Genomic DNA, 72,089 nt, shown 5'->3' on the forward strand with positions numbered 1-72,089 from the left:
GGTAGTTGTAGCAGGCGTTTTAATATTTAAAGATTTTAAAATACATTAGAGGACCGGTATTCGATTACAGTTACCCTTCACAAAGTCCATTAACAAAAGTAAGGTATAGGTTTCCAAATATCTCGCCGCCCGGAGGCCTTAATAACGTCTGTTGTATTTATGTTATCCACTCTAACGCTAATGTATTTTAGCGTGACGCCAAAGAAAATGCAAATATAATTGCGCAGAAAAGGACAATAACAAGTTGGTAAAACAATCTACCAGGATTATAATTTAAATTTCTTCAAAAACTGACGTAATGTCTTCGCATTTTGGGTTTTGTTGATTTAATGATTAGTCATATACAACATGACCTTGCCTTCCGATCTTTCTCGTGGCAAGTTCACTATAATGCTTATATTTGAATATATTTGTGATTACTACCACGACTTTGTATTAGGAGTATGGAAATAGCATTTTTTGGGAAATAAATGGAATATCAAATATTGGTTTCCGATTCAAAGTTCAATAAATATTTTTTAAGGAAAACCCTGTACCGAATAATAAGTCAAAAATCAATTTGTATTTAGAATTTTAAATAATTTGGTTGGATGGTTGGTTTTTTCCCATTAAGAGCATAGTGTTAAGACAAATTACCTATCTTTTTGCTTTGATGGTTTTCTGTGGGGTTTGATTGAGAAATGTAAATTAGCTATTTAAATTGTAATACTCAAGTATGACGGCAATTTTCTAGATTAATTAAAATCGATTTCTGTAGAAAAATATAAACTATGGTATATCGCAATCACTATAGTGCTCTGCGCTTACACTTGAGCCATGTAGCAGTAGAATGCGCGTAACTACCCACGATTAACTACATTTCCTCTTAAATTCCTCCCCTCTAAGAAAAATTTTCGTATTGAATTTATATTTAAATGTGTGACTGTAGCTCATATCTACCTTTTTCGGCTGTGCCTCCTATCAAATTTGACAAAGCACGAAAATTTAGTTCAGTTACTTTGCGAAGTATTCTGGGAAATTATTCCCCAGTTAAAGTGGCATTTATTTACAGCTACTTAGATAATATATGAAAACTATTGGCCTTTGCTACACCACTACCAACTTTTTACTATCAAGCGCATTAAAAAATTGGTCTATAATTATCCTACAATGGTAAGGCATGGTGGTGTTCGGAAGTAATGGTGCAAAGCAAAACCCGGGTGATCATCGCTAATAACATCCTCTTCAACATTCCCTTCCTTCGTGACTAGACCGTGAACAGATACTACACAATATTCTTAGGAAAAAGGTCCAGAATATTACATTTTTTAGCCCTTGGCTTTTATTTGGGAATTAACTGAGAAGAGAAGGAAAAAAACGCGAGGATGAAAACTGGCATAAGTCACTAATATAAATAAGAGAAGCTGACTCAGTCATTGCGTTTTGCAACCTGTTTTTAGAAAATGTAAGCCGTTAGGCTACCGTCACTGCCAGATTGATAAATATCGGAAGTTCAGCAGTTCAAACGTCATTGAAAAATATCGGGGAACTACAGAAAAAAATCTCCATAAGAGGGTACAGAGTTCGCCGCACACGTCTAAAAATCATACCGTTATTGGCGTTAAAAGAGTGATAGTTCAATGGAAAATGAGCGGAGTTGGTAACTAAGGAAATTTGATGTTTAAAATTATGGTAGTACTGAAATCCTAAAAAATTGGTCGATAGCGGATCCTCGTAAAAATGGTGTGTGGAAGTTTTACGAATTGATCTTGTAAGGAATATTTCCATCCCTTTTCCTAAGCCTTGGCTCATATCTCCATTTTGTACGTTAATATCAGAAATGACTTTAATTATTTTTTAAACTAAAGGATATTTTTATACATACCTACTACAGACCTACTAGTTGAGGTCTCAATTTATTTTAATTATTGGGCCTACTAATAAAACATTTCCTTTGCTTATTTACAAAAGTCGGTTTTTTAATTAGTATTTAAAGGAAAATCTTTCCATTTTAAAACCATTTTCTAATGATTTTGAGTCTAACTATACCACTTAATTCTCGTGAACAGCGCGCTTTTATGATAAAGTTGTATTACGTATCGTAATGCTCAAAGAGTTAGTTATTTGTTTAGTATTCGCTATGCTGACAGGAGACCAAGCCACAACATCGTTCTTGGAGTTGTTCGAGACTTCAAAGATAACGGAGACGTCCATCCCATGTTCTGTGGAACAGATCACCAAATCCTCAACATGGAAGACACCGTTCTAGCTAACTTTACTGCTTTTTCTCAAGCAAGCGTTAGAGGCGCAAGTGACGATCAGGGTTTGTCCAGATACTACGTGTGGAACACTCTTCGCAATCACCACTTCCATCCGTTTCAAGCGACCCTCCACCAGTTCCTCACGAAGGAGATACGGAACGATGATATGATTTCTGTAATTGGCTAGTGATAATGTCTGATGAGAACCAAAATTTGCGCAATCAACTTCTGGTGACCGACGAGTGTTCCTTTCCGAGAGATGGGCCTTTCAAGAGAAAAAATAACATGTGTAGAGTGATGAAAATACTCACTGAGGTTTCCCTCATCATAACCAACAACGATGTAGACTAAATGTATGGGCAGATTTGCTCGGGGATCAAGTTTTCAGCACATTTTTTCTTCCAAATCGTATTAATGGACAAAATTACTTTAAGCCTTTGAAGAACGAAGTAGCAGGCGCGTTAGTCGATGTTCCGCTGGCCACTTACAAGACTGGCTAAGGTACAAGACATGACGGTGCGCCACCCCATCAAATTCGAGGTGTTGTAAAGCATCTGATCAACGAGTTCCCTTAGCGTTCGATTGGTCAAAATGATCCCGTTCAAAGTCTTCCGAGGTCTCCATACCTAACGCTGATGGACTTTTTATTGTGGGATTTCATCAAAGAACGAGTTTACGAAACGCCTGTGGCGAGTATCGAAGATTTACGACACCGAATTATTGCAGCCATCGGACTCCTCACTCCTGATATGATTGAAAGTTCGTTTTGAGTGATGCCATATCGTGCCGAGATTTGTGTCGCGGCTAACGGTGGAATCATAGAACCTCACTAGTAAATTTTGTGCATTTGCATGAATAAAAATATCCTTTTGTTTTAAAAAAATAACCATTTAAGACATTTCTTACATTTATTCAATGAAGCCAACTTTACTGTTCATTTTCAATAATTCTCTACAATCTTTTTCATTGTAGATTTCCTTAACTAGCATTTTCCCGCCAAAAAATGTTTTTTTTTTCAAAACGTGAAATATGTTTCAGATTTTTTCTGTACATTTGAACGTTAATCGTTCCCACATTAAAAATTATACGTAAAAAAATTTCGCAACTCTAACTCTTGCAGTTTTGGAGCCAAATGCCCGGTCAGTAATTCCGGACACCCTGTATAAGAGGAGGATCGTTTGAATTTGGTGCGTGGGACTACATCAGTACGCGTTTTGTCAAGTGGGAAAGTATGAAAGAGTTACATGACTGAAGAGGACGAGTTACGTGAAACGAAGTCACAATTTTCAAACGAGTCTGTGATCCTTAAAGAGAGTCGGGGATGAATTTATTGCAGCTCCGTTTAGGCGTTATTTCGAAGCGTTGGGAGAAACACTTCTTAGTTTTACATTTACTCGTTTAATTTCATTAAATATCAAAAATAATAGAACCCTTATGAATCAAGCGAAGTTACAACAAAACCTTGTCAAGGACTAAATGAAGTTTCAATTTTAATCATTTACCTTTTATTATAAAGCTTCAATTATATAAATTGAACGTTTTGAAACCTTCAAACAATATCAATAATTACCTGTTTAAGGTCACTATAGACTGATCAAAAATTGACGAAACGTTTGGACCTCGAGCTCTTAATATTTTTCATTTTCATTAACGTTATATCAATTAGTGTGGAAGGAAGTCCGTAGGTGAGAAACTTTTGCTTCAGGAAATTTTTAGCATTTAAATGAGAAAAATGTGTCCGTCAACGGCGTTTGGTAGCGCCCCCTCTCGGAATGATGGCCCCGGGAGACATCATTCATTTATTCCTCCGAAAAATGTCGTTGGGCGATAATAGGCAAATCTGTTTTACGCAATGTCTCAAGCAACATTGTTTTCTTGCTTCGTCAGTCGATCGTAATTACAAACGTATGTCTTTCTGTCCTGCAAGCTGTATATGACCTTCAAGCGTAAAATTGGAAATGATACTTTACAAGTCGTAGACTTTTTAGAACACAGACAGTCTACATCTCGCATGGTGGTATTGTAGAATATACTCATGAGGGATATTTTCGGGCGACATATTGGATAACTTTACCTGTAGGACAAAAGGTTTGTTAAGTTTTTCTTCTTTTAAGGGATATGTATAAAGTGAAGATTAACCACGGATTAAATGTTAATAAATCGTAAATAAAACAGCATATTTCGTAGAAATGACACTAGCGGTTAATTGCACTGGCTGGGCCTTTTTCAGAGCTGTTCAATAAGTCACCAAATTGAAAATTAGGCCTTTCATCCAATTTTTTTTAGATATCTTGAAATAGAAAAAACTTAAGTAATAAAGTTTGGATTCTTACAAAAACCAGAAGCTTAAAATATTTTTACAAGACCAAGAAACATGAAAAGTCGCCGTTTTGAGGCATTTTTCGATGCAACTGAAATTCCTGCGAAATCGCGGCTAACATTTACCACGTGTATTTATAGATAAATGTAGAAATTACACTAGATATAATAATTTTTATAAACCGTTACCAGGATGTAATTGTGTTAGAATGTTGGTAGATGAAGTAGTTAAAACAGCACTAGTTTTATTTTGAAATGTATTTTGACAAATCGTGGCTGCGTGCGAGGAGGGTACGGGTTTGAAACCAATAACATTAGCAGGATTGGGTAAAAGATACTTCTCTCGTAAGAGATATATTATACTTCGGATAACACATATCGACCGGGTATTCTGGTTTGAACTTTTATAAATTGTATGATTTCAAAATTCTAAAATAGAAAACCTTCTAGCCTCTTCACCATAAAAGTTTATCTCTCTCTTTAGTTAGTTCTTGAACGTTTTTAAAAAAGTCTTTATAAATAAAATTTAAAATTCGACTTACCGATCAAACTAAAAAGTAAAATATATATTTAATATTTCACACTCCAAATATGGTTTGCCAATAACGCCTAGTGACTTGACTGATAATTTAATTTTGTAGCACCATAAGTGTAATAACGTGTGTACGTTCTAAAGTTGAGTGACGCGCCACTACGCATGGTAGTGGAAACTAAAAAGGTAGTGGAAACTAAACAAGGTAGTGGTTTTTTCTATTTCAAGATATCTAAAAAAAATTGGATGAAGGGCCTAATTTTCAATTTGGTGGAAACTAAGCACAGTAGTGGAAACTAAAAAGGTAGTGGAAACTAAACAAGGTAGTGGAAACTAAACAAGGTAGTGGAAACTAAACCAGGTAGTGGAAACTAAAAACGGTAGTGGAAACTAAACAAGGTAGTGGTAACTAAGCATTATAGTGGAAACTAAGCACAGTAGTGGAAACTAAACAAGGTAGTGGAAACTAAACAAGGTAGTGGAAACTAAACAAGGTAGTGGAAACTAAACAAGGTAGTGGAAACTAAACAAGGTAGTGGAAACTAAACAAGGTAGTGAAAACTAAACAAGGTAGTGGAAACTAAACAAGATAGTGGAAATTAAGCATTTTAATGTTTTCGACGTCACTTGTTGAAATCGCTAGCCACTTCGGAAATTAAAGCGCACGTGTAAACGCGTGTGCCAGGAATGTTAAATTAAACTTGGGACTGAAACTTGCTGGATAACAGTAATAAAGTCAACTATATTTTATTATTTCATTTTATGGAAAACCTTGCTACTTAAATCGATTTAAGCTATTTCAATGTACTGAACAAACATATCAAACTAAAAAGTTGAAAATAAACAACGACGGCGTCCTAACTTATTTGAGAAAGTTTGAATTGTTAATTTTAACTTTTAATTAAAGTTTAAAAATGTGTTCAGATCATCGTTCCATCATTTCTGACTGAGGGTAGCGGTTGGTATATGAACAAATAATTCAACAATACCAGGAGAAGCTTCAAAGTCTTCAATTTGTTTAGATTAAAGTGAAACATTTATTCAATATATGTATCAAAATAAATTTTAACAAATTTATCAAAATGTTTCCTTGAACTGTGTCGAAACAGTAAGCGACGCTCATGGTACAATTGTTGAAACAGAAACGTTTTGTAACCGAATAAAATCTAACTAAAAATAACATAACGGACCAATGAAAGATTTAACTCGTCGTTCAGATTGTGGAAAAAAAAAGCCAGCATAATGAAATATTGAAGGTATATTTATAGTTCAGGGGGAGTTTCTAAAATATACATTTATAGAATATCCATTTCTAAAATAAACAATAATGAAATATGTAATTCTAAAATATACATTTAGGGAATATTTCATTATAAAATATATTTTCTAAAATATACATTTCTAAAACCTACATTTATGAAATTTTTATTTCTAAAACATTTATTTCTATAATATACATTTTTGGAATATTTTTACTAAAATATAAATTTTTTGAATTTTTTTTCTAAAATATACATTTTTGGAATATTTATTTCTAAAATAATCATTTCTTTTATATACATTTATGGAATATTTATTTATAAAATAGTCCTTTATGGAATATTTATTGCTAAAATACACATTTACGGAATATTCATTTATAAAATTCACATTTATGCAATATTTATTTTTAAAATACACATTTATGGAATATTTGTTTCTGAAAAACACATTTATAATATATACATTTCTTATATAAACATTTCTAAATACACATTTCTAAAATATTTATTTATCAAATATACAATTCTGAAGTATACATTTAAGAAGGCTTTATTTTAGAAATATATATTTTAGAAATGTATATTTTAGAAATGTATATTTAAGAAATGCTTATTTTATAAATGTATATTTTAGAAATTTATATTTAAGAAATGCTTATTTTAGAATTGTATATTTTAGAAATGTATATTTTAGACATTTGATATAAGCATTTGAGAAGGCAAAATTTTGTAATATACGTTTAAGCCTTTTTTTAATATACATTTAAGAAGTCTATTTTTTAATATACATTTAAATCTTTTTTTAATATTTAAGAAGTCTATATTTTTTAAATACACATTTCGATAATCTAAGGTATTTTGGAAATAATTGTCAAAATTTGCGGTTTGCGAATGGAAACCAATGGGGCTACAATCTCGGTTATGTAGTTTATATATTACTCACGTTCAGTGTTAGGTTCCCAGAAGATTTAGTTTAAAAAGTTATAGAGCTCAAGAACCTTGTTGGTTGCTTTTAAATTAGTTAACTAAATATTTGGACTTTCATCAGAAACACCGATGGTTAATAATAATTGAACTAAGTCAATGTCTTTGTCGTAAGGATTGCTCTGTCAATGTTTCAGAAGGCGCCAAGTATGTGACTCTAAAATGGTCATATTCTAAATTATGGGGTTGGTTCGTGGCACCCAAATGCGCAATTGGAGGCGCTAAACGCCTGCTCTTAAGATACAAAGACCGGTGCTTATTCATTTTTTACTGTTACAGATTACCCTTTAAACCCTGGACTTCCGTGCTTAAAATTTCGAAGTTTTAACATGAATCAAGTCATTGTAATTGCGGGAATGTGCTTGGTTCTGTTTATACCTCATGTGAAATCGGATGGTTTGAGTGTTTTCCCGGAACCGGTGACGGAGGAAAGTGAAGAAATCGCCTTCGAAAAGCTCCGGTACATGGAATCTAACGCTTCGAGTCTCATAGAAAGCATCGTGAAACGAATACTGCCAGCGCTTCTCCGAGGAAGTGCATCAGCCGAACTAAGTCCGCAATGCATGGGATCTTTGATCAAATTAATTACCGGCCTTAAAGACATGAAATTATGGGCATTTCGAAGTAAGTTATCTATACAACCACGTTTTTCAGAATCACAACGACCAAAATATTCCTTTAAGAATTCAATTCAAATATCGTTTGTCGAACAGATATCAACAGCGGTAACATAAGATTTTGAGCTAAATAATCTGAAATTTGCTGTTATTTCCCTATTCCCACTGTTCATCCGTGCTTTAGAACAAACGCAATGAGTCCCTTTAGATTCTTGGTTCATGCTCAAACACAGTACCGATTGTGTCTTCCAAACTAAAATAATGACTCTAGTACGTATATTCTGGTAGCGTTTTTCTAACAGACATACGAAGAAATCATGGAGTCGAATTCTGGCTTCAGTTCCAAATAGTTTTGAAGCCAGAGGCACGTCTCATGAGGTAATAGAAAAGATTACAAATTTACTCAAATATAAGTGAAGCAAATTGCGGTCATTGAGGAGTAGCCATAACCGTAGTACCAAATCACTCAAAAAGTCCCTAATGAAACCACCCTAAACTTTCCCATTCCTCTTCGCTCTTTACAAAATTTATAAAGAAGAGACACCCATGGTATTTTTTGAGCTTTTGACCCGAAGGCCTTCGTAAGAATAACAAATTGATTGACTATTACGGTACAATATAAATACGAAAACATTAATAAGTTAAAAATAATCCGTAAAAAAATTCATTCGTTAAGACAAATAATCAATAAAAATGTATAAATAAAAATGTTCAGTACTAAAATTACTACGTATTGTCACAAGTTTTTTTTAAATAATTTTTTTATCAAAAACGCCCCAATGTTTGGCCTTCACATAGCCATAATTTAAATTAATTAATTTATTACTATTATTAGACGAATGCTTTTAATAAAAAGAGCTTCATCGAAATCTACGTTTAAACACATTTCTTTCACTGTACAAAATTTCTGGCTTTTCAAAATTAATTACACAATCTCTATTAGATGACAATAGTATATGCGTTTATAATTTTGTAATGAACTCCTTACTATGGATAATTCTTAAAGTTTTAAAATTCTTCAATCTTTTCTATAACGACTGCAAATGTCTTCTTATTTATGTCATCAGTGGTCGATTCAACTGGAATACCGCTGGGAGGAATTATGAGAGGAACGCCGTCAGCCATCGGAAGCTACTCTCAGTGCATTGAAATCGAAATACCCAAAGGACATTCAAAAGTGGCTCATACGGGTCAGTTCTGCGTCATTCGACTCCGTCCACCCCTTCCACCCAGACCAAGGAAAATGCAGATTTATTCTCACGTTTTCAGCCACATCAACGCTACATTAAAAACTGAGGTACAAGGGCATTAGTTTATGAATATCGCTATAAACGAATCCTGTTAAAAATGTCTAAAACTTTAGAACCATTCATCCTTTGTGACGTGGGTGTCGAAGCTTTTTCTTTTATATCTTATAATAAATTTTAGCCACTGCTATTAGAACAAAATCTGTATTGGTATTCTAGAGTACGAATATATGGCCAGAGTTTTAAAAGTAGCTAGTGACATGATGTAATGAAAATTAGATTTTGGAAAGTATACCATTCGGATGACTTTATTCGTATTTTACGCCATTTGTCCTTTATTTTAGTAATCCAATGCTAGAAAACCACAAATGTTCAGTGTTAGTCGTTTTGTGTATTTTTCTTACCTCTGTGGTCTAAGGATAAGTGGATTATTCATTTTAGGGTTTTTCTGTCACCATTGATTTAATCCGTCCCACACTTTTGGTCAGGGATCAATCGTGCATCATCAATAAAACCTATTCAGCTATTTGCTAGGATGTATCTATGCAGAGAGCCTGGACTCTTTTTTTTGTTCTTGGCCGCTTCAGCACAAAGCGATGCCGAAACAAGGCTTGATTTACAAAAAGACAAAACGCGATGGCTAGCGTCGACGCGAAAATATATTTTGGCCCTTTTAAAACTAAAAACCAGTCTTAAAGGGAGTATGGCGGATAAACGAATTTCACGTTTATGACGCTAGAGATGCTTGTGGCTAGTTATGTCAACAAAAAAGACAATTTTTCTATTAAGTATCTATTCCTTTTAAGCAGATATTTGTGCCTATAAATAAAATAACGAACTTAGTTGACTTAGTTCGACTTTTGAATGGATTAAAGGTGACTTTATTGATTAGCCAGAGTAGCGTGTTAACTGATCAAACGGAAATATTTGGTATCGTGATTCCGACTGGCTACAAAGTGTGATTTTTCGAAGCTCCAATTCATTTATTATTGGTATATGGAATTTGTTTGCTAACTCGAAGCAAATTTTGAAATTATTAAAATCAAAATCAATTAACGTTGAAAAGTAAAGAATATCTTAATAAACCAACAATGGAAAACCATTTTGAATCACACAACACCAAAAACCAGTTAAAGTTAAAGACGAAGATATCTCCCAAAAATTAAAAGCAGCAGAGAACCACGCGACCAAAAATTAAAAAAAAACTATAGGAAGCGTATAAAAGGTTTAAATAATAAAATTAGGAAATAACGTAAATGTAAACAAAATAAATTCTATACGAAATTTTAATGTAAAAGAACTGTCTAACCCTGCTCTATAATTACAAGTCACAAGAGGAACAACCTTCTTAGATTCACATTCTCTGTTACTGATGACGTGCTTCTCGAATACCTACATGCCATGGCTCTAAAATATCATTTTACTCTGAGAAATATTGATATATTAAAAATAAATAAATTATGGTTAATTTTTTTAAGGTAATGAACGAATTAGTCAGGTCAATAGCCATTTTATATGACACACCTCTAAAAGTGGGATTGTGCGTACCTTCAGCCTGTTCCAAAGAAGAAGTTTTTCAAATATTGAAACCACGTGAGTTTTAAATTGATTTCTGTCAGCTAGAAATAAAAAAAAAATTATTATATTTTCTAGCCTACATTATTTTAGCGTTAATTTCTAAATTTAAAGTAAAACGGTTAAAATTGAACTTACCAATAAGTTAATAGTTTTTGAGAAATAAAATTATTTATGCAAATACAGTATATGTCACAATATTATCATAAAATTTCAGTTTTATTTCGGTTTGGACAGCAATCGGACATCGAGTTCTGCGTTACAAAGGAACCCTTTTCTCTGGACACTCTGCAAATTTCATTCATGTAAGGACAGAGAGTTTCATTTTTAAACTAATAATGCCGTGAAATATCGAAAAAATTACGTTAGAATTTAAACATTGATTTTCTCCAGAATAAGTTGGTTTCAGCTTACAGATTTGTTAAGTCGAATTTGCTTGACTTAATTAGTTGATCCTTGTGTAAAGTTTAAAAAATTTCTTCTAATGTAATTTCTCGCAACAATTCTTGTTTCCTACATAAATATCTATTTTATTAAAAAAAAGTTGCATTACTTACGAGAGAGGTATTCATCTCGAGAATTATAATTCAACATGTATATTCGCACACTTGACGCGGATTCAAAGCGCAATAGCTTTCAATCAAAACAAAGATATGAACAACGCATCGCGGAACATAAATTGGTGCTTGTACTTTTCATCTTAGCACGTAAAATATTTATAAAACTGGCACTGATTAAGAAAACGTATTTTATCGTGCAATTGTTTAAGGAAATAACTGTCCTTTTATTTGCCACCATTTGTAATGTTATTTTCCAAAACGTCTTTTGACAAATCAAACGAATAACTTGAGCACTACAGGGAGATGAGAACCTCTCTGGCCAGACATTTACTTCTGCTTGGAACCTTTCTTTCTTTCAGTGGCCTTTACTTGGCATTTGTTCTGCTGTGCGTCTTAGCTACGATTTGGGATGAGATTCCCAAAAACGGAGACAAAAACAAGGGATTCGGCACCAAATTAATTCAAGCCTTTTCCATTCGACGGAACATAGCTAGCCTCATTGCCACCAAAACACCAGCGAATAGAAGTTTGGATTGCATGAACGGCATGCGAGTCATCTCCCTGACGTGGGTTGTGTTAGGCCACTCCTACTTCATTTTTGAGCGTAATTTAATAAGTAAGTTTTTCACTTTCAACTTCACCAATTTGCTCCAAAACAAAGTTTATCTATTAGTGTTAGTTGTTTCAATGCTTTGTTCCAATGAAAAAACAATACAAGTCATTAAAGTATTATTCTAGAATACAATATTAATGAGGTTCTTAAAATAAAACAAAAAGGCTGCGATAAAAGAGGGCTCACAACAATAGGGCAAAACGTGTCATTGCCTTGGTAGACGTCACCAGGTGGCGCGCCAGTTTATTTTTATTTATCGCGGTCTCGTGCGCAAAGGTTAGAATGAAAATCGAAGCTTATTTAATTATTTATTGTTGGGTATCTAAAAACCTTCTAAGAACCTCATTAGATCCTTTAAAATAATAAAATGTGTTAAGTACATTACATTTTTCAATGGAAATTACAATTTTACTCTTTAATTTTAAAATGCTTTATAAAAACCGAATTAATGCAATATAACGTGTATCTCTACAAAAATGTGTAGGTCTTTATTTAATGCTAAACCTTAATGGATATTATAGGGGAATTGGTAATACTTTATGAATACGTGGGAGATTTCTCCTTTCAAGCCATTCTCAACGGATTCCATACAGTAGAGACTTTTTTCATTATCACGTATGTAAAATTTTGTTCCTTAATTTAGGGCTGTTTAACAACAATATCACCGGCGTTGACAAAGGAGGATACTGTTAAAAAACCCTGGCCCTCGGGCTTAGTTATTGCTAAGACTGTATTTATCCCCCCCCCCCCCATATACATGTATATCTCCAGCTGTAAATTTAGATATTGTCAGAATGTTTGACAACTGTGTTAACTAATCTTCAGTTTTTTTACCAAAACCGCTAATGTCAGTTTTCTACATGTTAAACAGCCCTGATATAAGCCTTTTACAACACGCTTTAACACCAAAATCTTTATAGATCGGTGCTGGTTGCTTATCATCTTGTGAGACATGTTGACGCTGGAAACAGATTTCCAATATTTGGCACCATCCTTGTTAGGATATTTAGGTACTGGAAGTCCATCTGTATTTTAATTCCTTTCTAGAAAAAAAAATGACATCCTTACCAAAAGTGTGTCAGCCCTAAGCTTTCCAAATCTAAAGATATCCTGAATATCCCCATCCAGTTAATTCACTTTGAAGACTAGTTTAAAGGCTTTTTTTCGATTTGAATAACGAACATAGATGGCGATAGTGTTCCAGTCGAGTGACTAAAAATTTAAAAGTACGCTAACTTTTTCAACAGGCGGCTCTATTTTTTTACAAGAACTACACTCCCTCTCCCAATTTTTACCTCCGGGTGACATTCATTCCAAAAACGGCCAAATTGAGACACTTTTCGTTATTCTGTCACACTTAGTTGAAGCTACATTCTCACACTGGCGAAATCGTCACTTGTTTCATCGTCTAGGCTGCTCCCTTCTTTAATGTTGGTGATATCCATCGTAATTGTACTTCCAGCCTTCGGGTATGGACCATTCTTCAAGGAGCTGATGGGTGATCAAGCAAATATGTGCAGGCAAAAATGGTGGCACAACGCTTTGTTTTTCGCTAACATGGATTACCTTAACAGAATTGTAAGACTTACTCTTTGAAATGGTATGCAAATGACGCCAAACAAAATACTTGAGTTATTTAAAATTATTTTTTAGTACTTTAAATGTTTTCTATTCTAGGAAGTTATTATAAAGCATTTTATCTAACATTATCTTAAGTCTGGGTCATTCCATGTGAACTCACCCAGTGATGTCACCATGGGTACAGCGATTTTATTCAAATTTTATACCCGTTTTATCCAATATTCAAAACTACTATTTATAAATTTTGAGCGCAAAATAGTTAGTAGTTTTAAAAATACGACTATATAACCACTACCCCCAGTTTTTTGGGTTACGCGTTCAACGAAATCGCCCCCCTCGACCAAATGTTGAATAACTTTCTTTTAAATCATTATAATTATATGAAATTTTGGTTTATATGGTATATTTAGGTGCGGAATATCATGGTTATGCTCAAATATTTGTAGACCCTGGGGTTTTTATTTTAATGACCCTGAAATTGAATAAAATGGGTTTTTGGGGGGTAGCGTTCGTTGCGCTATATAGTGACGTCGACAAAAGAAATACACCATTTTTAAAATACAGTTATAAAGTATACCAAGAGGGCTTTCTATTGATATCAAAAAATCTTTGCGTTTTTAATTTTTCTTCATTTTATAGACGAAATACCGATGTTTTAAGATTTTACAAAACTACTACTTTTTCCGAACAAAGAATAAAACTGGGTTTAAAATTTAAAAAATTTTCATTAACTAATTAATTTCAAACACTAAATAATTATAAATTAAAAAAATTTCAATGATTCAAATCAAATTTACTACAATTATTTATGGCAATGGATTCGATAGACTCTATTTTGAGCAAACTCAAGAAAGAACACGTAGTCGAGTGATTTCTTGATTCTTCGGGATCCAGAGTTTGCTATTTTTGCATTAGAATAGATTGTATTTCTGTTTCACGTCTCGCCGGTTCACAATGCAGAGTTGACAGTTTTAAAATAACTGAGAGTAATTTAAAATTTTATTTGCTCAGGTAATTTAACGGTTTAAAAATGAATGAAAGTTTTTCACCGCGATGTTCTATCGGTAAAGTTAATAACGAACCTTGTCACAGAAATGGGCATACTAAGAAGATAGAATAAATAATATAAATAAATTCTTGATGACGAAGACATTTTCCTCATTTCAAAGAGCAGAAGCATCGACAAAAGTTGTATAAAAACGTTATGTTACCATCATTTTGGAGCTCTATTAACAACGTATTCGTCACGACAACTGGAATGTTGCGATCCCTTTGATTTTCACAAAAATACATATCTGGGCCTTCTATCAGACAGGTCATATCTTTGGAAGAGTCAATTATCATCAACCAAATCACGGATAAGGACATAAAACCGAGTCAGAAGCTCTGCTCAAATTGTTGCGCGAAATTTTATACCCTTAAGACATCTCGTGCTACTACAGAATTAAGCTCGTCACAGAGCGAAGTAACCGATAGTTTAGGTCGAGAAAACCAGCCACTTCCAAACACAGAAGAGGATAAAAAATTAGAACTCGATGCCTTGAATGAAACCTAACATGCCTTTGATACATCACCTATAAAGTTGCGTGGTTTATCGTCACATCAGCGAAATCAGTATGGGAAACGAACGGTTATGCAGATTTTGGCGGGGATCAGAAAGAAAGTTTCTGAAGTTCTGAATATTAGAGAAGAGGCTTGCGACCCGTGTTTTTCTAATTCCAGTGATATAAATGCATTTGTTAACGACTCAGGCCCGTAGCCAGGGGGGGGGGGGGGCAGTACGGGCGGCGCCCGTACTGGGATTTCTTTCGCCCGACCTAGCCTTTTCTGCAACTCAACTCCGACGCCCCCTTTTGGGACAATTTGCCCCTCCTAAAATATGGTTCGCCCGTTCTATATCGATGTCTTGGCTACAGCCCTTTAACGACTTGAAGGAAAAGGTTAGATACTCCTCTCTGTTAGACAAGTGCCAAATTGCTGGACGATAGCTAAAGTTTCGGAGGAGTTGGACGTATCCGAACACCTAGTTAAAAAACCGCGTGGACTTAAGAATAAATTAGGAATTTTACCAGGCATAGATCAAAATCGTGGGAATAAATTATCATTGGATGTAGAAGTTACAGCGTCTTCTTTTTACGAAGACGAAGAGGTTTCTAGGATGTGCCCTAGAAGGAAAGAGTTTGCCACGATCCGACAAGGTCATATTAAAATTCAAAAACATAAAAAGCTTTTGCTATCCAACATACGCGAGATCTACAGTTTTGTAGCCTACGACCAAAGTGGTGCGTAACTGCTTCGTCCAATGGAATTCACCAAAACATGAAGTGTATGACACTCGCTCTACCAGTTAAAATTAATAACAAAGCTCAGTGGCGTAACTAGGAAATCCGCCCCCCCCCCCCAAAAAAAACAACTCGGGGCCCTTTTAAATAGCACCGATTTTAATCATAAAGGTTCCCCCATTAAAGGCTGCCATTATCGTACAGACAACCAACAAGCAAGCCCTCTACCGCAGAAATTTTATCACCCTAAAACCGGTGTTTTCATCACCCTCTCCGTAGACTGTAAGGTAATGGCGGTCAATTGGCAAGGCGCGTTTAGGAGTCTATATTGAAACAGGTTTGCACCGCAGACGAACGACAATGCATGCTTCACGGATGTGAAAGGTGTCCTGGAAATAAGTTATTTTCAAAAATACCTAATCGCACTCTTTGAAGACGCGGACGTGGAATTAGATGATGACATTTCACATAAGTTGTGGCTACATGTGGATGGGCGAACAAAATTAATTGATGTTAAAGAAAGTGTGAGTGATTTAATTGCTAATTTTTCAAAATAGAGTCTATCGAATCCAGTTGGGGGAAAAACCAAATTCGTCTGCTAAGGCAACGACTCTAGAGTCACACTGAACGGACAAGGTGTTAAAATATACTGTCCTTGATTTTTTTTTATTAGCCAGTTTCAGCCGCCGCCATCTTGGTCGCGAATCGCGTTCTTCCCAACCAGGTCGGATAAAATTAGTTAAAAATGCCCTTCTTTTTCTGAATATTATGAAGGTTTAGAGTTTAATGTGAAATCAGTTATTTTAAAACTGTCAACTCTGCATTGTGAACCGGCGAGACGTGAAACAGAAATACAATCTATTCTAATGCAAAAATAGCAAACTCTGGATCCCGAAGAATCAAGAAATCACTCGACTACGTGTTCTTTCGTGAGTTTGCTCAAAATAGAGTCTATCGAATCCATTGCCATAAATAATTGTAGTAAATTTGATTTGAATCATTGAAATTTTTTTAATTTATAATTATTTAGTGTTTGAAATTAATTAGTTAATGAAAATTTTTTAAATTTTAAACCCAGTTTTATTCTTTGTTCGGAAAAAGTAGTAGTTTTGTAAAATCTTAAAACATCGGTATTTCGTCTATAAAATGAAGAAAAATTAAAAACGCAAAGATTTTTTGATATCAATAGAAAGCCCTCTTGGTATACTTTATAACTGTATTTTAAAAATGGTGTATTTCTTTTGTCGACGTCACTATATAGCGCAACGAACGCTACCCCCCAAAAACCCATTTTATTCAATTTCAGGGTCATTAAAATAAAAACCCCAGGGTCTACAAATATTTGAGCATAACCATGATATTCCGCACCTAAATATACCATATAAACCAAAATTTCATATAATTATAATGATTTAAAAGAAAGTTATTCAACATTTGGTCGAGGGGGGCGATTTCGTTGAACGCGTAACCCAAAAAACTGGGGGTAGTGGTTATATAGTCGTATTTTTAAAACTACTAACTATTTTGCGCTCAAAATTTATAAATAGTAGTTTTGAATATTGGATAAAACGGGTATAAAATTTGAATAAAATCGCTGTACCCATGGTGACATCACTGGGTGAGTTCACATGGAATGACCCTACTATTTTATTTAACTAAAAAATTAAAATTATACATTTATAATAGCATCTCACGTCAAAAAGTCACAAAATTGAGCACTTTTTACTGAGATAACTAATTCTTTGGTTCTAAGAACTTTACAGTAGAATCGTTTAAGGTATATTCACACGAGCCATCATTTTGGCCGACGTTTGTTGGTTGACACAGTTTTAAACAAGAAGTCGAAAACTTGTTGCATTTTTTTTCACACGAAATATTTCTGAGACTAAAAAAATACTGGTAATTCTTAAAATAAATTTTAAAAATTACTGGTAATTCTTAAAATAAAGTTTATCTCCAAATTATGTTAATTTTCATAATAAAGGTGTGTCAATTTATATTTTTTATTATTTTTTAATGAAAGGGATGTTTATAAATTATGAGATTTTAATATTTTAATAAATTACTCGATAAAAACTGGACGAACAAAAGCGTTTGTGCGTCTAGCAATTTGTGAACACTTTTCTTCATTCCCACGAAACAGTTGGGTTTTCGAATTTTGTTCATCAACAACGTTTTGGCAAAAATATTGACCCGTGTGAATAAGTATTTACTGCTGTAAAAAGTAAAACATCAGTCTGAAAAATTGCATTAACTTGTGGTTTTCTATATTTCTTTAGTGTCTTCCACACACTTGGTACATTTCTTCGGAATTCCAGGGCTTTCTCGTTTCCCTGATCTATTTTCTTCTACTTTTTAAGTAATGATGTATTTAAATGATGAAGATATTTACTTCGCTTTAGTTGGAGCTACATAAAACTAGGGGGCGCTCTCGCTTCTGTTCAATAACGGTATGTGACCCCTGCTCGGAAGTAGCACGTGCCACCGAGCGCATGCGTGACGCGCCGTTATAACACCAACGGGTAAGCCCCATGTAGTGTTGTGTAGCGCCATCTAAAGCATAGTCGGAGTAAAAAATCTTCCTCACTACTTTTCACTATTAATCACTATTATATAATTTCAGAAACAAAAGATTAGGAAACATTTTCCTAATCTTCATGGCAGTAGGATGCATTTTATCAAGCGGTATTGTGACTTATATTTTCGATTTGACACCCACACTTTTAGCCAGGAATATAATTGATATAAGGTGAAATACCCATATTTTATAACAGATGAAATTGAAAAACACCAATTTTAACTCGAAACTTGTGTTTCAGATATACCGCCGCGTATTCCATCTATGTCTATATGATGCCATACGTTCACTTTGGACCTTACGCCATTGGACTTTACCTGGGAACATTTATTGTCCGAAATCAAAAATATAAGCTTTCTACAGTGAGTTTTATAATCACTATTACAATTTTGTAAATACAATTTTTATCTATGCTATAAGATAATTGTCGCCATTACCAACTAAAAAATGGCGCTTTCTTCAGAACGAAATACCAAAATTTTCGTTTTCGACTTTTAAACGGCGCTATTTGAGGTCGAAACGTTACTCAATATATAATTTTCTAATTTTTCATATCTTTCGTAGCGAATAGCAATGATGGGATGGCCTGTTGCATTTGCAACCGCTATGGCTCTTCTTTACGCATCGTATCCTTGGAACAAGGGCGATGGTTATTCGAGGGTTGAAACCGTCTTTTACGCAGCCTTTCAGAGGACAGCCTGGGGACTATGTATGGCCTGGGTGGTCTTCGCCTGCTACTACGGAAAAGGAGGTAACATACACTCCCGTGGCTTCAATTTGCCATTGAGAAAAGTATCGCGCGGATGTCAACCCTTAAATGTCCTCTAAAATATTTCGAATTTCGCTCTGTGTGTAATAGGAGAGAAAAAACTTTGAATCGGTCAAGGTTCCGCTTTTCTCATTGGTGAAATAAGACAGAAATCCTGCAACCTCAATTGGAAGTGGAAACCGATTAAGAATTTATATTTATGAACTGAACATTTTATTTGCAGGTGTTATTAATACATTTCTCTCTTGGTCTGCGTTCCAACCATTCGTCCGACTATCCTACTTAGTCTACTTAGTTCATTTGCCGATTTATTTTTATATAGCTGGCAGTAAACTCGGACCGATTGATCCAACTCATTATACCCATGTAAGTTCATTTGGAAAATCTCGCAGATGTACTTGGCCATTTTGCCATCTAGAAAATGCAGTGCAGTGCAAATGAGGTCTCTAATTATAAAGGATAGATTTTTTATTTGAACGTGATCACATTTAGTCAGCTTAGATCGTTTTCTTGGAAAGTATCTGGTTCAATTCTGAGCATCTTGGAAGTTTGCCAAGGTTTTCTAAAAACTTTTAGCTCCTGATATCTTTTTTAATATCAATTGTCTTTTATAATAAGAAAGGTTTTTGCTTAAAGATTTGCAAATGAACTTTAAATGTTGATTTTCTAACGGTTCTTTCATTAGGGGTTTGCTTTTATTAATTTGTTTAGATGAACCTGAATTAATTTCAAACGTGGCTCCATTGATAAGGTATTTTTTCAATTTGTCAGGCAATGAGAAGGTCGGGTCTTTCAAAATATTAGTCTATTTGTACGTCAGAGAAAGAGTGCTCGAAGAAATGCATTTTTGGCATAGAGTTAAATTTGAACGATCAAGATGATAAATACTGAAATCTTCAAAATACGACAAAGACGATAACAATCTTATAAATTAAACTCTACTTTTGCTTATAAGAATCGTGGCGAACTTTAAATTTTTAAGTAGCAGTGTAACAACATTGTATTAAGAAATATCGATAAAATATTTTCCCATAATTGACTTGTCTTTATCAATAGATAGTAGATTCCACACCCAATTTTTAAATTAGTTTTTAAACAACAGTCACGTATTCTTTAATTGAATCTCCACAGAAATTAAAACGATTGTGGTTTATACACTTACGGAGATCTTATTCGAATAATAATTATTGGTTTTAATTGCTTAAAAACATTTTAATCAATCAGCTATTACGAAAGACCGTTATGAAAGATCAACCAATAATTGTTTATTAGATTTAACTAAACATATCTGAGTATGAGAAATTTCAATTACATTTATCTTTCAGGTTTTCAGTTTCTTTGGAGTTTTATGCAGCAGTCACATAATAGCGTTTTTCATCAAAATTATGTTTGACTCTCCAATTTCAAACGTGATGTTAGTTTTGTTCCAAAGATTTCACAAACGTCCTAAAGAGCTTAATGAGGCCAAAGAAATTACTCTGAGCTAAAGAAACATTATCTTAAATCCAAAACTAAATAAATAATTAAATCATATGTTTTGATAATCTACATTTTAAGAAATAGAAAACGACGTGCCAATTTAAAGTGAGAAGCAAGTCCTATCTCTTTGGTTAGATCTATATAGAAATTATTTTTTTGCCTTTTTGTGAAAATGAACGGAATCCTAGGAGTTAATTGTACTTTGTTTTTTGTTTGTATAAAAGTTAATATCTTGACTTTTGAATTAACCTTAACCGATATTGAAAACATACACATGATACTGAGTACAGCGTTTGATAATGCTAAATCTATAATCAGTTACGTAAACTCTTTTTACGAAAGTGCAAGGTTGTCCACGGATAAAGATTTATCACCGGTGCAAATCTTATTTGAAATTTCTATTGTGCACTTTTCAAATTGTTTTGGGTTTCCGAATTTGAAATCACAATTTTTTTTAACTTAAGAGTGTTCAACAACACAGCCCTTTTAGAGGTATAATGGTTAATAACCATGTGCATGCGGATTATAGACCTACCAAACACATAAAATGTTAAATGATTTTTCGAATTAGAATGGTCCAAAGTAAATGTATTTTCTTTAACACAGATTTCAAACTCTCAAAACGTAGAAACCGTTTACCCAAATTAATACAATTGCCAGTAAATATAAGCCGTTCGTATTTACCCCGACTTTCGGTGGCAAAAAGTGTTTCTAAACGCCTTCACCCTAAATATTCGGTTTCTCCGTTTCATTGGTAAGTAATCAAAGCCACGCAGTAGTTGAACCGAAAATCATCGTCTTCTTACGAGGGATCATCAAATTAGATTAAAATCAAAACATTAAATTAAAAAAAAATAATATTTAATAAATTGAGTTATTCAAAATCAACGATATAGCTTTTTCGCTTATTTTTTATATAAAGAGATGTTCACAATAAAAGAAATAACTCTATTACTAATATTTAACAAAAATACTATCAAAATCAATGTGATATTTCTATCACAAATATTGTATATTTCATGATAATAAAACTGCGTTAAATTTGCATATTTATTTTTAATAAAAGATGGATTATTTACCTGACTGGTTTCAATAGGCTTGGCCTATCATCATCATATTTATAATCTAAGCTTTGATTCTATTGACATATTTATTATCTAAGCTTTGATTCTATTGACATATTTATTATCTAAGCTTTGATTCTATTGACATATTTATTATCTAAGCTTTGATTCTATTGACATATTTATTATCTAAGCTTGGATTCTATTGACATATTTATTATCTAAGCTTTGATTATATTGACATATTTATTATTTAAGCTTTGATTCTATTGACATATTTATTATCTAAGCTTTGATTCTATTGACATATTTATTATCTAAGCTTTGATTCTATTGACATATTTATTATTTAAGCTTTGATTCTATTGACATATTTATTATCTAAGCTTTGATTCTATTGAGATATTTATTATCTAAGCTTTGATTCTATTGACATATTTATTATCTAAGCTTTGATTCTATTGACATATTTATTATCTAAGCTTTGATTCTATTGACATATTTATTATCTAAGCTTTGATTATATTGACATATTTATTATTTAAGCTTTGATTCTATTGACATATTTATTATCTAAGCTTTGATTCTATTGAGATATTTATTATCTAAGCTTTGATTCTATTGACATATTTATTATCTAAGCTTTGATTCTATTGACATATTTATTATCTAAGCTTTGATTCTATTGACATATTTATTATCTAAGCTTTGATTCTATTGACATATTTATTATCTAAGCTTTGATTCTATTGACATATTTATTATCTAAGCTTTGATTCTATTGACATATTTATTATCTAAGCTTTGATTCTATTGACATATTTATTATCTAAGCTTTGATTCTATTGACATATTTATTATCTAAGCTTTGATTCTATTTACATATTTATTATCTAAGCTTTGATTCTATTGACATATTTATTATCTAAGCTTTGATTATATTGACATATTTATTATTTAAGCTTTGATTCTATTGACATATTTATTATCTAAGCTTTGATTCTATTGAGATATTTATTATCTAAGCTTTGATTCTATTGACATATTTATTATCTAAGCTTTGATTCTATTGACATATTTATTATCTAAGCTTTGATTCTATTGACATATTTATTATCTAAGCTTTGATTCTATTGACATATTCAAATCCAATCTATAATTATATCTCTAATATTTTACAAATATTATCACTTCAATTTTAGAAACAGAGCTGTTCAAAATAAAATAAATAACTCAAAGCTACAAATCTATCAGTAATATTTTACGAATTACAGCTATTGACAATGTACCGAAATATTTGCTCCGAATGTTTATTGGGAAGAGTTCCAGATAAATTAAGGTTTTATTCAGGGCTTTACGGATCGATATTTAGGTCATTAATATTAGGGCGTTTTCTTTGGGTTTTAATTTGTCAAAATATCCTATGAACATGAGTACTAAAATGCTTGGTTTCAGAGTTTTAGGCCCACAAAAACTGGGCCATAAAACAAAGACATAGCAAATAAAGTGAATTTCGGTATTCTGTCTTGAGCCCAATTGTTACCTTTGATTACTTACTTGGATTAACACAATAGCAATAGCCAGATATTCATTATTGAACAAGCAGAAGTGGGCTTAATCCTACAATGATTTTATTAATGTCAAGTCCCATTATTTCAAAGAATCGAGTTCAATCGACACCGTTAAACATTGACAGAAATTTTGGAAATAAGCAACTTGCATGAGGTAAATACCAATTCAAAGTATTTTCCTCGATGGATGCTCGGATAGTGCTTGCTATTTTGGAAAGCTTACATGAGCGAAATATGAGTGCTAAGGAAACGGAATGGAGCAACAGGATTTTACCGAACCGAATTAACGTCTTATACAGGGTGTTTCAAAAGGTTATGCAAAAATCTTAAGGAGTTGTAGGGGATGTTTTGAGAAGTATGTCTGTATTTTCCCATTTTCCTACGATGAGTTGAAAGTGTGCAAGAGAGCTTCAAAGTGTGGCCTACTAGCCCCGGGAAGTAGGCTGCATTAAGTCCGCGAGACGGGGATGCGCCGGTTCGGGTACCTTTCCTGGTAGAGGCGTTGAGCAGCCAAAGCATTGCCATCCGATAGTCCATACACGAAATGAATATCCGCCAGTTCTTTCGAAATGAACTCCATTGTTGCAGTTTGAAAGTGATGAGAAATCGCGGTCCATCACTACTTTAAATCTGTTTAAGTTTACTTTTTTACGCTGGTTACCTCGATTTTTTTTACGAAGTCCTATTTTACCTATCACACGAACGAAAACTTTAATATTCACATTACATTGTTGCTTGGTTTTGCGCATGTTGTAGCCTACTTAACTTGGGAGTTTTAAAGTGAAAAGTTCTAAGAACAAGTCCAACGAACATTTATTTTCTTGGCTAGGACACGGCAATGCCCAGAAAATGTTTGTTTCTCGTCGATTTGGAGACCTAGATCACGGACGCATGTGACAGGGGCCATATCTGGACTATTTAGCTGGTAAGTTGTGCGTGGATTTTTCTTTCCAAAGTGAAGGACGTTGGATTTTGAGGTGTTGAAGGATAAACCGGAATTTTTGCACAATATTCAACTTTAGAGAGATGCTGTTGTAACTCGGCGTTAGATGTGTTTGTACTATGAATTTTGACAAGTTTTATGTCATCTGCAAAGAGACTGGGGAAAGAATGGTCGAAAGCTGAAGGTAAACTATTGATGTATATTGCAAATAAGAATTGTGCAAGTACAGATCCTTGTGGGACTCCACTTGTGACGTCGCAAGGGGGGGGGGGGGGATTCCACGTATGACAACCCGCTACATGCGATGTGTCAAGAAGGCCAATTGAATGCGGCACCCTTTATGCCTGTAGAAAGTAGTCTCTAAAAAAGTGTATGGTGAGGAACTTGGTCAAATGCCTTCTTGATGTCTAGGTAAATTACATCAACAGAAAGACCTTCATCTAGTGCTTTGGCCCATATATTCGTAGCTTCAAGTAGGTTTGTTGTGCACGAGCGAGATGGAAGAAAGCCATGCTGGTGGTTTGAGAAATAGGACGAGTTCTGAAGCAATTTTAGAAGCTTGTCTTTGACAAGGGATTCCAGTATCTTTACAACATGGCTGATGAGGCTAATGGGTCTATAATTTTCAGGTAAAGTCGGGTCAGCCTTTTCAGGAATGGGGGTTACATTTACTGTCCTCCAGCATTCTGGAATGTCATCTGTAGCCAAACTCTGATTGAAAATATAAGTGAGAGGCCAGGAAATTTGTTGCGCTGTCTTTTTAAGAAGATTCGGCTGAAGGTTGTCGGGACCTAATGCTTTGGTAGAAGAGAGATGACGAAGCTTCTTACGCACTTCGGTTTCAGAAACCTGGAAATTGGCACCATTTGTTTGTGAGATATCAGTTGCATTTTTAATTAATGATGTAAAAATCGAAGAAAAGTAGTCATTTAGAGAAGAGGCAATTTCAACATCATCAGTGATAGTCGATCCGTTTACCCTCCGATATTGTACACCACTCTTAGATTTGCGTTTATTGTTCAAGAATTTGAAGAATGCCTTTGGATTTGAGTTTTCTCCAATTTATTTAATTTAAATATTTTTGAAGGGAAGTGTTATCAGAAATTCAGAATTGAAATAATCAATTTGGCTAACGGGTGAAATTTGGAGTGGAATTGGTAACCGTAGGTTGAAGGAACCACACAGTGGTCACTCTTTCCAAGAGGTGGCAGACATTTAACTCCAAAAACTAGTAAACGATCAGTTGAAAGAACAAGATCTAAGGTGCTGTCTCTTGAGGAAAGTCGAGTACGATCATAGACAATTTGATATAACCATGAAGTGAGAGATCAGTGAGAAGATCTTCATCCGCGCTTGAAGAGGGTTTGGGGTGAAGACCAATCGATATCAGGATAGTTTAGATCACCAACCATTAGGATGCACTGTCTATTTGCGGCAGCATAGTCGTCAATATGATTTAGAAGGTGGAGTAGATCAGGTTTATTTTTAAAAGAGGGGGGGGGGGGGGCGATAGATACAGGTCACAAAATAGGATGAAGACCCGATACAAAGTTCAATTGCAGAATAATCCAATCCATTGTATGGTTTAGAGAAGCAAATTACACAATTTTGCGTAAGGAGAGTAGTTGAAATATTGGCAGTTGAAACCTAGATAGCAGTGCCCCCTCCCGAAGTGTTACCCTGACGATCTTTACGAGTGAAGGTAAAATTTGGAATGTCCAATTCAGAATCGCCAATCGAGCTATCGCACCGAGTTTCTGTTATGAATAAAAGTATGGATTTTTGGGAGGTAGCTAAAAGTGATAGTTCATCACGTTTTTCTTGAGATCGAAGATTTCTGGCATTTACTTGGTGACAATTTGGAAAATAAGAGTTATCTTGACTTGATGAAGTTGGAGGAAGGTTTGCTTGAATAGTTGAGCGGATAGGAATAGGTATGGTAGAAACGGTGTGACGTCATTAAAAGGAAGAATGTTGACCCAGGGGAATTAAATTTGGAGATGGTTGAGGTAGATAGTTATTATGAGTTGCAGAGATATTCGAGTGAGGTGGTTGGGTAGTAGGGCCATTTTGTAGAACCAATTGAGTGGACCAAGGAGGATTTTATTGCGCACGCAGAAGGGATGAATGAACATGATTTACTGTAGCTAGCTAGCTGTTGTGGGCGGATTTGAATGTTAGCCCTATGTTGCTTAATGTTGTTAATTTTTTTAATTAGTGAACTTTTTTATGTATAATGATTTTACTATAATTAATAAGAGGGCAAACAAGTTGCCAGTTGACTTAGCCCTCTAAATGCCATGTATGTCTTTCTAAAATAAATAAAACCTAAATTGAAATTGAAATTAGGAGCAGTAAAGCTTTGCTTGTGATATGACGGATCAGTTGATCTTGAGATTTGACTTGAGGAATGTGAAGGGTCGGTGTTGTTTTTGGTATTTGGAGTAGCGTAGCATTTAGCTGAGGAGTTGCTGTATTTTGAGGCAGAAAGGTTTCGGACATGAACCACTCTATTGCGTCTTATGTGCAAATTTCCCTCTCCGTTTTCCTGGCGATAGCGAAGTTCATTCCAAACATCCTGATATTGCTGTTGCTGAGTCTTAGTTCTGTCAGGTCTGGTATGCAACTGAAAAGTGGGGTCTTGGCGACGGTACACTATAAGTTCAATAAATTTTGATTTTTGGAAGCTATGATTAATATCAAAAGTCAAAATTAGGCCAGAGATATAGGGCACTCAAAATGTTTATTAGCTATTATTAAATAAAACATTTTACGGTCGGGGATAATTTGATGAAGATGAAGATAAAGTGGGTTTGGTCGGCGGAAGTCGAAAATATTTTAGATGCAAGGGTAATGCACTCTCATAAAGTAGATCAGAAACCAAAGCAAGACCCAACGTATCATATGTGGAATTAGGATCTTCAGGTACATTTGGCAGGAGTAAGTTATATTTTTGTAAATGTTCTTGTTGTTTGTTCTCAAATGCTTCCATTTTGGTGTTCAATTTAGTTTCATAATCAGTTTCCCGCTGTTTTAGTAAATTCAAAAAGGTTAAAATTTTGGAAAATAACAAGAGGATCCATTTGTGTGAGAACTTCATTTACAATTTTTGATGAATCGAGACTTGTAGTTAACCTTGAAATACAGTCAGCTTCAAATCGTTGAAATATCGGTGTGATTTGAGATAGAACGTCCGAAGCAATAGCAGAAGTTTGGGCATCTAGTTTATTAGTTAGATCATGATGACATGCGGTAAAGCTATCTTTAAGAAGTTTAGTTTCCGAGGTTATGAGATCAGACAAATTTGTTATTGTCTCCGTGTGTGTTTTATAAAGTTGGTCAAATTTAAATTCAGGGTTGTGTACAATGGTGCCAAAAGAGATTATTTCATCTGATGTGTCTTTGAGAGTAGTTTCAATATTATCCATCCGGTCATTTGTGAGTTGGTCAGTTTCATGTAAGTTAGTAATATCATCCTTGAGATGATCCACTTCCTTTTAAATTTGTAATTTTTTAAATGAACTCGTCTCGTGTAATACCGTACCAATTCGAACCAGAGTATTCCCAGGCTGAAATCAATAATAAGCAAGTTGCTCAAAATAATAATTTACAAATAAATTTGGATATTGATTCATTAAGGAGAAACTGCAAGTGCAATAACTGTGTACCGGAGTGGCTAAGCCTTGGTTTAGAAAAAGAATTACTTAAAGGATTTCTGGCACAAAATGATATGGAATCAGGTCTTATTTGTTGGCAAACCATTCGAAGTGCAAAAAGAACAATGCAAGAAATGTATAAAGATTGTGACAAAAATATTAATTGCTTCACGGAGCATGAGGACTTTTTACACGTTTGTTTGAATAGAGGAGTTTTAAAGATAAATTATACAGGATATTATCATCTAAGGAGACGTGGAGCTCCTCCTAAAATTTTAACAAATAGGTGAAATATTTTTAAATATAATTAAATTTTTTTATCGTTGCTTAATAATTTCTTTGTTTTAGGACATAGGGGTATACAGCGTACAGAATTTTTCACATATGATTCATAATCATATGGGGAAAAAACCCACGCAGAATACCTTTGTGTGCGTTACTTCAAATTAGGAAAAAGTTTCCATAAGAAAACTCAAATAACTATTCTGGTTTTGAAGAGGCTTGGCATTTTCCTTAAATATTTACCCTTCAGTTTTATTATCTTAGTCCACATAAAAAAATTAAATTTAAAAGTTAATTTACATTTTTGCATTACGATTTATTTAACCTAGTCGACATAAAAAATTAACTTAAAGTTCCTAGAAAGTTAATTTACATTTTTTACATTGGGATTTATTTAACCTAGTCACTTAAAAAATAAATTTAAAGTTCCTAGAAAGTCAACTTTCATTTTTACTATTGTGACTTATCTAACCTAGTTAAGTCAAAAGTCTATAAAAATGTAATTACATTTCAATTTATTGAGATAAACCCAGTCCCTCCAAAAACTAATTTAGAAGCTTCTAGAATTTGGTCATGTATTTACATAGTGATGCATCTAAACTAGTCCACATAAAAAAATGAAAGTTCCTAGGAAGTTAATTTACATTTTTACAATTGTTAATTACCTAGCCTAAATGGAAATGTAACTTCATTTTTATATTGTGATAAACCTAGTCCTCCCAAAAAAATTTAGTTCCTAGAATTTTGTCATGGTTACATTGTGATGCATCTAACCTAGCGCCCCCCCCCCCCTAATAAATTTAAAGTTTGGTTGAAATTTGATTTGAAAATCCTTATTGCAGCAACACAAACCTAAATTTTAAGTTCTAGAAGTCATTTTAATTGCTAAATAAAATTGAATAAAAAATTGTGATATACTTAATCTAGTAAGAAAATGGAATTTAATGTTCCTAGAAATATCATTTTAATTTTTAATACAAAAGCATTGTGATATTAATGTAATAATTTTAAAAAGAAATTGAATTTTTCAACTTTAATCTATTGTTATGATTTTGTACTATAAAGGTCTATACTAATCTTTTAAAAAATTTATACACACGACGGATACTTCATGGTTTAAAAACATTTAATTAAAATGTTAAAATTTTATAATATAAACGCTAGCTTTCGGATCGAAACCCCTCTTCAGGGTCTGGAGTAACTGACGCCTGACGAGGGGTTTCGACCCGAAAGCTAGCGTTTATATTTTAAAATTTTAACCAAAGACTGTCCCCTGTGTTACGCCACGCAGTGGACAATGTGCAGCGGAAGAAACTCCTTTAAATACTATCTTTGGTGAGCGATTTGTTATTAATTCTCGAATGCATTGAAGAGTCAATTCAGTGATTCCGGCAGATTCCAAAGTGGTAAGTAAACCATCCAATACACGTTAGAAATGGTTTCTTCTGGGTAGATGGAAACGGTTTGAATCGGTATAAACGCTGGTTGATAGCTTAAGATCTTTGATACACTGTATCAATTCACCATGTCATTACTGACTCATTAATTAAAACCCACTACATACACTACCAGCAAATAAGGATCTATAAATAAATCAAGGCTTAGAATACACCCTAAGTAGTAGTGTATAAGATTCCCTATTATAATTTATTCTTTCCTGTAAAGTTACTAAGAGTGGCTGGCTTATTTTGGTGTTTCGTAAACCGTAATTGTGGTTAGGCCTTGGCTCTGACAATAATTTGACAAGAACATTTTCGAAAAGCGATAATGAGCCAGAAACTTAAATTTTAATAATTTAAAAGATTCTGACCTATCGTGTTGTATAATTTATCTTATTAAAGTAGGGAAAAAGCGTTTCCTTCTCAATTTATTTCCGGAGCTCGTTGCGTACCACAATCCGCCATTGTTTTTGCGAGCTTTTCGGCGGCTATCGACTGCCGTAGACCTCTCGCAAAATAAACAGAACACTTTCCTGTTATTTTTGCGATTGAGATGTCTCTGCACACTGATTTGGCGCGAAGTTCGTGATTTTCCGAAACTACGCCCCCTTTCGGTTAATTTAGCGTTAAAACGTTTCTGCACCGGGCCCTTAGTTGATTAATAATCCAAACAAATTCCATTTTTAAAATTATCTTTGCGATTTCAGTAATGATGCTAAAGAAAAAGAAAAAACTTCTAAAAATTATCGAAACGTTAATTTAAGTATGAAGTCCCCCGGCCATTAGACTATGTATCAAGTTTGCACCCCTTTGAAACATTCCGGAGGGCACCCATGGGTATACTAAAAGTAAAGTTACGCGTAAGAGGTAGAAATTTAAATTTGAGAATAAAGTATACTTTTTGCAAACTGACGACGTGAGTGACGATGTTTGAGGCTAGTTTTTTAACTTAAGGATTGTGCCTGGTCCAAGTAGCAAAAATTGTAAGCTTGGTTTCGCAATCGGGATAAACTTAAATAGTCGTAATTCTTGCATTATGCGTCTTCAAAACGTTACAAATAGTTAAATTTCTGCAGGTTCAAAAATCAAATGGTTCTATTAACACGTTGGAATTTTATTATACCAAATATTGGCACAAGTCTGAAAATTAACACGCAAGGCGATGTTATGTCAATCTAGCGTACCGATGTTTTAAACCGACATGGGGGAAAAGATGAAAGAAGCCATTACACTAGAAAAAGGACTGTTGGAAAGATAAAGCTCGCGGAACATTTTATGATGAATCCTTACGAGCAAAACCGCCTTTTCAATAACCAAAACCCACCTACGTTCGAAAGAGATGCGCATGGCATTTCGAACGTGGGCGAGAAAATATTCAATTCTTTTAGAACTAGTCAAAATAAATCTATTTTCTTCAGTGAAACGGCCTTTCGTTGAAGAATTAGAGTTTTCCATGACGCGGGTAAAGGAGTGCCGAAAATTAGTCATTTTTCCATTTGGTATGCGTTAGTGTGTAGCGTTTTTATATAGAGGACTTCGTACAGAGTGTAAATTACCCGAATTTATTTTTATTGGAATTTTAAAACATTGTTGAGATAACCTCTGTCTATTCAAATGTGGATGTCTGCGATTAAAAACTCGTCATAAAAATGATATCAACAGGAAACAATTAAGTAGTTCGATAGTTCTCTTTTCTTAATCAACTTCTAGTAAAGTTTTTGCATTTCATAACGTTATTAAATTTGTTCATAAGACACCCTCCGAAATGCACCAGTTGCTTATATGAAGGCATATATTGGATATTGTATTAAATATATTTTATTTTAAAAACATAAACAGCAATGCCTAATACTTAGGCCCGAGCCGTCGAGTGACTTTTAACCACGAGTCTCAGATGATTGGAAATGTTCCGAAATCCTACTTGAGGCCATTCGCTGCTCTATGTTATAACGAGGCTTACTTAACATGAATTGATAGTTTCGAAAAATAATTTGATTTCGTAGTGGTACAGCTTTAAATACTAAATGGTAAGAGTAAAAGTTAGTAAACAACAGATGACTTTAGGTCTATGCTTATTCTTCATTTCATTTAAAAATGTCAAATGTTATTTTTTTGAAAGTTCTAAGTGGTTAACTCCAACATAGAAACATTTTTGACAATTTTCGATTAAAATAAATGGAATAAAAAGCTATTGCCTCCTACGACTAACTGGCTTTTGAAAAATAGGCGGATTTTAACCAAACCAAGTTAATTCTAACCTTCTAGAAATAATTTTTTCAGAACCATGCAAAATACCCTGATTTTCGTGAAAATTAAAATTTAAAAAGATTACCCCCGGAAAATTTTGTACTTCTACAATTTTCGTAATTTTTGTGAAATTAATTTATTTGTAGAGACACCAATTAAGAATGTATTTATTTAAACTCAGGGAGAATGAATATGTCGAAACTATCGACGGACACGTTGAGGCCCTAACCCTGTCACGCTAAGGGGGGGGGGGGGAGGAGGCGGTCTTATTTTTTGCGACCTCGCAGCAGCGTTAATCGCGTCGAAAAAAAAACGTAATTTTTAAGAACCAATGAGATTGCAGTATTATTGGATTTTATTAAAGCGGAGGAGCTTACCGGGGGCCCCAACGGGTAGAATTGGAGAAACGCTAAAAATAATCACGACATATTAATTGACCTTGAGTATAAATAAATACTTTCTTGGAGACACTTTAAAATTAAATATTACAGAGATAAATTATGAGTACACATAGGGCTCATCTGTAAGTATAAGTCAACTGTTCTCAAGAGTGCATGTTCGTTTTCTGCCTGAGGTACCTAATTTTTCATTTTCTGAACGAGAATTATGAGCAGGTTTTCCTCTTAATGAATTTATTCATGCAGCAATTATAAAATATTCTATTACTTTTAATTAATTTTTGTTACAGATTTTACGTAACTACAGATTTGTTAAAAAATTTAAAATTAAGAAATATGAAAAATATGTGTTTTGAGTTCAGAAAACGGAGAAATATAACCAAAACTTTGATGATTATTCTATATTCTACCCCTATTTTATAATTTGTTTTTGAAAGTGGCTTTCACAATTAGGCGAAAATGTGACAAAAGCAAAGTTGGTATTCAGTCCTGCTTAAGATTAAGAAAAAATTATTTTAAATGAAAATAACGAGAAAAGCTTTTTATCTCGCTCCATTTCGTTGGAATCATTAATATTCATAGATAAAGAAATACTTTAAAAACTTATATCGAATATATTTGGCATCTTCAGCGGGAAAAATTTCAATGAATTTGATAAATAATGGAATATTTGCAAAATGTTACAAGGTATTGTTGAATAATTATTTTTTGAAATCGTCAAAAATTGGATTAATTGACCAAAATTGGGTAAAATGATAAAAATTCGTCCAAATGACAAAAATTGGGTATGTTTGTGTTAAAAGAACTAATTTCGGATACAATTGGGTAAAATGATGAAATTTTGGGTAAAAAGAGAAAATTTGGGTAAAACAGCCAAAAACATCGCTAAAAATGATTAAAATTGAATAAAATGAAAAAATTTGGTTAAACAACCGGAATGTGGGTTAAATAAATGAAATTGACTAGAATCGTGTTGAACTAATTGTATGACTGAAATGAACGATATTGGATAAAAAGAGCAGTATTTACTTAAAATAAATAAGTTTCGACTACAATCGTATTAAATCAATTGAAATTGATTGAAATAAATCTGTCAAACTACCAAAAGTGATGAAGGACCAAAAGTAGATAAACTGAAGAAAACCTACAAAATAAGGTTAAGTAAAAACTTAAAAGTTATCGATTTCGTTGTAATTTCGTAAACACTAATTAATAACGAAAACTACTATAACTTCGTTAAAAACCACCTTTTCGTTCGCATCCAAAATACCCAAATTTTGAGGAAAAAAAACATACTTGAACGTTTTCCATAATATTGTTCGATAATCATGGATTTTGACGATAAAACCATGATACATACTTTGTTTAAAAGTACAACTTTTCTTACGTCGATGATTGTTATTAGATCGATTAAATCATGAACAGAATGATTTAATTAAAATTACTACTTGAAAATGGCCGCCTTTAGTTTACGGACAATAACTCTATTAACCAAAATTTGTCATAAAGGGTTCATTGTTTTTCGATTTGTAAAACCCATGGTATGATCCTAAACTGAAAACGAACGAAGATATTGTTAAAAAGGCAAACGCTAAGGAGTAAAAGCTAATTATTTTAGTTTTTTATCAAGCATTATATAATAACATTTTCCGCCATTTAGATGGTGAAATTAGATTATTTACTCATCGGTGTTTAAACTTTTTACAATATCTATAGTTTATAGCATGGGTGACGTAGACCTACGTCATACTGGAATTAAAAAACATTTAATTATGATATATATATTGTAGGTTAAAATAAAATTTCGTTAAATTTGCATATATTTAAAACTTTTATTAAGTCTTAAGTCTTAGTCTCTGAAGATGGCCAGCTAAGCTAGCCGAAACTAGTCAGACTAAGGCTTAAGCCTTAATAAAAGTTTTAAATTTCCCCTTTAATTGGAAACAATATTTCTTGTTTAAAAAACTCTGAAGATTGTATTAAAAAACTAAAATCCCATTGCCCTGTCTTATCCCAGAATGACGTCTTAGGGAGTTTTGATATAACCGATATGTATGGTAGTATCCCTATAAATGAAGCCCTTAAATTATTGGAATCTAAATTGAGAAATGACCCTAATTTATTACAAAGATCTCCTCTTAAAATCAATACAATTCTTAAGCTTTCGGAATTATGTTTAAATAGTACTTATTTTGACTTTAATTCCCAAATTTATAAACAAAAAGACGGCCTAGCAATGGGGAATCCATTATCACCGGTTATAGCAAATCTCTTCGTGGAAAATCTAGAGGATACCATTTTTGGGTCGGACATGGACAAAAATCATTTGGCTTGCTGGCTTCGTTTTATGGATGATATATTTTTGTATGGAAGGGAGACTTGGATTCATTAACGACTTTTCACAATGATTTAAATAATTTACATAACTCTATTCACTTCACTCTTGAACTAGAAGTTAACCACGAAATTCCTTTTTTAGACCTATTTATTAAAAATGTTAATGGTAAACTAACCTTTTCATTATTCCAAAAGCCTACTCATTCAAAAACCTTTTTAAACTTTAATTCAAACCACCCCAACCATGTAAAAACATCAGTCGTAAAAGGTTTAAAACACCATATTGAATCCATATCTGATAACCCAATTGCGGATAAATTAAAAATAAAAAATCAGTTAATTGAATCAGATTATCCAAAAACACTTATAGAAACCATATTTGACAGAAACTTAATCAGCATGCCTTCTGATATGAAAAGTAAACCTAAAGAGGAGGTTTTAGTTTTACCCTATATACCTAAAACCACAGAGAAACTTAAACGTATTTTGAAAAATTATAAAATAAACTTAGTATCAAAAACCACTAATATACTAAAAAATCAAATTTCTCATTTAAAACCTAAAATAGAAGATTCCGCCATTCGAGGCGTTATTTATGAAATCCCTTGCTCATGTGGAAAAACGTATATTGGTGAAACAAAACGTTCCATTTTAGACAGGATACGTGAACATAAATCCTGCGTGGCTAAGGGCGATATGAATAACGGAATTTCAAAACATATTTGGTCTACGTTAAACCACTCTATTAAATGGGATGATTACAAAATTTTAAAACGGGAAACCAATTGGTACAAAAGAAAATTCTATGAAGGATTGTATATTCGTAAACTAGGTAATTTAAATTTAGATAAAGGATGTCAAGAAGTAACTAATTGGGGTAATATTGTGATTTAAAATTTTATTTTATTTTATATTTATATTTTAATAATTCACACTGACTTACATATACTTTGGATTTATCGGTTACATTGATTCTATTACACACGTAAATTGTTAAAATCAGTAAAACTTTTGTTTATTTTTTAACACGCTGACCTTCTGCTCGCGTGATATTAGAACTTGAATATGGCGCGTGGTAAAATTTTAAATCAAATTAAAACTAACGAACGACTGAAGAAGAGCCTCGGCTCGAAACGTCTTGTATAAAATAAGTTTTATCTTCTAATACCATGCCGTTTTCTCTGAATTAAACATAATTTCTACTAATATTCACCATGGTAAATAATAAGTTTAATATATACCATATTAACAAATTTCAGACTTTCATAAAGTTACACTATTCTCCCAATGGAATTAAAAAAGTTATTTTAGTTTGCCCAACTTGTCACTTTTTCAAGTCTTATTTTTTCAGTGAAAAAGACGTCTATTTTTACGCGTCAACACTATTTGTACGTTTTCGGTGACGCTCCACAATTTTCTATATGACAATTTTCTTATAGCACCTAGCGGTTAAAATTTAAATTTTCGAAAAACTTAGATGTAATTTTGGTAGAAAGTGTCCCCCGGCACGTATAATGTACAGTACAAATTTCATTTTTCTAGAAAACATAGTTTTTGAAAAAAATCACTTTTTCGAGTAAAGTTGGATAGTTTTACTAAAAATGTCCAGAATGTGAAGAGGAAGTTATAAGTAACTTTATTGATAAACTAACATGTTATATTACTGAAAAGGTTTCAATTCATGTTCAATAACACATCACGTTTAATCATTGAAAATGAATGTGATAATCGTAGTAAAAACATGAAAACCAAAACTTTGGTCGGCAGTGAGCGCATTTAACAAAGTGAATTTTAGAACAAATAGGACAACTACATGAAAGTGAATCAGTAACGGGAAAAGTGAAGCATGTCTCTTTCAGAGTAAAATAGTGGGTTTTGGTCAGAAAGTCCAGAAGAGAACCAGGAATATTTAATCACCGGTTCGAAAATTGACGCCGATAATAACAACGAAATTGATCACTTTTTAGTTTTTACTTTACCTTATTTTGTTGGTTTTCTTCAGTTTATCTACTTTTGGTCCTTCATCACTTTTGGTAGTTTGACAGATTTATTTTAGTAAATTTCATTTGATTTAAGACGATTGTAGTCGAATCTTCTTTAGTTTAAAGGGGAACGGATAAGCTTTTCCAAATATGACCTTATTTCCGTATCAAAAGATTAACAAGACGTTTAATATACTAACACGTACCTTTTTAGTTCCACATCTACAGAGTCTTTTTTTTTGCTCGGAAAAGTGTTTTTTTTCAAAAACTATTTATAGTACCGATTTCAAATTTGGAAGGTCAATTCTCTATACCGGGGGACATCAGTTTGAGAAATTTGAGCGTTTTCGGTAATGTTTTTCACCAATTTTGAAAAATTATTTTTCGACCACTAGGTGCGAGATAAAAAATTTCTATTATAAAGTTGTAGGCCGTCATCGAAATCCCTTAAAAATTGTTCACTCGACGAAAAACAACTTATTTATCAGTGAAAATTCGAGCTTGAAAAATTTACAAGTTGGTGAAGCCAAATTACGATTGTTTGAAACGATAATTGAAAAGGGAACAAGTCTAATACAAACGTAGTAGAGTTTTCACACTTGAAAAAATGTACACGTTTGGTTTTTAAATGCAGATATTTTATTCACATAAATTTTTACAAAACATTTTCAATAATATCACCATTGGCTGCAACACAGGTTTGTGCGCGGACAATTAAGTTCTCAAACGCTTTCTCTACCATTTCTGGTGTGACGTCTCGGCAAGCACTGATTATTCGTCTAATGAGTTCCTCCCTAGTTTCAATGGGCGTGGCGTATACCTTTGCTTTAACGAATCCCCAGAGAAAATAATCCAGCGGTGTTAGGTCAGGTGACCTTGCTGGCCAATGCACTGGACCATTTCTCCCTATCCACCTTTCAGGAAACTCGTTGTTGAGGTGCTCAGTTACTTGCCGGGAAAAATGCGGAGGGGCGCCATCTTGCTGAAACCACAACTGACGTCTTTCAGCCAATGGAAGGTCGTCGATTGCGTCACTCAGTTCGTTCTGTAGAAAATGTAAACACCTTTGGCCGTTGAGGTTCGTCGGCAGGAAAAAGGGACCAATCAAACGGTTTCCAACAAGTCCAACCCAAACATTGACCCGTTCAAATTGAACCTGGTGATGATATTCAAAAGCCCAATGTGGGTTGATGTCAGACCAAAGATGGCTGTTTTGATGATTAAAGGGCCCATCTCTAGAAAATGACGCTTCGTCGGAGAACAAAACATGGCGCAAAAATTGTCTATCTTCTTGGACAGCATTTAGTAACCAGTTGCTAAATTCATAACGTCTTTGATGGTCTCCGTCAATTAGTCCTTGGTGGAGCGTAGCTCTGTATGGGTGATAGCGATTCTTACGAAGAATTTTCCACACACGATTTGCAGAACAACCCAAATCAGCAGCGGCGTTAGCGCAACTGTGACGAGGATATGCCACAAAGTACGCGAGTACATTGTTCTCGAAGTCTAAATCCGGTTGACCCAATCCGCGAAACCTAGGTTGCAAGTTACCAAATTGATTGAAATCGTGAATTGCTCGTCTTACTGTATTTACAGATGGTGCTCCATTTGGATGTCTTTCTGCGAAGATTTCAGTCACTCTTCTAAGGTTTTGCGCTGCTTCTCCATAGTAAATGGCAACTATCTCGGTACGCTCAGCTACTGAATAACGAGGCATTGTTCGAAATATTATCAAACACTGATAATAATCTCCCAAAGTTTTCCTTTAAATACCCAATGCATGTTTAGGATTGACCTATAGCCTCGTGTTTTTTAAATCCGGTCGTTTTTTTAACCAAAGTTTCAACTGGATTAGGTAATTCGGTTTCAATTATCGTTTCAAACAATCGTAATTTGGCTTCACCAACTTGTAAATTTTTCAAGCTCGAATTTTCACTGATAAATAAATTGTTTTTCGTCGAGTGAACAATTTTTAAGGGTTTTCGATGACGGCCTACAACTTTATAATAGAATTTTTTTATCTCGCACCTAGTGGTCGAAAAATAATTTTTCAAAATTGGTGAAAAACATTACCGAAAACGCTCAAATTTCTCAAACTGATGTCCCCCGGTATAGAGAATTGACCTTCCAAATTTGAAATCGGTACTATAAATAGTTTTTGAAAAAAAACACTTTTCCGAGCAAAAAAAAAGACCCTGTATATGTATATATAGAGTGGGACTTGATTTCGTTAGAATGTTGTGAAGTGTCGTCGTCGTCGTCGTCGTCGTCGTCCACATTTGCAACATCTTCCATATCTTTTGAACGGGGTGACATAACCCCACCGTTTTTTCTAAGAATGCTTAATATGGTTGCCACTATCTGCACAACCAAGTTTCATGGGTTAAATTTAGTTAGCGGCGCTTTGCCAGCCCCTTCTATCCGACCCCCCTTAGGCACTTTTAAAAAAAATACGCAGTCTTATTTTAAAAATACGCAGTCTTGTAATTTTGGATACGATTGACTTTTAAATTCCGTTTAAGTTTTAATCTATATAACCGCTATACCTCTACAATGTGCGCACGTTCCAGCTCTGTCGTGGAAATAGGGGGCGCAAAAGCCCCAATTTTCCGATTGTGGCCGTTGATTTACGCACGCTGATTATTACTAAACTGAGTGACTTAAAAATTTAATTTCTTTTTTAAATTACGTATTTACTTTAGCTCTAACGGTTTGCCAGGTATCGGTGCCCTAGAAAAATTAGGGGCCCTTGGGCGCCGCATAAACCACATTCCCGCTGACGTTCGTTTTTGCCTTACGCAGAGTGCGTGATTTACGTCTCGGAGCCGCGTATGGCCAGAAGTAATAAATAAGTGTGACACTTACTTATCGAAGCCGTTTGTGGATAGAAGTAACAAATAAGTGTGACACTCGCTTAACGGAGCCGTGCGTGGGCAGAAGTAACAAATAAGTGTGACACTTACTTATCGAAGCCGTGTATGGCCAGAAGTAACAAATAAGTGTGGCACTTCCTTAACGGAGCCGTGTATGGCCAACGCTATTCGCGTGTGGTTTGAGGTATAACTTTGAAACTTGATATAGTTATTAGGATGGGCATAACGGATATTTTACCAGACTTAATTTTAATTTAACCAAGGCTTAGCTTGTTGTGGCCTAACTTTAACGCTATTCGCGTGCGGTTTGAGGTATAACTTTGAAACTGGATTTAGTTATAAGGATGGGCATTGCGGATATTTTACCAGACTTAATTTTAATTTAACCAAGGCTTAGCTTGTTTTGGATGAAAAATTGGTGAATAAGTAGATAAGTCCATAATGAAAAGGGATAATAAAGCTAAACCCTAAACAAATTTGAAGAAATTTAAAAATTTACTAATAGCTCGTACCGATAGGTCTTCGAGCGGATGAAAACGCGAAACTCGGACCAAATAGATCTTCGAGTGAATAATTAAATAAAATAAAATAAAATAAAATAGCCAGAAAATCCAACGGTAGACCGGTTTCGTCCTATTTGGGACTCGTCAGTACCGTGCGGGAAATCTGGCTTGCGACTATAACACCGAATAGAGAAACTAAGCCTAAATATTAAAAATTTCAAAACGAGTTGCATAGCAACGGAAAGCCGAATAGGGGGAGAGTGGTGGAGATTATTATATACGTAATGTTAAGTTAAAAGGAACCACCTATGGACTGCATTGTACAGGATGAAAAATTGGTGAATAAGTAGATAAGTCCATAATGAAAAGGGATAATAAAGCTAAACCCTAAACAAATTTGAAGAAATTTAAAAATTTACTAATAGCTCGTACCGATAGGTCTTCGAGCGGATGAAAACGCGAAACTCGGACCAAATAGATCTTCGAGTGAATAATTAAATTAAATAAAATAAAATAAAATAAAATAGCCAGAAAATCCAACGGTAGACCGGTTTCGTCCTATTTGGGACTCGTCAGTACCGTGCGGGAAATCTGGCTTGCGACTATTTTATTTTATTTTATTTTATTTAATTTAATTATTCACTCGAAGATCTATTTGGTCCGAGTTTCGCGTTTTCATCCGCTCGAAGACCTATCGGTACGAGCTATTAGTAAATTTTTAAATTTCTTCAAATTTGTTTAGGGTTTAGCTTTATTATCCCTTTTCATTATGGACTTATCTACTTATTCACCAATTTTTCATCCTGTACAATGCAGTCCATAGGTGGTTCCTTTTAACTTAACATTACGTATATAATAATCTCCACCACTCTCCCCCTATTCGGCTTTCCGTTGCTATGCAACTCGTTTTGAAATTTTTAATATTTAGGCTCAGTTTCTCTATTCGGTGTTATAGTCGCAAGCCAGATTTCCCGCACGGTACTGACGAGTCCCAAATAGGACGAAACCGGTCTACCGTTGGATTTTCTGGCTATTTTATTTTATTTTATTTCATTTTATTTAATTATTCACTCGAAGATCTATTTGGTCCGAGTTTCGCGTTTTCATCCGCTCGAAGACCTATCGGTACGAGCTATTAGTAAATTTTTAAATTTCTTCAAATTTGTTTAGGGTTTAGCTTTATTATCCCTTTTCATTATGGACGTATCTACTTATTCACCAATTTTTCATCCTGTACAATGCAGTCCATGGGTGGTTCCTTTTAACTTAACATTACGTATATAATAATCTCCACCACTCTCCCCCTATTCGGCTTTCCGTTGCTATGCAACTCGTTTTGAAATTTTTAATATTTAGGCTTAGTTTCTCTATTCGGTGTTATAGTCGCAAGCCAGATTTCCCGCACGGTACTGACGAGTCCCAAATAGGACGAAACCGGTCTACCGTTGGATTTTCTGGCTATTTTATTTTATTTTATTTTATTTTATTTTATTTAATTATTCACTCGAAGATCTATTTGGTCCGAGTTTCGCGTTTTCATCCGCTCGAAGACCTATCGGTACGAGCTATTAGTAAATTTTTAAATTTCTTCAAATTTGTTTAGGGTTTAGCTTTATTATCCCTTTTCATTATGGACTTATCTACTTATTCACCAATTTTTCATCCTGTACAATGCAGTCCATAGGTGGTTTCTTTTAACTTAGCTTGTTTTGGCCTAATTTTAAAGCTGTTCACGTGCGATTTGAGGTATAACTTTGAAACTGGATTTAGTTATTAGGATGGGCATTACGGATATTTTACCAGACTTAATTGCAATTTAACCAAGGCTTAGCTTGTTTTGGCCTAATTTTAACGCTGTTCGCGTGCGATTTGAGGTATAACTTTGAAACTGGATTTAGTTATTAGGATGGGCATAACGGATATTTTACCAGACTTAATTTTAATTTAACCAAGGCTTAGGTTGTTGTGGCCTAACTTTAACGCTATTCGCGTGCGATTTGAGGTATAACTTTGAAACTGGATTTAGTTATTAGGATGGGCATAACGGATATTTTACCAGACTTAATTTTAAATTAACGAAGGCTTACCATTTTTACGCAGTCTTGACTGGATTTGAGATACGGGGCTCAAACGTTTTATACATTTAAGAAGCTGAAGTCTGACCCTATGTTTAACTCTTTTAACGCGCGCCAAGGGTTAGTGAGCGTATGCGAATTTTCTTCGTAGTTCCTAGTGGATTTGAGATACGGAGCTCAAACTTACAATACAGATAAAGAAGCTTACGTCTGACGTAATGCTTAACCTTTTGAAACGCGCCAAGGCTTAGAGAATAATTAATTAATTCATCCATGTGGAACTAATATTACGGCCTTGGCCGACTTGTTTTGTCTTGAACAGTAGCTTTTGGCCCAAAAAGTTGAAACGAAAAATAGCGCCAGGTGTTTGGGTTTGAATTTTCGCCGCCATCTTAGGGGCTGCCGCCAGCGCCCCTAACCCCGTATGAGTGATTTGCGAACTATCCAAACTTTTAAAATCGCGCAATTTAGGCTTAGGTCTCTTATAACTGGAACGCGCCGCGCGTGCAAAACAAATTTTTTGCGTCTTCAGTAGCGCGCCCTTTTACTTTGTTTTTCTGTCTCACCGACTTCACACCAGGTCTCGCGGCGGACGCGCGCTTTTCGATTTCCCGAAATTTCTTTATTTTATTGAAAATTAACCACTCAATATTTGTTTATGCGGTTTTCGCCATAAAGATTAGTTTTTATTGGGCTATAGGGCTATCTAACTGGTTAAAGCTTGTTAAGTTAAAAGGAATCACCTATGGACTGCATTGTAAAGGATGATAAAATTAGCGAATAAGTAGATTAGTCCATTAGGGATGCAACGGATAACCGGAACCGAAACCGGAACCGATAATATAAAAATTTGATAACCGTATCCGGAACCGGAACCGATATTTGTAAAAAAATGATAACCGAAACCGGAACCGGAACCGAGATTTTCATTGTTTTAAACGGTTTTTAAACGGTTCTATAACTTTATTTACCAACACTTAGCGCATGTTGAAATTTAGTAATTAAACTTCCTAATTTACTATTAATTTTTCATCTTTATCCTATCTCAGATAACTCTATGTGGGTTTCTACGTAACTGTCAACTGACACACCCTTACGTATTCTCAATTGAAAATGGGCTCGTCCTCCAAATGTTTGCAAAAAAACTGGCATAATCCGGAAACCCGCCATAGTTTTAGTTTTAATTTCTTCAGTCGGAAAACAATTTCACAAATGTAGAAAAGACCACAAAAATATTTGTCGTCTACTGCTACTAGTGTGCCTTCCGAGCAATTATTTAGTGGGGCAATGGGCAAGCATAAGTTTTGATCCCCTTCGGAACCGACTTAGAGGAGAAACGGCAGAAAAGCCAGTGGCGTAAATAACGCCCCGGCAGACTCCGCAATTGCTTCCATCGAGGGGCCCCCCAAATTACCTATGGGACTGTGTAGTGACAGTCCAACCGCGCGAGGCCTCGTTTAGTTTTTTCTCTTGTCAGCTCAAGTTAATGTTTTACTTGCTTCAAATATTTCTTTATGTTTCAACAGGCGCGCCCAAAACTTTATAAATACAACCACAATAACCATCGCATAAATATCCAAACAACGTACAGTCGTACACAATGAAAGTAACATACTGAAGTTTGAAAAGTATCGAGACACGTGTTTTATAGCAGATCGTTAAACCTTGTAAATTAATAACTAAGTTGTGTTTCTGAATTTAAAGTTTTTAAGGTAAGGCTCATTCGTTTGCATAATATAATCGCTGGCCTGGGTAATTTTTGTTTAGAAAATCTAAAATTTCAACTTATGGATTTGCTTACAATGCTTATTGAACGAAATAGTATGGACTCCATTTAGAACGACATACTCAACTGAAATCAAAACGAGTCATAGAAATCCCGTCTTTATATTTTAAAATGAAATGAGGCCGGGGCGTAGGAACCAGGGGGGCAATGCCCCTCCCTAGAATTTTGCTGGGATGAGCAACTAATGTTATTGCCCCTTCAACGTTTTGGTCAGTTGAAATCTTCAAAAGCTCAAATTCTCAATTTAAAAGCATATAAAGCTTATAGAAGCTCAACTGTGTCTTTTCCCGCCAATTTACATACCAGAACCTTTGCTTTTAATGCTCCAGACGCTCATTGCCGTGATTTATCTTAATCGTTTCACTTACAAGGAGATATCCTGAAGTTTAACCCACCGTTATTGTTCAAACTCGAGGGATTGGTAGACCTTCATGTAATTTGAAAAATCCTAAAGGGAATTTATTCAATGGGCAACCGTTTTTCCATGGCAACGAAAAATGTTTTTGACAACAACAAATGGAAATTTTCCCATTGAAAATAACATGGGATTCTGACCGATTCCTCGGACCCCCCCTGTGAAAAATTTGAACAAAAATTTCGAAATTTCGAAAATGAGAAAAATAGAAAAAATAGATAAAAATTGACAAAAAAAAATTGATCAACTGTTGATCAATTTGAGGTCAAAATCCCATGTAATTTTCAATGGGAAAATTTAATATTTTGTGTTGTGATAAACATTTTTCGTTGCTATGGCAAAACGGGTGGATTTTTCAAGTTACGTGAAGGTTTACCAATCCCCCGAGTTTGAACAGAAACGGTGGGTTACACTTCGGAATGTCTCCTTGTTAGGGATTAGAGCCATTTTTACACACAATCCTAAGGATTTGTGTGTATTAGTCTCACGTACAGTGTAGCCGTTGCCGATGCCGCCGTGTCACGCATACCTCTTCAACGGTAAGGGCTAGAAGAGTCAATGATAACTCGTTCGAATGTACAGACATCGCCATTGATAGCCTTTCATAAAGTTTTGAAATCGGAGCCCAAGAAGTTAAGCATTTGCCCAACTTACTATTTTCGGTGATTTCCTTTATGTGGTTGATATTTTCTTTAAAATTAACTCCGATAACGTTAAAAAAAAATTGTTGGATAGGTTAGGATTCAGTTGAACCTCAACTTCGGTTATATCAGTATATATTAAATTCAAGTAAAGTTTTCAGGGTTATTTACCGGACCCCAATGTTCGTGGTTTTATATTTCCGCCTGAAAGTCGACATAACGTTCCTTAATTTAAGTCCGATTTTCATGAAAGTTATATTTTTGAATAGCTGTTGTTTACATTTAACCTAGAATTGCAAATACGTTCCTTAAATTTAATTCTAAGTAAGGTTTCTTGGGTAGCGTATACGGACCCCCGCAATTTCCAACATTGTAAATCCGCGTGTTTATAGAGGTCTACGCGCCCGTTTCCCTCTGGCGATTTTCTAGGCCGTTCAGAGTGGGCCGCGCTTTCATCGTATGAGAAGAAGTAACAATTAAGTATGACACTGATCGGGCCTAGTCTTCGGCGTATGACCAGAAACAACAAATAAGTGTGTTCAGAAGTAACCAATAAGTGTGATCAGAAGTAACTAATAAGTTACCAGAAGAAATAAGTGTGACACTCAACGGCGTACTAGTAGTAACAAATAAGTGTGATCAGAAGTAAAAAATAAAAGTGACACTGATCGAAGGAATTTTCGATGCTTTCAAAGTATGACTAGAAGTAACAAATAAGTGTAAATATGTATATCTGTGTGACCGTGGATATATTTTGGTTGCGATACCGGCGTTGCAGGTTGCTGTGAATAGCTCAAACAAACTTAACACATTAGAAGGATTGTGTGTATTCTGACCGTCGTACGTCTTATTACACACAATCCTAAGGATTTGTGTGTATTAGTCTCACGTACAGTGTAGCCGTTGCCGCCGATGCCGCCGATGCCGATGGCGCCGTGTCACGCATACCTCTTTAACGGTTAAGGCTAGAAGAGTCAATGATATCTCGTTCGAATGTAAATGCATTGCCATTGATAGCCATTCATAAATTTTGGAAATCGAAGCCCAAGAAGTTGGCCATTTGCCCAATTTACCGTTTTCGGTAGTTTGGCTTTGTGTGGTTGATATTTGGTTAAAAATTAAGTCCGGTAACATAAAAAAAAAATTATTGGATATGTTAGGATTAAGTTGAACTACAACTTCGGTGATATTAGTAAATATTAAATTTAAGTATAGTTTTCGGGGTTTTTTACGGGACCCCAATGTTCGTGGTTCTATATTTCCGGCTCAAAGTCCACATAACGTTCCTTAATTTAAGTCCGACTTTCATGAAAGTTATATTTTTTAATAGCTGTGGTTTCCATATAACCTAGAATTGCAATTTCGTTGCTTAATTTTAATTCTTAGTAAGGTTTTTTGGACAGCGTTTAAGTACCCCCATCAACTCCAACATTGGAAATACGCGTGGTTATAGAGACTTTACGCCAATTTCTCTATGGAATTTTCCAAGGCCGTTCTAATAAGACCCAAAGTAACAAATAAGTGTGACACTTATCGGAGGCCGTTCTCACAACGTATGACCTGAAGTAACAAATACCTGTAACACTTATCGGAGTAATACGCGATGCTTACCGCGTATGACCTGAAGTAGCAAATAAGTGTGCCACTTATCGGAGGCCGTTCTAATATGACCAAAAGTAACAAATAAGCGTGACACTTATATTTCCGCCTGAAAAAAAATATGTATATATGTGTGACCGTAGATATATTTTGGTTGTGATACCGGCGTTGCAGGTTGCTGTGAATAGCTCAAACAAACTTAACACATTAGAAGGATTGTGTGTATTCTGACCGTCGTACGTCTTGTTTTTATATATTTAACATGCAAGTACGTGTGAAATCTAATTGTAGAAGGCGATACATGTTCGCCCTAACTCTTAATGGCGATCATCGCGACTCGGCCTTAATGATTATAAAGGACCCCAAAAAGAATTTCGCGGGAGGACCCCGAAACAATAGCTACGTCACTGAGAAAGCTACTATTTTTAAAATATAATTTATCAAAAACAAATTTTATATTCTAAATAATTAAATGTGGTGGATTTTATTTCTCTTTAACTTCATTTGAATTGCTTGTGTATTTAACTTTAATTAATACTAAACACACTGGAACCGTTTATGAATCGGAACCGATCGGTTCTAAATTTTGAGAACCGGAACCGAAACCGGAACCGATAAATTAAAATTTTAAGAACCGGAACCGGAACCGGAACCGATAAAGCAAAAATTTTGGAACCGGAACCGGATCAGGAACCGAGATAGTTACAAAAAGTTGAACCGTTGCATCCCTATAGTCCATTATGAAAAGGGATAATAAAGCTAAACCCTAAACTAATTTGAAGAAATTTAAAAACTTACTAATCGCTCGTACCGGTAGGTCTTCGAGCAACCAAAAAGAGGCGAAACTCGGACCAAATAGGTCTTCGAGTGAAAAACTAAATTAAATTAAATTAAATAAAAAAACCAGAAATTCCAACGGTAGACCGGTTTCGTCCTATTTAAGACTCGTCAGCACCGTGCGGGAAATCTGGCTTGCGACTATAACACCGAAAAGAGAAACTAAGCCTAAACATTAAAAATTTCAAAACGAGTTTCATAGCAACGGGAAGCCGAATAGGGGGAGAGTGGTGGAGATTAGTATATACGCAATGTTAAGTTAAAAGGAACCACCTATGGACTGCATTGTAAAGGATTATAAAATTAGTTAATAAGTGGATTAGTCCATTATCTCTTTTCATAAGGGACTAATCTACTTATTCGCTAATTTTATCATTTTGGTTAAAGCTTGACCGATCCCCTTTAAGTAAATATTGCTCTCTTTTTCCGATTTCGTTCATTTTTGTCAATACAATTAATTCAACACGATTCTAATCAATTTCATTTATTTAACCCAAATTCCGGTTGTTTAACCAAATTTCTTTCATTTTATTCAATTTTAATCATTTTTTCGCGACGTTTTTGGCTGTTTTACACAAATTTTGTCTTTTTACCCAATTGTAGCCGATATTAATTGTTTTAACACAATTTCACCCAATTTTTTGTAATTTGGATGAATTTTGATCATTTTACCCAATTTTGGTAAATTTATCCAATTTTTGACGATTTCAAAAAACATTATTTGACCCTATTTAGGCAAAATTTTGCAAATATTCCACTTTTTATAAAAGTCATTGAAATTTTCTCAATTTTACCCAAACTTGATGAATTTCACCCAAAATAGTTCAAATGTTCACAGTAAGTAAGTTATACTCTGTGAAACCGAGAAAATCCCATACTTTTTTCAATGCAGATTTTTTAATTTGAAGTTGTCAAAACATTTGTGGTTGAAATAGCAAAACGGGAGCCCAGCGTAACTTTGTATAGACCTCACGACCAGACCTTTATCAAGAAATTAAGATATTTTATAATCACGTGTTAGGCGAAAAGGTTGCAGGTAGTACTGTATTTATTTAATTTTTACCAAAATTGTGTGACAACGAATTAAAGGAAAAAATATTCTTGATATAATTATTATTATTTAAACCTGTTTTAAAATTTTAATCATTTAAAATTGGTGTACAACATAAAGCGGGGTAACCTTGCGGCAGATCTCATAACCATTAAAATTTATTAGCCATCTATAAGCAATTACCAACCAACCAGGAAGACATTCCTATCAGTTTTGGAGGAATACATATAGGTCAAAATTAAAAAAGAAACAGAAAATCAATCACTTCTGGAATTTAAGCATCGGTTGATTTTTAAGTTTCATTAATAACAATAAATATATATTTAGAAAATGCTGTTTAATATTTGACAAAAATACAGAGGAGCTACGACGTGTCATAATGAAACAATAATTTTAAGCAACTATAAGAAATGTAACGTATCTTCAGAAAAAATGTGCAAAATTTCTGGATTTTTGAAATCCGAATTGCCGTAACGTCATCATAAAAATATCGCCGTGGCTCAAAACCATGGTTACCTTCATCTCTAGATTTATCCCAATTACCATGTATACTTATCGTGTTAGGTTTTCTCATATCTTTTTAAAATTTATCGAAAATGTTCAAAATTATCCCTATAGAGAATGAATATGTTTATTTATTTATTTATTGAACAACAACTGCGAAGCCAAAGGCTGGCTTATGTGCAGAAAGACAAATATTCAATATAACCAAATAATAAAGATAAAAAAGAATGCGATAAAGAACATATTTTAAAAATCGACGTTGTAAAAGAGGGACAATTTTAAGCGGAATTTGAGTTAATTTTCTTCGGTTACAATATCATTGGGGAGCGAATTCCAATCATCATTAATTACACTGAAGTGAAAAGAAGCACATAATGAAAAAACTAAATCAAAAGCGCAAAAATGTTTTTTCGTCCCAAAGTTTTACCATTATATTGTCAGACTTGTAAAAATCCCTGAAGAAGGAGGAAGAGTTCCTCCGAAACGTTGGATTTTTTAAATAAATAAATTGTGAATTTTAAAACCGTTTTAAGTCTCTTTTCATTTATAAATTACACTGTTTGAAAACAAATTAAAACGAACAGAAGATTTAAATGTAGGTTTGCGTAGTTTGACCAAGTGACCACGGGTTCTAGACTCCGCACTTAAAAAAAAATAATACGAAAAATTAAGTTCTAATTTGTTATTAAAAAACTTGTGTAGAAGACTTAAATGATTAATTTTGTGACGAATGCAGATTATGTTAAAACTATTTTGCGCGTTTCAGCTAATGCATTCCACGATCTGGCAATATTCTCCTTCCTTAAAAGTCAATGACGTCTGCCGGTGACGTGAACAACTATAGTTAGTTTTTTAGTTTCCCTTTTTCCCTGTCGTGGTCCCAGGAAGGCTATTCTGTAAAAATTTAAAAAAATAAATCTCCACAAATGCGCATGTGGAGAAGGGGCGCATATTGAAATATCAAACAATCGATTGTGTAAGTTAAATTTTAAGTAGTTGCAATATGTTACGCTTTATCCGGTATTTTAGTCAAATCATAAACTAAATGCTTAAGCGGACGTAAAATACCTGTTTATTTTTAGTTCTCAAGACTTAAATTGGCACCATCGACCGTATGTTGAAGCATTTCATTAAAATCACATACCTCGGCATTACAGACTGCTGTGATTTTGAATTTGAATATCGATAGTTTGATATTTCGATAACAGCCTCTTGTGCACACGCCTACTGTCATTTCATAACGGATCATGATTTTTGGTCGTTTTTGATTTTTACGGAATAGCCTCGCAGCTGCTGATCGGCTCAACACATTCATTCTTCATGAGTATAAATAAAAACGTTTTTGCTATTACAACGAAATTAGTCATTTTAGAAAAAGGCTAATGAGAAATATATATGACATAGAGCAAATGAAATGTTTTTCCTATTAAAACTACTCCATATGCTGCTTAGCCCATTGGATCCACCGGTACTTCCCGACAAGGCGCGCGTGTACTGTGATATATCATGACACCTGTACAAAGGAATAAGAAATGTGTAAACATTTCTTAGTCTATGCCTGTACGAAAGAATATGCGTGACAACACTCACGAGCGGCAGTTAAAGCGGGAAAGGCAATTCGCAAATGGCCCGAAACCAGTGTTGGGCACCGCTCATCTCATAAAGAGCGGATTGGTTATTATGAGCGAAAATGAGCGGTAAAATATCCTTTTAAAAGAGCCCAAAACAAAAATGAGAGAAGCGCCAATTTTACCGCTCAAAAAAAGAGCGGAAAGAGTGGAGCGAAAATTTTATTGCTCAAAAAATAGCGGAAAAAGAGGAGCGAAAATTTTATTGCTCAAAAAAGAGCGGAAAAAGAGGAGCGAAAATTTTATTGCTCAAAAAAGAGCGGAAAGAGATGAGCGAAAATTTTAATGTTCAAAAAAGAGTGGAAAGAGAGGAGTGAAAATTTTATTGCTCAAAAAAGAGCGGAAAGAGAGGAGCGAAAATTTTATTGCTCAAAAAAGAGCGGAAAGAGAGGAGCGGAAATTTTATTGCTAAAAAAAGAGCGGAAAGAGAGGAGCGAAAATTTTATCGCTTAAAAAGACGTGAGCGTGAGCGGCTCTTTGACGAAAATGCCCAATACTGCCCGAAACACACACAATTCTTTTTTCAAACGGCCAATTTCATGGGCGGAATGCTGCAAAATATGAGAAATCGGTTAAATTACAAGTTTGCAGTATAATGTATCAATATTTTCGTATCACTTTCACGAATTCGAATTTTTAAATGTTCGATTCATTTCCTGTCCTTTTCAACTTTCTTTACATTTATTTTTTTTCACGGAAAATAAATTTGTTTAAATTTGATTTCAGTTTTTACTACCTCTGCGGCAAATCACTCTTAAATATTTTCGAAATAGTTAAAACAAAATTACATCAGTTTCTTAAAAACAAACAATATAAAATGTAGCTCTTTCGTCACAAAGCAGGGCTTTAGTAATATTATCTTAGCACGCGTGCTACAAATACTGTTTGTAGTGAGCTACATAGCGTTTGTGTTGATGATCTGATAAACAAGTTGGCAAGCCAAAATATACCTCTCCTCGGAAGAATTGTCCCTAGTGTTATTAATCTCTCGAGATAACCCTTAAAGATATATCTCCGCAATTCAGAGTTATTTACTAAAAACGTAATCCCGGTTCAATCCCGCACGGTATACAATTTAATTATAATTAAAATAATTTAGACGAAACAACAGAGTTTAATTTATTCAGAATATTATAAATTAAGTAGTTACAACTGTGAGTTAGACGAACTAGAATAATGCACAATTGAATTTAACCCTATTTACAGAACAAGTTTATCAGTTAAATGTAATACGAAGCAAAATTTAATGAAAGAAACATCTACAGAGGGTATTTGTATTTTTCTCGCTTATGAAATAACAACACAAAAAACCTTCTTTAAACCACTTCACACGAAAAAATGATAATTAAAAGCCTACAATACCGCCCAAAAGCTCAACACAATCAAAAAATTAAAATACAAAAACCCAATCGACCAAACTTTGGAGCCAAAACGACCAATAGAAAAATATATAATAACAACCCAATCAATCAGAGCAGAGCAAAAATAATTAATAGAAAAATATGTAATAACAACCCAATCGATCAGGCTCAGAGCAAAAATAACGAATAGAAAAATATTTAATAATATCCCAAATTATCAGGCTTCAGAGCAAAAATAAAGAATAGAAAAATTTATAATAATATCCCAATCAATCAGACTACAGGATCAAAATAGCTCATAGAAAAAGATTATTACGCAGTCGAGTAATAAATTAATTCAAAACCAAGCAATAGAAAATAGAAAATCAAGAAGCGCAACACCTTACAATTCACAAATACGAATTTTCGACGTTATTATAATGAAACCGGATAAGCTTTAAGCCACGATGTAACCACTTTAAAGGTTCCACTAAAACTGAACGATTTCAAAAAATAAGCTTAAAAAATCAACAATTGCCCAAGAATAGATAAAAAAACAACGTTATCTTGATCAGTAAAAATAACATAAAACCCTTACTTTGCCTGAAACAAAGTTACTTTTTATATTTGAAAACAAGATTTGACCTTTAAAATTTCATACGTAAAAAATGTAGACTTTAACAAGATTAAGTCTCATAATTTCATTCTATTCGTAAAAAAAACAAATTAGGCCTTCGTAATTTTATTCGTAAAAAAATTCAAGACTTTATTAACTATTATGCTTACGATGAGTGTCTTATTTGCTGTATAGCTAAGGAGTTATCGTTGGTTCTGTGGTAGAGCGCTCAACTGCCTAACTGAACGGCCCGGGTTCAAAACCTGGGTGGCGCATTTGTTTTTAATCAATAGAGAAATCGCTAAATTAGAATTTCTTCGATGTAATAATTTAAATCTTACACGAAATCTTGTTCTATATCAATAGGTGATTATGAAAAAGAATTGCGCGCAGAGGCTCACGGGAGTTGGTTATTTTTTGACAAAGCGTCGGCTGCTTAAATTCGTCTGCACCTACCGAGGCCCACGGTCGTCCGCGTTTAGTAAAAAGCACCAGACATGGATTGATTGTTTGAAAAGTTAGTATTTTTCTAAAATTATTAAATAACATAAAGTTAACAAATTTATTATATATTTTTTTTATTTCTTATAGTTCTAGACCAAGTATTGATAAAGAAACAAGCCCAATTTTAATAGAAGACACAAGGTTATATTTACATACATGTTTCCATTATTCCTGAAAATGAATTAAAATCAATTTGGATAGAAATTAAAAATATTTCATTTAATAAATCAATTACCTTAATTTAACGACTTTGCAAACTTCTCTCAAAACGAAAAACGAAAAATTATTTCGATTGAACAATGAAATAATAGAAATCTCGCTAACCCTTGCCCAACTAGCCAGACGAATTTACAAAAAGGGCCAATTTTGATACTTTCAACTTGGTAGTACTTAACCAAATCACGTGACCACCGATATTTTTCATAATCACCTATTAAACCAAAATTTCATACTCTATTAAATTCGCTTCCGATAAAGCTGAAGGTCTAATTTTCGATGAAGCGTAATGAGTGTCGGTGGTTCTGTGGTAGAACGTCCGCCTGTCAAGCAGGCGATCTCGGGGTCGAAATCCACCCGATGCGATCGCAAATTGATACTAAGACGAATACCGTGAACAATTGGTGGAAACCCTGCCATTGGACGTTGAGAGGTTGCCATAACACTCAGCACTCGGTCTGTCCCAAAAGTCAATAAGAACGAGTTGAAAAAAACACCCGTGACAACCGGCGCGACGGTAGGCGTTAACGAAATAGAACCAACCAACCAACCAAACTCAACGCAAATACGCAATCGCAAATTTATCCGTTAACGCTTACCGTCACACGGTGGTTTTGCCAAACTTTAAACTGCTAAAACGGTTATTCGACTGCATACGCAGTGAGCCAAGAAACTGCCCCGAAAATGCGAACCTTTTTCGTAGGCCTGACAGACAGACCCACAGACAGACCCCTCCTAGGGTACAAAGTCCCCTCGGAGAGGTAATAAAATCTGTGTGACTGCAGAACATTACCTCCCTGCTTTTCCGTTGTGTCCTTCGATGGAAGACAAACTAAACTCTCTTAACACGCAGTACTCGCACGCATTGTGGGGAAGTACTAGCTGTTTCGGTTGAGAACAGAGGTGGGCAAAAATTGTGAGCGAATTCTGAAATGAACGCTCAGACCTTTATAATTTGAGTGATCAAGTAAGCTAGTGCTCAATACTGGCGATGCTATTTTCTCTCTCTTAAACTGAACCAGCTCAGGCCGAGCGCCGTGAAATTCTCTCAGTCACTGATCGTTCACGCTGCGTTGAGCGAAATCGGCTGATCGACACGCTAGCCTGCTCAATTTGAAGCGCCACGTCCTCCAGTGGCGGGATAATTCGTTCACTAGAAAGCGCTGACGGCGGGCTGAGTGAGATCGCGCCGAGAGAAGCGGTAGTTTTTTAACATTGGAATTTCTCAACCCACTGAGCGACGGGATAGTCATTTTTCCGGAATTCGCTCACAGCGCGGTTTTTGTGTTAATTGTGGTAAATCAGGTTGTTGGATTTTTAAATGGTGGGGTACTCTTAAGACAGTGCCATCGATAATATGAACAAATATTCTTGAGTAGAAAGCCATTCAGGAGGAATTTTCTTTGTAAATATGTAAAATTTTTATTTGAATCGAAAGGTTAATGTCAGCTGGCCATAGAAGTTATAAATCTTATAAAACATTCAGACGGTAAAATATTAACCAAAGTAAGGCACTTAATTTCGAGAAGCTCAAGATCCGTTCAATGAGGATTTTAACCCGTAGATAAATTACCTTGTTTTTTTTGTTTTTTTTTTTAAAATAGAGCTAATACCCAAGGCACCACCTTCGATCACATAAGCAATGTTGCTTGTGCGTGATCAAGTAACAGGTGGCCGGGTTACAATACGTAGGAGGGTGGTGGCAAGCCCTTCATGCCACGCGAGCCAACAGCTCCCTACACTAACTATTACCTTTAACCTCAGCAAGTTTTTATGGGAAGGGGAAACCGAAGATCTCGGTGGAAAACCCCTTTAACCAGTGGGGAGAGAACTTACAAACTCTACGCAGAAGGAGTGGTTCCGGATTTTCACCCAGTGCCACTAGCTGGGATCGAACCCGGCTCCTCTTGCTGCGAGGTGAAAGTGCTAACCACTCCGCCACCCCACCTTCGATCAATAAGAAACCATTTTATATTTGGATATTTTCCTTTCTTAATGTATTTCCCTTGATTGCCGTATACTGCGCAAAAAATTAATTAAGAAAAAATTTATACAATGCATCATAGAGCTATACATATGTTTTTCATTCAAAGCTTAGACAAAGTGGGACAATTCAGTCCGCTCCTCCAACTGATTAATCAGGCGTGAGATATTTGTAAAAGCCATTCCAATGGGGGAATACAAATAAGAACACGTGGCGGAAGTATGGGGTATTTGTGGCTGTCGTTACACGGCCCAGTACTTTATCTGCCTACCACACGAATGAGATTACAGGACTACGCCACGAGACCCGGCACTACACACAGTTTTAATCACAATTTTATTTTTATCCAAAGTGTCACAGTAGCCAATCGAAGTAATAACGAGTCCAAATGTATCTTTTAATAAAGGTTCTATAGTCAAATTTGTTTGTAATCGACGTGTTTTTCGTTTTTACTAGAGCTCGGCGTTTGGATAAAAATTAACCACTTATTTTATTTTTATCCATAACCTACCATTATCCGAAAATATAAATTTTCTTTTGCATGTTAAATCGTTGTTTATCCATGGATAATATAAATAAATAAACAGTTAATCAAAATATTTACGATTAATCGAAATTTTGTCGGTTAATTTATCTGTTACGCAGAGCTCTAGTTTTTACGAAATGTATCCTTTTTCTTCGTGTTCATTTGATACTTTGAGAAGAAAGCAAATCTGAAGTTAAAAAAACGATTGTTGGAAAACTATTTGGACCCTTCCAATACTACAAAAAGAGCAAATCTTATTCATTTTTAAGGGAAGCCTTCTTAGCGAAAAAGTAAGTGCGTAGAAAGAAATTAAGAAACAGGCAAAATAACGAAGAATAAGTAATTAAAAGGATGACCAAATTAGCAAATGGGACGTCGCACTTTCCATTGTTGAAGACTACAATCGCCGTGTAAATCGAGAAGACAAAACCAACGATCATCTGCAAAATCTGAGAAGTAGTGATCACGAAAGCAATTTTCTTCGAGACGCGGTAACCGCACGACCTCAGGGCGTAATAGGTGTACATGATGGCGTGGACGGAATAGTTCATACTGCATGACCAGCGAGCCACCGAGGGCGCGTTGGGATAGCCGTACCAAGTGAACATGACGGTCCAGGCGTGATGGAAGCAATGGAGGAAAGTCAGTTTCTGCTTGCGAGCGACGATGAAGAAGGTATCGGCTAGTTCCGGAATTTTGGAGATCACGAAGAGCAATCCCCAGAGCACGTTGATATTTTGCCGAGCGTAAGTGTTGTCGCAAATGGAGTAGTGCAGACCGTGTTCGCTCAGAGTCTCGAGTAGTTCCAGTACGGTTCCGCACGAGCCAGCCAAACTGAACAGCGCGAGTGATATGTTCCAAATGGTTAGAATTTTACGTAAGTTGAAAGGTTTGCGGTTTTCCATTAGTTTTACCGCCACTTTTATGCAAACGAGATACGTGGCGACGATAATATAAGTCCAATAAAAGTGACTACGCATCCATTTTGATGTAGTTTCGAAATAAAAATTATCTAAGGTAAACACATTTTCCATTCTTTCATTCGCTACGTTGTCTGTCCTCTATGAAAATTCGCCTGACTTTCTTATTGGGCTAATTGATAAATCCCGGAAAACTGAAACCAATTTAAAAAATAATAAATAAAACGTGTTTAATTATTATAATAACAATAGAATAGAGTGGCCAGTGAAGGGGGGGGGGTTAACAAAGTTTGACTGAGTATTCTCAGAATAGCCAGGTAAACAAAGGCGTCCAACAACACTTGGGAGAGTGATAAAATAATGTGGCCTAGTTCCTAGGACGAGGGAAAATGCGCAAGGATCTGGGTACAGTCAGAAGGGCCAAGAAGAAGACCTTGTTTTGGTTTTAGAGGCTGTTGTGGTATTTACTTTGACTAATTTGTGTCATAAAACTATATTCAGTACCAAATTTTACAAAACATTCAATTTGTAACATATTTGATTTCAGATAGATTTAAATGAATCTTATAAGAATATTACTATGAATTGCACTAGATAATCAAAAACGTAGAAATATCGTTGGCGCAAAAACAAACAAGTGCGCCAAGGCTGGCCGTAATATTAGTTCCACATCGTAAAAGCTCACGCGGGTAAGAAAGTGAGAAAAATTATTTTACATCATATGCTGAAATCAACAAAATTCAAGATGAAAAATCGAATTGGTACCAAACTGCTTAAAAAATCTTTAATTTTTCACTAAGCCTTGGCGCTAGTTAAAATTGTGAAGCATAGCCGTTAACGTCTTTATCTATATTGAAAGTTTGCGCTCTATGTCTCAAATTAATTACGAACTACGAAGAAAATCCGCATACCGCATACGCTCACTTAGCCTTTTGGCGGGTTATATAAGATTCAAGCGTAGTTAACCAAAATTCTGCGAAATGCTTAGTACGAACAGACCCTTTTCATAATGAGCTAACTAAAGTTTTGGAGGATATAGCAAATGCAAACGGAACCCTAGTGCCGAAAGTAAAAAGGACCACTTTAAGCTGTTAGTATAAGTGACGTAGGGATGAAGCTATTACAAAAATAATTTTAAATTAATAAGCCTTGGTTAAATTAAAATTAAGTCTTGTAAAAAGTTATACCTCAAATCGCACGCAAATAGTGTTAACATTAGCAAAAAACATTCTAAGCTTTGGTTAAATTAAAATTAGGTCTGGTAAAAAGTTATACCTCAAATAAGTCGCTAGATGACTGGGGCCTAAGGTGGTGCCTTGGGTATTAGCCTAGCTGATTATTATTATTATCGTACGCGAATAGCTTTAAAATTAGCCCAAAACATTCTAAGCCTTCTTTAAATTAAAAGTAAGTCTGGTAAAAAGTTATACCTCAAATCGCACGCGAATAGCGTTTAAATTAGCTCAAAACATGCGAAGCCTTGGTTAAATTAAAATTAAGTCTGGTGAAATATACGCAATACCCATCCTAATAACTATATCCAATTTCAAAGTAATACCTCAAATCGCACGGGAATTGCGTTAAATTTAGCCCAAAACATGCTTAGCCTTGGTTAAATTAAAATTGAGTCTGGTAAAATATCCGCAATACCCATCCTAATAGTTACATCTAGTTTCAAAGTTATACCTCAAATCGCACGCGAATTGCGTTAAAATTAGCCCAATATTAGCATGCTAAGCCTTGGTTAAATTAAAATTGGGTCTGTTAAAATATCCGCAATACCCATCCTAATAACTACATCCAGTTTCAAAGTTATACCTCAAATCGCACGCGATTTGCGTTGGCTATAAACGGCTCTGATAAGTAATTAAGTGTCACACTTATTTGTTACTTCTGGTCATACACGGCTCCGATAAGTAAGTTTCACACTTATTTGTTACTTCTGGAAATACACGGCTTCGATAAGTAAGTTTCACACTTATTTGTTACTTCTGGAAATACACGGCTTCGATAAGTAAGTTACGCTCTCTGCGTAAGGCAAAAACGAACGCCAGCGGAAATGTGGTTCAAGTGGCGCTCAAGGGCCTCCTAATTTTTCTAGGCCGCCATAATCTGGCACACCATTAAAAGTAAGATAAATACGTATTTAAAAAAAAATCTATTGTTTATGTCACTCAGTTCGGTAATAATTAGAGTACGTAAATCAACGCTCAAAATCGAAGAAGGGTGGATGTAGCGCTTCCCGTTTAAATTACAGAGTTGAGGCTTGCACGCAGTGTAGATGTATAGCAGTAATATAGATTAAAAAAGAAAAAGAATATAAAAGTCAATCGTACCAAAAATTATAATTCAGCCTGTTTTTAAAAAGTGTTGAAGGGGGGTCGGATAGAAGGGGTTGGCAAATCGCCGCTAACTACTTTTAACGTGCGGCACTTGGTAGTGCAGATAGTGTAAACCTTATTAAGTATTCGCAGAAAAAACCCCGTGGTTATGTTACTCCGTTAACAATATATGGAAGGTGTTGCAAATGTGGACGCCAACAACGACACTAAACAACATTCTAACGAAAACAATAGTTCCACTCGATATATATATATATATATCATGTGGAACTAAAACTTTTTTGGAACTTTTCACAAGTGACAAATTGAGCAAGCTAAAAAACGTTTTCTCAATTTCCCTTATTTTTGTTTAAAATTGCATAATTTTTTAAAGATATTTTTTTCATTTTCTAAACGTTTATCCAAATTTGAAATATTGTCTCAATTGTCCGACCGTTGGTTACGATAAAAATTCGTTAAATGCACGTTATCTGAGACGTGTGCAAATCTTACTTAGCGACGTATTGCGGCAAAGCTGGTGCAAGGTATGTGTAAACCCTCGATTCCGAATACTAGGTTGACTTCGCTTAAAGGGACTATAACCCCTCACATTTTTTAGGGCTTACCAAGCTTTCGAACGATTTAGCGCTGCGAACAGGGCAGACAGGTTTTTTGGGGGATCTTCTTTATAGAATGCCTTAGTGGTAATACTCCCTTAAATGCTTGGTTTTCACTAGAGCGCGCCAAAATACAACACTAACTTTGACATATGCAGAAGTTTGTGCGGGCAAAACAAAAAATAACTTTATGTCGCGTTCTTACGCGCGCTAGTGGAAACATAGCTTTCCGCCAGCCAATCGCGAAAGCGTCCGACAGGAATAAACATACTGCGCACACTGCTCGCGCACTAGCCACGAGTTACATCGCTCTGATTAACTAAGCCTTGTCGAAGACCACGCGTAATTGGACGAGCTCTAAAGCTACATAAACGTTACTAAGCTAACGCAACGTCACTGGTGCGAAAGCTATGCTCAAGCGATTACAATTTGTTGGAGCGGTGAGGTTCGCCTATTCACATGGTCCTTCCGTTCTCTCCTTTCCAGGTTTAAGTAGGTTTCGCGTACGACTAGATGCAAAACCGCCTGGAGAAGTCGATACTCAATTTTTTTTTAGTATAAAAAGGCAATGTACACTGTGTTCTATATCATTGTGGTAATTTCTCATTAAAATAATACCTCAATATTATTCCAGAGGATATTATACGGAACTAGTTGCCATTTACTACGGAGAAGGTGGAAGAAATCTAAGTCGAGTGAGTGAGATCTTCGAACAACGACACCCGGATAGAACACCGTCCATAAATAGTGAGGAGAGCTGTGAATGACTTTCAGCAGTGTGGTAATGTATTGCCTATTTTCTTGGACTTTGTCAGCGTAATTTCAACTTTGAAAACAGTGCTAGCGTTATTTGCCCGCGTTGTAGTTATGCCGCGGTAAGTACGGATTTGGGTTGCAGTAAAACACGCGTCTGGAAAATATTACGTAGACATAGGTACTATCCTTACAGAGCTGCACCTCACCAAGGTTTAGTAGATGGAGACGCTGAAAGAAAGACGGCTGGACTTTTGCAACTGGCTGCTGAATTCGGTGGCTGAGGACCTTCAATCTATCCGTAACGTGCTATTATCGTATAAATCTCCACAAAATCACCGAAACAATCACTTTTGGTAAGACGAAAACCCACACTGGGGTTTTGAACACCGTCATCAATTTAAATTTGGGCGCTTAAACGTTTGGATTGGTCTCGTAGGAAACAGTTTAATTTGTCCAGTATTTTTCCCTCAAAATCTGAGCTGGCAGATCAACTTGACGAACTGCCGTTCGCCCAACGAGCCAGACTGTGGTTTCAACAAGACGGTGCCCCGCCTGATTACCACAGAGACGGTACACAGGCCAGCAATTTCATCAGATCTGTCGCCGTTGGACTCTTTTCTTTGGGGCTTCATTAAAGACCGAGTATACGCCACTCCCATTGAAACGTTCGAAGAGCTTCGTCAACGAATTATTAACGCTTGCCGGAAAGTAACCCTGGAAATGGTTCAACGTGCATTCGTAAACATGATTGTTCGCGCCCAAGCCTGCATCGCAGTCGATGGTGGAGTATTCGAACCCCACTTTTAATTTTTTTTGTAATTAGTTAAATAAAAATTATAATATTTTTCCAACATACGTAATTTAAATCATGTCAACTTAATATCTTCCTTCGACATTGTCTCCTCGATTCTACTGTGGTATTTATTGAATTGAAGAAAACTTTGCCAACTGGTGACTTTCTTAAAATTATCCTAATTTACTTATGGAAATTGAGAACACTCATTTTAGCTTGCTCAATTTGTAATTTTTTTCGTTGAAAAATTCATTTTTTGTTTTCGTGTCAACGATATTTCTGCGTTTTCGATGACGCTCTACAAGTTTCTAATTGACAATTTTCATGTAACACCTAGCGGTGAAAATAACATTTTTATAAAACGTGAAAACGTTTTACGATTTCTATGAAATTTGGCTAACGAGTGTCCTCGGTTATGGATAACGTACACTTAAATTTTCAACATTCTAGAAAACATTGTTTTTGAAAAAAAAATAACTTTTCCGAACAAAAAAAAAACATATTGTATATCTAACAAGTATTTCTTATATAAAGACATTTTAAATCACCTATGTATGTGTTATTTATAAAAAGCAATTTGCACTGTTATAATTTTTCTGAAATACTGCGCAGCGCAGTGGTTCAGTGTTCTTTTTAGTAATATAAATAGATAAATTAGTACTAACCAAAGTTTAAGATGAAGGAAGTCTTTCAAATATTAAAAAAATAAAATAAAGTTCTTCAATCGGTTGTATAATGATTCGCCGCGAATGAAAAGCTTTCGCGACGGTTTTTGATAGAGCAGGCTAACGATTTCGCCTAACGCAGTTTTACGTCCCTATAATTACTGTACATCTATCTACAAAGACTACTCGTACCTGTCGGTATACTGTAGTTTGAAGTACAATTTGTATTTTGAATAGCGTGCTTCAACGTACTCCTACCTAAAAAACAGTTCCCGCCTTTACGTTTTTCCTCAGTCTCGCTAGAATCTTCAAAACTTAAATCAGGGGCGTATTAAAAACGAGGGAGAAGGGGACCAATGTCCTCTTGGAATTCCAAATAATCACTCTTAAAACAGTTGGGTTAAATATTTTGGGTTGTTTTAGTTTTAACCCAAAAATGGCTAAAATTGACTAGTTTTGCGTTATGGTTTTTCTTACATTTTGTTCTGGGTCAAAAAACTGGGTCGAAATGTCTAATCCAAAATTTTTGTTATTTTTTAAACCCATTCTGGGTTGTTATTAACCAATTTTGGGTCACATGTTCTTACAACCAAAATTGAGTTACAAAATTCGCGGGAAAACTAATTATGACGTGACTATCGTAACGATGCGTCAGTAAGTCGCGCGACGCCATATTTTTCGCGCGAAAGCAGCGTTTTTTCGAGTGAGTGAATGTTGATTTCATTATTTTTACCTTTTCAATTATACGGTGAAGATAATTAGTTTAACGACTTTATTGTGCAGCATCTTCATAATAAATATTTAGGGTAAAAGTCATCCATGAACAGGTCCATTCAAGGTTATTTCCCCAATAAGCCTAAACATGCATGCTTCAAAGTGTTAGGCTTAAGTGTTGCCAGAATAACAAAAAGTAGTAATAATAATTAATAAATAGACCTTTGCACAATTGCAAAAGCAGATTGCGTTCTATATGTTTAAGTAAACTATTACATATACCAAATGCGCCTAGATCGTGGAATTAGATGTATGGTCTTCTTAAAATTATTGAATATGATAATCTACCATAACTAAATTAACTTAAAAATCATAGATGAAATATATTATCCAACCATTGGGAAAAATTTAATTTTTGTAAGCTCAATAGCGAACGGGGCTGAATGTCTGATGGTTTTGAAGAAAGTTGGAAGTACGCTGTAAAGTACACTATATCGAATAAAAAAACACTACTTGGTAAATACAAAAATATTTCATACAATATTTCTTTGTTTATGACCTCTTTGCGATAAATTACCCAAGTGGTCAAACACAAAGAGATTTATATCCAATCTAATAACTCATAGAAGTAAAGAGAAAAAAAAAGAGACTTAAACAGTTTTTAATTCACAATATATTTATTTATAACATCCATCGTTTCGGAGGCACTCTTCCACCTTCTTCAGGGATTTTTACAAGTTTGACGATATAATGGTAAAACTATTAAGCGCACAAATGTTTTTCGTCCCAAAGTTTTACCATTATATCGTCAGACTTGTAAAAATCCTTGAAGAGTTAGTAATATATTTATAAATAAAAATATTGTGAATTTAAAACCGTTTAAGTCTCTTTAATTTATTTACTCATACATATCAAAATTTTTATCTATTAAACCTGATACTTTGTATATATAAATTAATTTTAAAAATTTAATAGGTCTCTTAGAATATGAAGTTTAGTAAAAAAAATTAACTTTCGCATAACCGAATTTACAGCCATTGGGTTAATTAAAATATATTACTAACTCCAAGTCATTTTACCAGTTGTACCTTTTAAGTGGGAACATTCAAAGATGTTATTTCTACTACATAGCTTAATAGAAAAATAATCTGATTGTAATATTTCAGTTGGTTAATGGCCTCTTTGCGATGAAACGGCCCGAATCATGAAACACAGTTTATGGGTAATTCCCACGCTAACACTTTTATAATTTTTTAGTGTCAGAAATATCCATAAAAGTGCTAGTCTTGAAAGTTTCATAAATGTTTCGTAAATCCTCCTTTTTAAGAGCAAGATTTGACTAATTATTTTATAAATAGCCACAATGAGTCTGAAATAGGTCAGAAATAGAGGTATGATATAGAAATTATTTTTCAAAAACATTTATAAAAGTGTTATTGTGGGAAATATCCATAAAAGTACCAAAACCTCAGTTACTTTTACAAGGGAAAGTAACTAAAAATCCTCATTTTTAAGAGCAGGATTTAACTAGTAATTTTACTAATAGTAAAATCAGTTTGAAATTGGTCAGAAATATAGGTATGATATTGAAATTATTTATCAAAAACATTTATAGAAGTGCTAGTCTGTGAAAGTTTCATAAATGTTTCGTAAAACCCGTTGATTTAACAAGGGATGAAGACCAAAACCTCCTTTTTATAAGCAGGATTTGACTAATTATTTTATAAATACCCACAATGAGTCTGAAATAGGTCAGAAATAGAGGTATGGTACTGAATTTATTTAAAAAAAAATATAAAAGTGTTAGTGTGGACAATATCCATAAAAGTACCAAAACCTCTGTTACTTTCACAAGGGTAAGAAATCAAAAATTGTCATTTTTAAGTGCAGGATTTATCTAATAATTTATTTAATAGCCACAATGAGTCTGAGATAGGTCAGAAATAGAGGTATGGTTTCAGTCTCATTGTTGCTATTTATAAAATAATTAGTTAAATCCTGCTCTTAAATATGAGGATTTTTGGTCTTCATCTCTTGTTATACAACGGGTGATATTAAACTTTCACAGACTAGCACTTCTATAAATGTTTTTGAAAAATCATTTTTTTATCATACCTATATTTCTGACCTTTTTCAAACTTATTTTTACTATTTGTAAAATTATTAGTTAAATCCTGCTCTTAAAAATTAGGATTTTTGGTTACTTTCTATTGTAAAAGTAACTGAGGTTTTGGTACTTTTATGGTTATTGCCCACACTAACACTTTTATAAATGTTTTTGAAAAATAATTTCTATATCATACCTCTATTTCTGACCTAATTCAGACTCATTGTTGCTATTTATAAAATAATTAGTCAAATCTTGCTCTCAAAAATTAGGATTTTTGGTTTCTTTCCTTTGTAAAAGTAACTGAGGTTTTGGTACTTGTTGCCCATTGTGAACATCAGTTTATTTATGAGATTTAACTTTTAAATAATTAAATTAACGAAAATTACTAAATTTTTGAGACTGAACTTTCGTGAATCTAAGATGTATTCAGCCAAATGTGTAATAATTATATTTTTCACATAAGTTGAACAACTTGTTAAAATTTTTCGTAATTATAGTTTCATTTTTTAATCCTAATTTCACTGAACTTTTAAATCTAGTCTTTCATTGTTATTTTTTAAGATAATATACTTTTATATAGCGAGGCTGAACGTTTTATAATTTGTGAAGCAAAAAGCAGTTTTAAGTCAAATTCCTTTTCATATGGTTTATATGTTTTTTAAGTTTTGTAATAAACAATTTTTAATTTGTTTTACCACAGTTTAATATTAGTATTTTGCTGACAGTTGTGGTAAAATACAGGTATCTTAAAAATTTGTAACATAATTGTTCTGTTGAGTTAAAATTTGAACTTAAAAAAACCAAAGAACAATATAATTTTTAAAATACAATAATGTCATAACAGAAATACATGAACCGAAATTATCAGCGAACAAATTTTTCTCGGGCGGCAATTTCCCCATGTATTTCTGGTCATAATTTAACTATTTACAACAACATTGAGTGATTGAGTTTGGTATTTATTGATTGTATTCACAAAGGGTAGATGAATGGGCTAAGTTATACCTGCTTAGGCTAGAAAGGATTCTTTTAGGTGAATCAGAGATAGTTTTGATTCTTTTACTAAGAATGTTACGAAGTTTCGGTATATATAAACTAAATGAGTGTATTTTTAAGCTAAATGTCAGTAAATACAGGTCCAGTATTATGACTATTTTATATATAGTCTGGAAACCAACTATATTTGTGTCCCTTTGTAAATCAAATATGGATTCCTTCAGAGTTTTGTTTTTTAAGGCAACCAAAATTGGGCTGTTATTGATGGGATATTAACCCAGTTATGGATTAAAATTAAAAAAAGACCTCAAATAGGACTATTATTGTAACCAATAATGGGTGGTTTGGGTAAATAAAAGCCGAAAATGGGTTACTATTGCAACCAAAAATGGGGTGTTTCAGTTTAAAAAAGAGCCCAAATTGGGTTATTATTGCAACCAAAAATGGGGTATTTCAGTTTAAAAAAGAGCCCAAATTGGGTTATTATTGCAACCAAAAATGGGGTGTTTTAGTTTAAAAAAGAGCCCAAATTGGGTTATTATTGCAACCAAAAATGGGGTATTTCAGTTTAAAAAAGAGCCCAAATTGGGTTATTATTGCAACCAAAAATGGGGTATTTCAGTTTAAAAAAGAGCCCAAATTGGGTTATTATTGCAACTAAAAATGGGGTGTTTCAGTTTAAAAAAGAGCCCAAATTGGGTTATTATTGCAACCAAAAATGGGGTATTTCAGTTTAAAAAAGAGCCCAAATTGGGTTATTATTGCAACCAAAAATGGGGTGTTTCAGTTTAAAAAAGAGCCCAAATTGGGTTATTTTTGCAACCAAAAATGGGGTATTTAAGTTTAAAAAAGAGCCCAAATTGGGTTATTATTGCAACCAAAAATGGGGTATTTAAGTTTAAAAAAGAGCCCAAATTGGGTTATTATTGAAACCAAAAATGGGGTGTTTCAGTTTAAAAAAGAGCCCAAATTGGGTTATTATTGCAACCAAAAATGGGGTATTTCAGTTTAAAAAAGAGCCCAAATTGGGTTATTATTGCAACCAAAAATGGGGTGTTTCAGTTTAAAAAAGAGCCCAAATTGGGTTATTATTGCAACCAAAAATGGGGTATTTCAGTTTAAAAAAGAGCCCAAATTGGGTTATTATTTCAACCAAAAATGGGGTATTTCAGTTTAAAAAAGAGCCCAAATTGGGTTATTATTTCAACCAAAAATGGGGTATTTCAGTTTAAAAAAGAGCCCAAATTGGGTTATTATTGCAACCAAAAATGGGGTGTTTCAGTTTAAAAAAGAGCCCAAATTGGGTTATTATTGCAACCAAAAATGGGGTGTTTCAGTTTAAAAAAGAGCCCAAATTGGGTTATTATTGCAACCAAAAATGGGGTGTTTCAGTTTAAAAAAGAGCCCAAATTGGTTTATTATTGCAACCAAAAATGGGGTGTTTCAGTTTAAAAAAGAGCCCAAATTGGGTTATTATTGCAACCAAAAATGGGGTGTTTCAGTTTAAAAAAGAGCCCAAATTGGGTTATTATTGCAACCAAAAATGGGGTATTTCAGTTTAAAAAAGAGCCCAAATTGGGTTATTATTGCAACCAAAAATGGGGTGTTTCAGTTTAAAAAAGAACCCAAATTGGGTTATTATTGCAACCGAAAATGGGGTATTTCAGTTTAAAAAAGAGCCCAAATTGGGTTATTATTGCAACCAAAAATGGGGTATTTCAGTTTAAAAAAGAGCCCAAATTGGGTTATTATTGCAACCAAAAATGGGGTATTTCAGTTTAAAAAAGAGCCCAAATTGGGTTATTTTTGCAACCAAAAATGGGGTATTTAAGTTTAAAAAAGAGCCCAAATTGGGTTATTATTGCAACCAAAAATGGGGTATTTAAGTTTAAAAAAGAGCCCAAATTGGGTTATTATTGAAAACAAAAATGGGGTGTTTCAGTTTAAAAAAGAGCCCAAATTGGGTTATTATTGCAACCAAAAATGGGGTGTTTCAGTTTAAAAAAGAGCCCAAATTGGGTTATTATTGCAACCAAAAATGGGGTATTTCAGTTTAAAAAAGAGCCCAAATTGGGTTATTATTGCAACCAAAAATGGGGTATTTCAGTTTAAAAAAGAGCCCAAATTGGGTTATTATTGCAACCAAAAATGGGGTATTTCAGTTTAAAAAAGAGCCCAAATTGGGTTATTATTGCAACCAAAAATGGGGTATTTCAGTTTAAAAAAGAGCCCAAATTGGGTTATTATTGCAACCAAAAATGGGGTGTTTCAGTTTAAAAAAGAGCCCAAATTGGGTTATTATTGCAACCAAAAATGGGGTATTTCAGTTTAAAAAAGAGCCCAAATTGGGTTATTATTTCAACCAAAAATGGGGTATTTCAGTTTAAAAAAGAGCCCAAATTGGGTTATTATTGCAACCAAAAATGGGGTGTTTCAGTTTAAAAAAGAGCCCAAATTGGGTTATTATTGCAACCAAAAATGGGGTGTTTCAGTTTAAAAAAGAGCCCAAATTGGGTTATTATTGCAACCAAAAATGGGGTGTTTCAGTTTAAAAAAGAGCCCAAATTGGGTTATTATTGCAACCAAAAATGGGGTATTTCAGTTTAAAAAAGAGCCCAAATTGGGTTATTATTGCAACCAAAAATGGGGTATTTCAGTTTAAAAAAGAGCCCAAATTGGGTTATTATTGCAACCAAAAATGGGGTATTTCAGTTTAAAAAAGAGCCCAAATTGGGTTATTATTGCAACCAAAAATGGGGTATTTCAGTTTAAAAAAGAGCCCAAATTGGGTTATTATTGCAACCAAAAATGGGGTATTTCAGTTTAAAAAAGAGCCCAAATTGGGTTATTATTGCAACCAAAAATGGGGTGTTTCAGTTTAAAAAAGAGCCCAAATTGGGTTATTATTGCAACCAAAAATGGGGTATTTCAGTTTAAAAAAGAGCCCAAATTGGGTTATTATTTCAACCAAAAATGGGGTATTTCAGTTTAAAAAAGAGCCCAAATTGGGTTATTATTGCAACCAAAAATGGGGTATTTCAGTTTAAAAAAGAGCCCAAATTGGGTTATTATTGCAACCAAAAATGGGGTGTTTCAGTTTAAAAAAGAGCCCAAATTGGGTTATTATTGCAACCAAAAATGGGGTATTTCAGTTTAAAAAAGAGCCCAAATTGGGTTATTATTGTAACCAAAAATGGGGTGTTTCAGTTTAAAAAAGACCCCAAATTGGGTTATTATTGCAACCAAAAATGGGGTGTTTCAGTTTAAAAAAGAGCCCAAATTGGGTTATTATTGCAACCAAAAATGGGGTATTTCAGTTTAAAAAAGAGCCCAAATTGGGTTATTATTGCAACCAAAAATGGGGTATTTCAGTTTAAAAAAGAGCCCAAATTGGGTTATTATTGCAACCAAAAATGGGGTGTTTCAGTTTAAAAAAGAGCCCAAATTGGGTTATTATTGCAACCAAAAATGGGGTATTTCAGTTTAAAAAAGAGCCCAAATTGGGTTATTATTGCAACCAAAAATGGGGTGTTTCAGTTTAAAAAAGAGCCCAAATTGGGTTATTATTGCAACCAAAAATGGGGTGTTTCAGTTTAAAAAAGAGCCCAAATTGGGTTATTATTGCAACTCAAAATGGGTTGTTTTAGATATTAACACAGTTTTGGGTTACGAAAAATAACCCAGTTTATGTTATTCTTGTAACCCAACTGTGGGTTAAAACGTAACAACCCAACTTTGTGTTGCAAGTTCTAACCATTTCTGGGTTGAAATTTAAATAACCCAAAAAAGGGTAGGGTAAATACTGACCCAGCGTTGGGTTACAAAAATAACCCATTTTGGGTCGATTTTAACCCAACTGTTTTAAGAGGTCGCTTCAAAATTAATTTTTGTCATCTAATAATGAAATATTTTGGCCTTTAATAAAAATTGTAGGATTTTGCGCTACCTGTTTTTCCTATGACAATTCTGCTCTCATGTTCCTACACTTTGGCAGAATTTTAGATAAAAATCTTAATTTCTGAGCATTTCAGAAGATTTTGAAGCCAAATTTACGGAATTTGATGAGCTCGGGCAAATATTTAGGAGTCAAGGACGAAAATAATAACCTCCCCGGTTTTAACGTGATTTTCTTGAAAAGGTCCCACTTTATGTAACCTCGATGACAAAAATTTTGTGATTTGAATAAGATATCTTGGTTTGGTCTGGAGTTTAAGTGTTAAAAAAATTAAGGGATCGCAAATAATGGAACAAAAGCTCAAGTGGTCCAAATTTAAAAAAAATATATTTGCATTTTCAAATATCCGGGGACATATCTAGGTGACTCTACATTACACGGAAAAACCCACGTGGAAAGAATGAATTAACTACCAAATTAATGAAAAACTAAATTTAATTTCAATTTTAAATTAAACTTTGAACATTTTGGTGTTCACCCTCATTTCTTAAACACCTTATTTTCTTACATATTTAATAAATTAATAAACCATTACTTTTTAATACGTTTAACTCGTCGGTTTTTTTTTTGGCCTACCAAAAGTAATTAGAAGGGCGTTGACCCTCCTGATTTCTGCACTCCAGTTGTAAATATCGTAACATTTAGAAATGTTATTCTTGGTTCAAAACAAATGCGACACAAATAGTGTTATAATGCTTCGAAAATAACGAAAATGGGTGTGACCGTCTCAACAAACGCAAATATTGCAGATATTTAAGATATGTTTTTCTTCCAACGCAAGTGTAGTACACACAATTTTCAACAGAAGCCGACAGTGCAGCTAGACGAAACGTTGCGTGGAGTTATACCTTTTGCAATTTAACAATGAAAAAACCGACGTGTTTTACTCAAATTACGGGCGATGTACGCCTTAACAAAGTGGACGACGTATCAAAATCTAAACAATCTGACCATATGGCAAAAGAAGTTAAGGAATATTTTCAAAAATATTTTCAAAATGTACTCCGCTTTTGGACAATACTTGGCTTGATATCCACTCATTGGTACCAAATATCAATGGTGACGTATTTCATAAAAGATCCAACAGATTCAAAGTGGACGGTGCCATTTTTCATCAAAGATATAGCACTTTCGATATCTCTCTATAAATTATTGTATAGAAGAAAAGTACTTGGACGTCTCATGTACGACATCAGCGAGAATCTTCGCCGTATGGACACGCGAGCTTACCACACTTGCGTGAGACACTTTAAGATCTGGTTTTGCGCCCTTTTGATCTTCATTGTTTCCCAAATAGCCTGCATTATGTACTTGAGATGTACGAGAACTAATGATATTCTTAGTTGGATTAAAATTTTGGCTTTTAATCTCTGCAATAACAATCAGCTTTGCTTGGAAATCGTGTATATGGTTGATACCTTTGTTTACGGTGGTCTCATATACGGTTTATTATCTTTATACATATTAATATACTGTTTTAAGGCGCACGCAATCGAAATCTGTTTAAGGAGTACAAATAGCAAGATCAAGTTCGCGACTTTAAATAGAAAAAGCGAAATATCGAATTTACTTTCTGAAGTGAACAGGGACTTGCATCATGTTAAGGAGTATGTTAACGCGATAAACAAAGAACTTCAATATTTGGTTCTAATGTGGTTTCTCATCTCGTTTCTTCTCTCATGTAATGGTCTGATGCATATCATTATACTTTTTCCCTACATTGACATTCTTTCTAGTTACAACTATATATTTATAAATTTCCATTTGCTCTTATTGATTTTTCTTACCGTCTTTGTAGCTTCCAGAATTGAGAAATCCTTAGAAAACACTCGCTCTTTGCTGGACGAAATATCGCTTTGCGCTCATAGTAACGGTCTTATTTCTGAAATTCAAATGATTTATTGGAAAATTAATAAGAATAACGTGTTCCTTAAAGCTGGGGACTGTTTTCCAATTACCATGAAACTATTTCTATCTTACATTGGGTTTGGTTTAACTTATACTATAATATTTATTCAAATACACCCGAAAGCTTTAGATGCTTTGCAAAAAATTGTGTTCTTGCGTAGTAAAGAATAATTCGTCTTTCTCGCGGGCGTCGGAGCTTTTACTTCAAAGATGGCGACAAACTCGAACCAAGAATCAACACCTTTTAGAACAAATAAGTCAAAAACGCCTTCATTTTATACTTTTTTTTTCCTCTAAATTGCATAAGTACTTGCAGTTTTCATAGAATCCCTTCTATGTCAAATATAAAGTTCGTGCTATCGTGACTAGATCGGTTTTCTTTACATTACCAAAGCTGTCATCACAAGTATCAAAGTTCTGTTAACAATGTAGTCAGGGTTGCAAGACGATCACGGATAATTTTATGGAAAGAGGTGTTTGTTGATAAGCTATAAGATACAGAGAGTTTAGAGTGATATCAAGCAAACCTTAACAAAATAATTCTGATTCAATTTCGATATTCTAATGTAGGATATTTACTTTATGGCAAAACTTTCATTCATTTTAAAGCCAAACAATAGGTGAAATTTATTACAATGACTGGTTGTAATTCACTTCAAAAGTAACTTAAAGGGATCCA

At 34.3% G+C, this 72,089-nt stretch overlaps 1 protein-coding gene across 2 annotated transcripts; it reads left to right on the forward strand.

Annotated features, from left to right (window-relative positions):
* Window positions 1-7,655: 7,655 nt before the first annotated feature.
* LOC149946543 (nose resistant to fluoxetine protein 6-like) lies at window positions 7,656-20,719 on the forward strand. Of its 2 annotated transcripts, none has more exons than XM_090172508.1 (14): window positions 7,656-7,961; window positions 9,022-9,251; window positions 10,680-10,794; window positions 10,994-11,081; window positions 11,696-11,952; window positions 12,471-12,564; window positions 12,870-12,959; window positions 13,362-13,527; window positions 18,092-18,171; window positions 18,436-18,561; window positions 18,632-18,752; window positions 18,955-19,141; window positions 19,383-19,525; window positions 20,485-20,719. In XM_090172508.1, the coding sequence occupies exons 1-14, from the start codon at window positions 7,667-7,669 to the stop codon at window positions 20,644-20,646; spliced, it is 2,154 nt and encodes a 717-aa protein (XP_090028634.1). In that variant the 5' UTR covers window positions 7,656-7,666; the 3' UTR covers window positions 20,647-20,719. The 2 variants fall into 2 exon arrangements, with proteins under 2 accessions (XP_090028634.1, XP_090028635.1); XM_090172509.1 differs by lacking the exon at window positions 7,656-7,961 and adding an exon at window positions 8,882-8,926.
* Window positions 20,720-72,089: the final 51,370 nt, after the last annotated feature.

The sequence above is a fragment of the Leiobunum rupestre genome, chromosome 4 (assembly GCF_980474605.1).
Source record: "Leiobunum rupestre chromosome 4, qqLeiRupe1.1.hap1, whole genome shotgun sequence".
NCBI classification, from domain to species: domain Eukaryota; kingdom Metazoa; phylum Arthropoda; class Arachnida; order Opiliones; family Sclerosomatidae; genus Leiobunum; species Leiobunum rupestre.

Excerpts from the sequence above, each read along its gene's own strand:
- LOC149946543 (XM_090172508.1), top strand. The coding sequence starts at position 7,667 with ATGAATCAAGTCATTGTAATTGCGGGAATGTGCTTGGTTCTGTTTATA. Across the intron at positions 12,960-13,361 it reads ATCCTTGTTAGGATATTTAG|GCTGCTCCCTTCTTTAATGT; the intron begins GTACTGGAAGTC and ends TTCATCGTCTAG. Across the intron at positions 18,172-18,435 it reads TATTTTCTTCTACTTTTTAA|AAACAAAAGATTAGGAAACA; the intron begins GTAATGATGTAT and ends ATATAATTTCAG.